The sequence below is a fragment of the Pinus tabuliformis genome, chromosome J (assembly GCF_031772625.1).
Source record: "Pinus tabuliformis cultivar Carrire ecotype Pingquan chromosome J, CPIR1, whole genome shotgun sequence".
Classification (NCBI taxonomy): Eukaryota; Viridiplantae; Streptophyta; class Pinopsida; order Pinales; family Pinaceae; genus Pinus; species Pinus tabuliformis.
In genome coordinates this window covers 1,429,407,728-1,429,479,816 of record NC_142295.1, presented here as the reverse complement: position 1 = coordinate 1,429,479,816, position 72,089 = coordinate 1,429,407,728, and positions in this window count along the sequence as shown.

The window sequence follows — 72,089 nt, the reverse complement described above, 5'->3', positions numbered from 1 at the left end:
TTATTGGCAGATAGGCTAACCAAAAAGAAATACATTGGTACCAGTCCTTATCAATTAGTTTATGGAATGGAGGTTGTTTTCCCATCTTCCTTGGGAACACCAAAAATGAAGCTGCCCCAAGAGTTGCAGGTTGAACCAAATGACATCCAAAGAAGAATCAAACAAACAATTCACCTATAGCAAACCAGGGAAGAAGTGTATATTAGATCTCAAGTTGTGCAGGAAAGGATCAAGAAGGCCTTTGATAAAAGGACTAAGGCAGAAGATTTTTACCTAGGGGACAAAGTTTTAAAATGGGATTCAAGGAGATAGGATAAAGGTAAACATGAGAAATTCGATTTCCTATGGAAAGGTCCATATATCATTTATGCTTTTAGGGGTAATAATGATTTTTACCTTAGAGAAATGAATGGAACAGAAGCAGGAGGAGGACCAGTTAATGATCGAATGCTTAAACACTACATTGAACCTAGTTACTGATTTCACTAATCATTTGTACATATTCTATTCTTCAAAAGTCTAAAGTTGATTGGATGGTAATTTTTGGAGATGAAGCCCAAAGAGAAGGCCCTAAGCTTCAAAAGTTTTATTGTCATAAATAGTAATAAGGAAAAAAAGTGAAAAGGGAAAAGTTGCAGAGTAACATCACAACAATTTAGAAGGCCATTGGTCTAAAAAGTTCTTGACATTTCACTAGGAAATGCCATCCCCAAGTGGAGCCACTGTTAGGTTCCTATACCAATAGGAGTCATAATTTTTGAATGTCTGAGATTAAACCTGTAATATGTACATACCATTTCTTTCTGCAAATGTTTTCCATATTTGAAAAATTAAAAAATGTAAAGAGGGTATGTCCTAAAAGAATAATCAAAGGACAAAAAGAATAAAAAGGTCAAAAAAGATGAAAAATATGAGCCCCAAGAAAAGAAAAAGACCATGAAAATGAGCAAGCCAAAATGCCACTACTATTTAGTTTTATGCATCATAAATGAATATGTGCAGTTTGTAACCTTTGCCACAATCCATGATAGTCAAAATGTTTAAACTTGTCTATTTCATGTTTCAATTTCATGTCTATAGATAGAGAATAAAATCTGACCAAACTGTTTAATCTTGGTAGATAACTAGATAGGTAGAGTAAATAAAAGGAGCTCAATTGTTTAAACTGAGTCCTTGGATGTAATAAGATTAGATTTAGTTAGTTTACTATTGTAAAGAAAAAGAAAAAATGTTGATAAGGGTTTTCTAGCTCAAATGCTCCCTAATAAAGAGAAGTAAAAATGGTAGGATGAGTAGGTGGGTAAGTAGAAGAAAGGTTGCAGAAGTGCGTTGATTGATTAGACAAAAGCATGTGGATCATCTTTTTCATCATAAAAGCTCCAAATGTGACAGGGAAATCAAGCATGTAGATGGATATCAAAGTCAATTGATTAACCTCCCTCATTCATTTCACCTTTTACTTAACTAATTTCCCAAAATAAAGATCAAAGTACTTAAAAACCCTAAGTCAAAGAGGCTCAGAGCATTTCTCTGACCTTTTTGGAGGGACCGAACCCTCGGCTCAATGACTTATAGGCAATAAGTATCGAATCCCCTCATAAACCTTCTTTCCACCCTTCAGTTCATTCATTTTCCCTAAATAATATTTCCTAAGGTTAAAGTACTTTTACCTAGGAAAAGGTGTTTCTTCCCCTACATAACTCATTTTCACATCCAAAACCCACAAAACACTATATCCTAAGTTTTTATGTGATTATCAGAAAGCATTACAACATGAGACATCATATATTTGGGATTTTGTGCCCCTTTTCCGCTTATTTGACTAAATTACTAATTTATTTATTAAATCCGTAATAAAAACCCATTTCCCGAATATATATTAACTCACGCAATATTAATTAATCCCACCCTAGTTTAATTATATAAACTAAGGTTTTCTACCCCGAACCCACTAACTAATCGATCCTCGATTAAGTTAGTTAAGAAGCCCAATTAAATCCCACCTGATACCTTAACCCCCACCTTAATCTCGCATTAAACCAAAACGACCAAGCTTGAACGCCCACCGCTCCCCCCCACCCCTACTATCCTCTGCACAACTCCACTACCTGATCGCTGCACGATCTCTCCCCTCCACATCTAATGGTCCTCAGCCATTTTGGAAGGGCTCGAAATCTGAATGTTACCTGCTCGAAAAGGGTTGTTTTCCACTAGGCCCCCAAGGCAACGTGGCACTTAATGAATGGAATCGGGCAGCCTCCCCCCAATACCGCCAAGTGCCCAAAAGCTGTGCAAAGAAAACCACTTACCACCAGCCTGCTACATGCCAAAACAACTACTGTTCACCCCGCTACGCGACAAATGACCACTATTCACCCGTACCCACCAAATTGAATTTCGCACATAAAGCCAAAAAAGCCCCAAATTATTGTTATATCTTTTTTCAACTGTAAACTTCCATGCACGCACCTGTGAATGTTGAATTTTTCAACCCATGTACAATTGCACCCTAAAGACAGCAAAAAGCTCCAAGATTTATTTCCAGCCCACTCGAAGCCATTTCAATCGTTCACAGTTGCTAGTCACTTGGTTCAGACCCAATTTTCTTGAAATTCCAGGTATTTAAACCATAATTCACTGAAAACCCTGTTAATTTCAAAGTCAATTACTGAGTGTTCTTAATTGAAATTAAAGAGAAACTCTGATACTTAAAACCCACCCGGAATTGAACTGCCATAACCCTAAAGATTGAAATTTTACCTCCCCCATTCTCAAATCTAGAAGAACTAAGAATGGCTGCCCCAATTGCCATGGATGTTAGACCAATTTCCACTCCTCACCTGGACTTGGACCACCTTCCCCTTGCTGATAAATATTTCCAAATCAAGGACACCTTTGTCCATGAATCCCCTCTCAAATTATACTGCCGATACAGAGACCAATACCTAAACCATGCTGATAAAATAGGTCTTTGGGAGTCTAATTTGCCCAAGTATCAATTCCCTGAGGTGCACATCTTTCTAGAAATTGTCCATTATTGCCATGCAAACTACATCCCCAATCAAAGAGCAGTGATGTCCCCTGACCAAACCATACTTTTCACCATCACTGCTGAATCAATCAATGAAATGTTGCAACTACAACCAGGGCAAAACCTAACCCCAATTTCTATTGGAGACCTATTGGACCGATTCCCCAAGCTAACCACTGCAAAGCTTGCTGAAATGTTCCAAACTTTTATTGTAGAAGTGAAACATATTCCAAAAGATCCTCCCCCATATGTATATACCATATTTTCCAAATTTGGCCAGGACATTGTAGCAATGATATCTAGTATCCTAGGCTATACCACCAATGAGTATATAGATGAAATCATCTTAGCCTTCATGTCCATTTTCACTCCAGGAAAACCTCCTACTATCATGTATGATTATGCCAAGTTCATAGTTGATAGGATGCATGACCAATTTCTTAGGATGAGTAATGAGAGAGTATTCAAGTATTCCTCAGTTTTGTACCACCTTTTTCTATATTACTCTCCAAAAGCTTGATACAAAAGGTCACCCTAGGTCAGTGATTTTTTGGACTCCTTTGATCCATAAGTATGACTCCCCATATCCATACACAGACTTCATAGATCTTTTTGTACATCCCATTGTAACAATGCTAATAGGCAGCCCTCCTCCAAGAATCAGTTCAGATATCAGGAGGATCCTGCAGCTTTCAAAACAACACAAAGTGGGAGATTGGTACTTGTACCAAAATCACACTGAAATTAGGATTTATGGCTGTGAGTTGGCCCCATATAAACTACCCAGATACCTCCCAATGAGGTTATTTTCTCTGGAGTACTATAGGCAGATAATCAATTCAGATGAGGTACATTTTTTCAAAGCCAAAAAGAAGGCCCAACTCAGAATCAAAGATCAACTAGGCCCCTTTGTGTGTAATAGCTAAGAAGCTAGAAAGGAAGCAGAGAAAATCCTTCAGAGACTAAATCTAAAACAGAGCTTCATATGGAGATATGATCCCTTGGACTTCATCTGCAACAGAAGACAGAAAAACAAGATGGCTCCTTATATTCATCACAGAATCCCTGAAATAGAAAAATATGCCAACCAATTGGAGTGGGTGGAAAACACTTTAGAGGACAGGGATAGTACTAAAGTTGTTGTGGAAAACACACTGATTGATCTAGAGAAACAGCTTGATGAAGGTTCTTTCCTGTAGGTACCAGGTGAATCATAGGCACAAGGAGAATCACAGGCACAAAGTGAATCACATGTAGAAGAAGAATCCCAAGTACAAGAAGAGTCAGAACAACCAGACCTATCAGAGGAGCTAACTCAAACAGGTATACTAGAGCCCATCATGAGTACTCCCCCAGTCTTGAAAACTCCTCTAAATGAGGAGAAAAACCTTAAAAGAAATAGGAAAGATGCCACTACTTCAAGCAAAGAAACATCACAAGCCTATGCAGAGACTAGCCTGGTTAAAAGACAAAGGATAAATCATGTCTCTAAATAGGAATTCACAGAAGAAAAAGTTGGGGCCACCAGCACAGAAAGAGAAGGAAGCAGGCATGCCACTCCCTCTGGAGGCACACTAGAACCTTCCACATCAAACACTCAGATGTTGGAAAGGTAGCAAAGTGTTGAAGTGTCCTCATTCGGGATGTCGACTGATCAAGACCAAGACATCAAAGAAAGATATAAGGACATAAAAGCCAGAAATGAGAGGCTAAAAGCCCAAAATTATGCACAGTACTTAAAGATGGCCCCTACTAATCAGACAAGGCTTATGTCAGCCTATGATGTAAAAGAGGGGAAGATGCAGATGACATTTATGAAGCCCACTACTCAACAACCGAGAACAACTGTAGACTTCAAAAAGATATACTTCGAAGTACTGGCAAAGGACATGCATCCTATTGACCAAATTGAGCTACATAAGCAAATAGGGGAGATGATTTACTCCACCTTGATAGGGAAATCCATCGCTACCCACCAATTGCAAAACTCCCTGAATAATATATTAGCACAGTTCCAGTTGGAAAAGGCCTCTTCACAGGCCAAAGATACTAGAATCAAGTCCTTAGAGGACTTAGTCATTGAGTTGGGACACGATCCCAAAGATGTAAAGGCCAAAGAAAAACTAATAAAGAAGAAGAATGATGATATAGCTGCTTTGAAGAAACAACTCAAGATCCCCCAGTTGCATCACCCACAAACAGCAGAAGTCCTGGAGGGACAAAAAGGACATGAAGAGCTCATGGATTTGGTCCTAAAGCTAAATGACCAATTAAAAGAGACACAGAAGGAGTTGGAAATTTTGATTCAGTCCAAACAAAGTGACATGGCAACAACTTCCACAACTACCATTCCTATAGTAACAACTACAGTTCCTTCTACATTGGAAGTATATTTGGCACCAACAGCTCCACCTGCCACAACACTGCCAATCACAATAGAGTCCATAGCAGCAAGCACATCAATAGAGAAAACAATAGAGCTAGTGAAAGCCATGGAGGAGATGTCAATCCAGGCAACAGAGCTCAAAAGGCTAAAAGCGAAAGTGGCAAGCTTAGAAACTAACTATAAGCTTGCCCAAATTCTACAGAGAGAAGAAACACAGAAAGCCCTAACGATGGGTGAGAAGATCAAAGTCCTAGAGAAAGATTTGACATTGCAGAAACCACTAGGACAGAAAAAAAATGCTTGGGACCAATATCATTGACTTTGTCAATGATATTTGGCCATCAATTCAAGTTATATTTGAGCAAACTGAATTGGTGAAGGTAGCCACTGAGGCTATCCAGAAAGTAAGGGAAGAGTTGGGCGAAATGCCTGAGGATGCAAATCGACTCATCCACTTCTTGAACAGTAAGAACATACATGAGCTTAATGAGCTTGGTATAGAGGATAGGACCAAATCCATCCTAGAGGTTAAAAAGGTTCTTTCCAAAAGAAACCTTATGCTCAATTTAGAAGAAAAGTGCCACAACATGCAGGTGGCCATTGACAGGTTTATGGCCAAATTTCAAATTTTGAGGGACAAAGGCCTTCCCAGTCCTATGGTCATCCATGATAAACTCATGACCCAATTGGACTACACTGACAGACTTAGAAAATTGGCTAAAAAACAAGTTAGTACTTCAGGTATAAAAGCCCTGCCAACAGGAAAGGTACTATATGGTACTTTGGAAAATCTATTTTGCCTAGAACATGAGGTGAAACATTTGTTTGTCACCAAGCCCAATTTTGCTAAGTACACAAAAGTATATGAATTTTACAAAAGATTGTTGAAAGTAAAATTACCTGAAGATGAATGGTGGGAAAAAATGACAGATTTACTATAAAAGTTTTACACCAGAAAATTACCACAATAAAACTAAAGGCTGCTAGATGAAATAGGTAAAGACAAATCAGTAGGGTCAGAGAGTAGTAGAGTCAAAGAGTATCAGTGAATGATCAAAATGAAGAAGATTCCAGTGTACAAAAATCAGCCAGCTTAAAGGGCGACAACTCAACTGCAAAATCTGGTACTACCACAATAAGAGGGACAACAAGATGCAGTTTTCCATTTGTCTCTATCTTCATGCTTGAAGATATTTTTATTTCCTAAATTAAATCTCAAACTGTTATGAGATATTTGTAATTATTTTTGTATAAATACTTCATATTTCGAAGTGTTTAGGGTGGATTCCAAGACATTTCCATAGATTTTCTCTCTCAATTCCAAGTTCTATTGTATCAATGACTGGATTGGCTTGCTGGATCAAGGAATAAAGCTTAGATATTTTACAGGATTCTTGTGTAAAGCGATATCCAAATAAGTATTCTCATTTTTTTACTATTATTTCTTTTATGTGTCTCCATAATCTTGTTTGTTTATCTAAAATCTAAATGTATAACATGGAATGATATTTTAGAAATTGCTTCAATGCACTCGGTCTTGATTGTTTGCATTTTAAATGTTTCCTACTAAACTATCTTAGTTGGAATTCTTAACTGCTCCCTAGATTCTGTAGTTTCTCTCCCTGGTCTATAGCAAAGGATTCTTCATTTCCCTTTGTTCATGATCAACCTCTTTTCTTCATTCTGATCCCAGTCCAAGGATTCTTAGCTTCCCTTTCACCCTGGTTAGAATCATTTCACCCTTTAGACCTAAAGACTTGCCTTTTGCTTTTCTAGCATGCCCTGTGAACAATCCCTTTAATGATCTGATCCAGTTATTCTATCCTTTTACTTGACTCCATAGCCCAATGGTTTGAAGACCTAGCTCTATCCATCTGCTCCTAGAATTCCACCACTCAATCCAAATTCAAAACCTCATGAACACTAAGAACTAGCCTAAAATCTAATGAAAGAAAGCTAAATCATAAAGAGAGGACCATCTCTGGACTTAGGTTGGCTAGAACTTGAGCCAAAAGGATTGGTTTATGTTTACCTTGGATTATTACTTCTTTTGATAACTTCTAGGGAAAACGTCTGAGTGATAATAGACCCCGCTACAAGAAAAAGGATAAATACATGAAAAAAGTGATTGCAATCATGGTTTTTCATGTATTTCTCATTTTTCGTCTAGAAGGGACCATCAAAAGTATGCAACATGGGTACTCCTTGGATGAGGAATTAAATTTTGCATGAAAAAAGTACTCCTGCTCGAAATTTGAGTAAAAACATAGGGAGATATGTTGAAAATAGAAGTTGAGAAAATAGTTTTATTATTTTATTGTTTTTTAATAGTTTTACTTTTCTACCCCAAAAATGGTGAATCATCCCTCATGGTTGACATCATCATCTTGAATCATATTGGTGCTTATAAAGTTTTTTTGTTGTACATTTTTCTTAGGAGGCCCATTTTATACCTCAAAAGTTCTCTAATGATGTTTCCCCACTATAGACCTATTGTGCCTGCTTATTGTTCAGGTTCAGATTAGGTTGAGAAGGAATTTAAGGTTTCTTAGGTGGAGTAGGATGAGTTAGTTGTGGTTGACATTGGGGTGGAGGCAGTAAAGTAGGAGGCTGATTTATTTGAGGCCTCCACCCTTGTGAGGGGTTTCCTCATTGGGAAGATTGGGTTGGATATGGCTGAAAAGGATGGTTTATAGGTTGAGGAGGGTAAGGAGGAGCATACAACTAGGGAGGAGGTGTGGACCATGATGGATGAGTGGAAAGGTACCAAGGCTAAAAAGGTGCATTCTGATTTGAATTGTGGTGAGGATAATGTGAACCTTTCATGCCTTGTTGATATGGTTGAGGTCCTTGTGGCTACCTTTGTTTAATGAAACATAGTTGTTCTGACCCACTCTCTATTCCTCCTTGGTATACAACTTTTAGGCTTGGCAGAGAGGGGCATTATCCATTGCATGATTCTCTTCACATACTAGGCAGACTTCTATAACATTTAATGGGCATTCATTCCTAGGATGTCTTTTAGTACATATTGGGAAAAAAGAGCTAGTGCCCTTTATGCTTCCTATTGTTTCATTTTGATTTGCATAGTATCCATTTGCAGGGAAAAGGTGTGCAACATTTCACTCTCGAAATCCTCCAACACATTCCCTATTTTATGATTGATGGATGTTGTGGACGGAGAGGAATTGACCAAGTTTTGGCTAGACCTACCTTTCTTCAGAACATACCTAGAATAATTCTTGGATATAGTTTCGATGTCATTAGAAGGCAATTGGTATATATCTCCTCTAGATACCATATTGAGGGTTAGCATTACATATTCCCTAGAGTGAATTAGCACCAAGGTTATAATTGGCCCTCCTATAATTAATTTAAAACATTTCCTCATAGTCTTCCAAAGATTCATCGGGTCCAAGGGTCATCCTAAAGATTTCCTCCTTTGTTTCTTTGGACCTACCGTAATCCCAATATTTATCATTGAAGTTTTGTTTCATTTTGGCTCAGGTGGTGTTCCTTCCTCCAGGTAGACTCATAAACCAATGCAAGGCTGCATCTTTGAGGGTAGAAGGAAACAACTTCAGTTTATTCTTATCAAAGGCATAGTCATAGGTCCTACAGATAGCAGTAAACTCAAACATGAAGGTGTCAGGATCTTCAAAGGTTAAACCATGGAAATTTGGAAGGGTAACAGGGCTTATATTTTTCATCCTAGCTTCTCAATTGGTTTCTATGATAGGTAAGAGCTCATTGTTCTAGTTTTCAACCATGGTTTGGGTAGGTGAGATGGGTTCTTCTTATTCTCCAATAGGTTCATCAAAACTTTCAAGTTTCTCACCTAGAGGGTCTTCTAACTCCCCTGTAGTCAGAAATCGAAGTTCACAGTCACCAAAGAAGAATGAAGATTGACTGATTGAGGATGTGGGGGTTTCTAGAAATAATTTTCCTTGATTATACCTACTCCTACGAGGCATGAAACACCAATTTTTTTAGATTTTTCACTTTTTTAAAGCAATAACACTGATGCAAAATAGAAAAACAATTCTTAAGCAGAAACAACATCTACTTAGACACTTCCCCAACAATGGCTCCAAAAAGTGGCAAACCTTGGTATTGCACCAAGAGTGTTACAACTCTCAGGGGCTCCTCAACTCAAATTATCAACCCAAGTTTTGTGCCGACTTAGAGGTAACCGTGCTATATGTTGAAGGAAATGTAAAGGTTCGGCCTTCATAAATTTACTTTTGATATTTGTACTTATTCAAGAAAAGAAATATTATTTTTACAATATATGTCAATGAGTTTCTTGTTCATTGAAGTAGGTATAGCACATGTCAAAGTTCTATAGGTGAGTCAAAGAGTCAAAAGGATTATTTTGAAGACCTTAAGGGCATGTTACATCATGTATAAACATATATTAAAGTTAAAGAGGAAAACCTCCAAGCAAAGTCAAGTCTACTACTATGCAAATGCACCATCAATAAGCTCCTTCAAGCATACTACACAACCATAAAAACTATCTGAAGTCTGCTCAACAAATCAGTCTCCAAACAACCCTCAAAGTCGGCCTAGAAACAAGGTGACAAGTCAACCTTCTAGTCATCCTAAATGAAGAGAAAAACCTCTATATATAGAGGTTGTCCACTCCTCTATAACGCATTCAAGAATATTTGAAATAAATGAAGACAAGGAGCCTAGATTAGAGTGAAACAAGCTAAAGATAAAGAACCCCTAGTACAACGAAGGAGGGAGAAGTGTAAACGAAGATTGAAGGATTGTTTCTAGGAAAAACATGTCACATGTGCAAGAAAAGGAGGGCTTTCTATGGACATATCAGAAGCAATATAACAATACCATATTTCTCATTATTTGGGCTTGGAACTTAATCCTATAAGGCCTCTCATTGAAGAGAAGAAGAGACTCTCACATATGAAGGAGAAAGGGATGAAATACACCATGAAACATCCCATACGTGTGAGAATTTAGGGATGCAGTGCTGCGACATCAAGTCTACAATATTACATGAAGAAGAAGATTGATAGGTGAAGAGAATTAAAACATTATCCTATGCGAGAAGGTGCACTTAGGATCAAGGAGGAACATCTCTTCTAGAGCTATTGTTGAACCTCAGAATTACCCTCTCCTTGACATTTTTTCTCACCTTTTTCTCTCACTTTCTCATAGGATTACAGACCCAATCAATGATAAATGTTAGTTTTTGTCTTAGGGAAAGCATTAAAATTATCACCATATTATATTTTCATGTTCTTGCTATTTGAATAGGTTTTAACAAATTAGCTATGGAACACAGCCTATTCTGCAGCTAGCTATGGATTCCGTAGCTACTCTCATGGTTTGGCAGCTTCCAGGTATCAACTGAAGAATTGGACCACATGGGCATTTCTAGAATTATCTCCACATGGATTCTATCCTATTCACTTGGTCCAAATCGACAGAAAAGCAAGCCTAAGGTCATGGTCAAATATGGAGTCAAAATACATTATCTAGAAGCAGTAGGACTCTTGATTTTCTCTTTTGTAGCTAATCAAGAGTCTAACAATTCTATTGAAAATTTAATTCGAATTAGCCACCTGTAGCTGATCAGAAGTTTAAACAGTCCTATTGTAATTTGAATTAGCCACCTGTAGCAAGTTTTTCTCATAAATAGTCATGTTAGATTTAATTCGAATTAGCCACCTGTAGCAAGTTTATCTCATAAATGTTATTTTCCTATAAATATCGGTTGCATGGAACCGAGAAGTAATTAGAAGTTAGAAGGAATTATGTCAATTTTAGGCTTTTTGATGATACTTTGTATTCATACTTCGTTTTGTTCATAATATAAACTTCGTGTTGTTAATGATCATTTAAAGTGCATCCTTAACTAGCTAGCATTCCAGCCACATCAGTTGCAGAGGGCCCCTGCACTGAAGGAGGTTTTTCATTTTTTGTTTTCAGTTTAATTTCTATTACTCTGTTTTCAGCAAATCTGTTTTCTAATTTAGAATGATATTTCATTTCAGTTTTTAACCAATAGTGTAAGGATAAAATCACAACTGTGCAACCTTGTTCTTCTAAGATATTTCATGGAGAAAAATGACTTTGTTTCCAAACTGAATTAAGATTGAAGTAATAAGAATACACAGTTGCTTAGTTTTCTTACTGTTTTGTCATTCATTCTCTTAGAATAGAATTGTCAATTAACTGTGTTAATGGATGTTTTCAAAAGCCATTTCAAGATGATGATGATCCTAAACTAAATGGTTAAATGTCTAATTCATACAGTGATTGAATTTACTCAGTACATTGTTAGTTTTACATGCTTTTACCTTTTTTCTTTCAGATCCTTACTTAGTTGCATCACTAATATTCCAAAAAATCATTTCAAGGAGATTGATTTAATCATATTCCAAAATTGAATGGTTGAATGTTTAATGAATGCAATTACTAAGTTACCTTCTGCATCAATTTCACTCTTGGTTTTAAGAATTAGATCCATGGATTAGGACTAATGATAAGATAAGATAGATGCTCTGTTTTCTTATTAGGTTCTAACTAGCCAACAATTCTTGGTCCATTTTTAGGAAATTAGATTAACTTAGCAACATTTCCTTTCCTTTAAAATTCATTAGATCCACTTAAATTTTCTCATAGTTTCAAGTTGTACATTCTTAAACATCAAAGAATAGAAACCCCAAAAAACAAACATAAAATACAAAACAACGAAGTAAGAGAAAGGTTAACTAAGCACATATAGTGCACCACACTTCATCAGTTTACAAACCTTGGTTGATAATTTATGCAAGCAATTTAGGACACTAAATTGACTAAACAACTATCATAATAGAGCCTATCACCAAGGAGTAGGAGAACGAAGTGTCGAAAGAAGTGTCATGTTATAAGGTGCAACAAGGAAGGAAGACTTGACTTGTTCTTAGAGGATCTTCTTGCCAAGGGTCCAGGGTTTGGCATTGGTCAATAGAATCTTCAATAATAGAAATTCACTAAAGGGTTTTCCTCTCAAGAGAAGAGAGGTTTTTGCCCTGACAGAAAGCCAATATCTTGTGTTCATGTTCTTATGTTTTGGTATAAGCTTGATGAAGTACACACACATGCATGAATAATAAGAATAATAATATTAAGCTAATAAGGAAAAATAAAAATACTCCTAAAATTGTTATCAAGTAACGAAGAACCACACTACACTACTATGCTCTAGATTCTTCAACATGGTATCAGAGCTAAGGTGACACATCAAGGAAATGAAGACTCAAGAATACTCATCAAGTAGAAGCATCTACAAAGTTGAAGCATCAAGCGTAGAAGTATCTCTCAATTCAAGGAAAAGAAGGGTCTACAATCCATCAATCATCAAGAAGGTCTAAAAATCTAGAAGAAGAGCCTTACATAAAGGCACCTACAAAGAAGAACAGATTGAAGCAGGACCTACATCAAGTTACAAGTCATTAAGAAAATCTTGTCATCAAGCAAGTCCACTTGAAGAAGAAAACTTGAAGAACATCAAGATCCTAGGAAGGCAAACCATTAAGTCTTCAAGGAGAAAGCAAATCCACTATATCTCAAAATCTATCAAGTAAGTACATGTCCCCTTATGAATATACATCAATGTATTTTTGCAAGGAAAGTAATAAATTGGTAGGAACCAATAACTTTCTTGCATGGAAGGAGAGGACTGGTCTACTTCTCAAGGAGAATGAACTCTTAGAAAATGTCAAAGGGAATATCATTGTCCCTGCTAAGGAACAAACTCAAGCCTTCACCAAGTACAATAAGGATGAGACAAGAGCTCAAAGGATTCTAATAGAATCAATCAAAGACTCTCTCATTCCCTATGTATCCAAATTTGAGACATCGAAAGAAATTTATGATAAGCTAGCAGAGTTATTCTCGGTATCCATAACCGGAGAAGTAATATCTCTAAGGAATTAATTGTACAAGATGAAGATAACAAAGGAAGTAATAGCTCCTTACTTCATGAAAATATTTGAAATGAGAGATCAACTTCAAGAGCTTGGGGAAGTCATGTCTGAAAAAGACATGAAAACTGTAGTACTCAATGTTCTACCTGAGGATTGGGGAAACTTCACATCAAGCATATATGCCAAGAAGGAAGCAAACACTCTCAGTGAAAAGTGGCCTTTTTGTAGGACAAAGGAAACTAGAATTAAAACAAACGAAGACATGGGATCAAAGGAGCAAGCATTTGCTACCATGGCCAAAATAAAGGGTAAATTTTCCAAATTTGGTCCATGAAGAACAAACAATAAATACATGTCCAAAATATAATGTTTTGGATGTCAAGGATATGAACATTACAATAGTAATTGTCCTAAGCTTAAGAAGGACAACAACAAAAGAAAGAGGGAAGAAGCTCACACGAATGAAGAGGTGAAAGAAGAAGAAAATAAGCAAAAAAGGAAGATCCTTCGGATCTCTACTATGACTAGGTCAAACTCTTTTATTATTTCAATATTTTGAGTAGGATAGAAGAATGTAGGAACATAATAAAACTAGATGGTTAGAAACATCTAGAAGCATGATGTACATAGAATTCTAGATACTCATGAAGATGTAGAATTTATGAGGAATAAAAATGCAGGGGTAGAAATATCTTCTAGAATATAGGAGAATTGCAGGTATAGCTCAAAATATTCATGTATAAGAAGCATACATAGTATAGGACCTCATCCATGATTAAAGAAAATTGATCATAAAAATGAATCTTAGAATACCTCCATCATCAAAAGAAAATAAAATTTGTAAGATAAGGGTCTTTAAGATTCTATGAGGGAATCTTCAAAATAAGGTTCATGAACCAAAGAAATATGTCTCATTGGGAATCCCATTCATGGGATTGAAGAAAAGGATGATATGCAGGCAAAATAAGACGAAGCAAGAAGGACCACACCCAGGACAACCAAATGAAGCTAAGATGATCAAAGGAGAATCAATATGAAGTATGTATGCATCAAAGTTTAGTCAGGATTATCATTTGTATATTATTGTGTGATGTGTATAGTTATATAGCATGATCAAGTATGAAAGAATCTGTTTCACCAAGAACATGCTCGAAGGCATGTACTACATTACAATAAAGGTCAACAAAAATAATATGCTCACATAAGGAGCATAAGGTTGCTGACTAAGAAGCAAGAAGAAATGCTGACATACCAGGAAGAAGCAATGAAGGAATGATCTCACAGGAATCATAAGATGGTTGACCTATCTATCTGAGAAGAAGCAAATGAAGAAAGAGATCAAGCATGTGAAGAACACCATGATCACCGAGAATCACTATCTGACAAAATACTTTGAAGATATCTCCCGAAAGAAGGAAGGACAACTCTGACAAAGAAAGAAAGGACCTTTGACATATATGGAGGCCTTGGAGATATGAAAGATGAATATAACTAATTCTACTCTACAAAGATCTCATGATGATGAATCCATCCAACAAAATAAAATAAAAAATGTTAAAACAATATCAGGATGAAGTCATGATGGGCTACTAGGTCAAATTATGTAAACAAGCAAGTACAACGAAGCATCCATGACAAGTGTATTCCAAAGCATGGACACAATTACAAAGGAGTAGCCAAGATGACAAAAAAAACTTTATGAATGACAAGAAAACCACTTTCCACAAAGGAAATAATGACATGACAAACTGGGAAGGAGATCAAGCAGCTCAAGGATCCACGAAGAAGAAGTTGTTGATGAAGGAAAGAGTCCCTGGTTAAGAGCGAGCTCTGACAGGTCCCTGATCAAGAGGGAGTTTTGGATCACCCGTGATTAAAAAGGAGTGACAATTGTGTTTTTCCATTTCATGGGTCATGCACTAGGCTAGGAATAACAACCGTAAGTCTATATGAAGGCCATGAATGGAAATGCAGACACAAGATAAACACAACATTCTTGTCTTCACTTGGGAAGAAAGAATGGGAGGAATGGGTAATCATCTGGCATCCGATACACTTTGACGATGTGTAGGGAATCCAAGTCAGGAGTAGGTAAGGGGACTGATATTCTTTAAGGGCCGAGAACCCAAGACAAGAATAGTCCTAGAATGTCATACTCAATGAACACCTAGGTGGGTATGTACCTTGAGAGACAATGATTAAGGTGTCTATAAAGCATTGGTCTCATCAACATTGTCTCATGATCTCATGAAGAGATGGAGTTGTTGGTCAAGGCCTTGCACTATGACAATGTTGATGGATATGATGCTATAACAGATGGATTGCTAGTTAGGTTTCTCTTATGTGAATTCTTCAAAGATTGATAATAGCCAAACACCTTGTAATGTTGTATGAATACCTCCCTAGTTAAGAGGGAGTGTTGAAAGAAATGTAACTAGGTTCAGTCTTCATAAATGTACTTTTGATATTTGTACTTATTCAAGAAAAGAAATATTATTTTTATAATATATTTCAATTAGTTTCTTGCTCATTGAAGTAGGTCTAACACATGTCAAAGTTCTATATGTGAGTCAAAGAGTCAAAAGAAATATTTTGAAGACCTTAAGGGCATGTTACATCATGTATAAATATATACTAAAGTCAAAGAGAAAAACCTCCAAGAAAAGACAAGTCTACTCCTATGCAAAGGCACCATCAAGAAGCTCCTTCAAGCATACTACACTACTATAGAAACTATCCAAAGTCTTCTCAAAAAATCGGCCTCCAGATAACCCTCAAAGTCAGCCTACAAACAAGGTGACAAGTCGGCCTTCTAGTCAACCTAAATGGAGGGATAGACCTCTATATATAGAGGTTGTCTACTCCTCTATAACGCATTCAAGGATCTCTAAAATAAGCGAAGACAAGGAGCCTATATTAGAGTGAAACAAGGCGAAGATAAAGATCCCCTAGTACAATGAAGGAGGGAGAAGTCTAAGAGAAGATTGAAGGACTGTTTCTAGGGAAAAACACAGTCACACACGCAAGAAGAGGAGGGATTTCTTTGGACATATCAACAACAATATAACAATACAATACTTCTCATTGTTTGGGCTTGGAACTTAGACCTATAAGGCCTCTCATTGAATCGATGAAGAGACTCTAACATATGAAGGATAAAGGGACCAAATACACCATGAAACCTCCCACATGTGTGAGAATTTAGGGATATAGTGCTACCACATCAAGTCTGCAAATACTACATGAAGGAGAATCTTCATTGGTGAAGAGAAAGAAAACATTATCCTATGAGAGAAGGTGCACTTAGGATCAAGGAGAAACATATCTTTTAGAGCTAGCATAAGAGAGCTTATCACCAAGGAGTAGGAGAATGAAGTGCCGAAAGAAGTGTTGGGGTATAAGGTGCAAAAAGGAGGGAAGACTTGACTTGTTCTTGGAGGATATTCTTGTCAAGGGTCTAGGGTTTAGCATTGGTCAATAGAAGCTTCAATAAGAGAAATTAACTAAATGGTTTTCTTCTCAAGAGAAGAGAGGTTTTGGCCCTAGTAGAGAGCTAATATCTTGTGTTTGTGTTCTTATGTTTTGTTAGTAGTTTGATGAAGTACACACATGCATTAATAAGAGTAATAATAAGATTAAGCTAATAAGGAAAAATAAAAATACTCCACAAATTGTTATCAAGTAACGAAGAATCACACTACACTACTATGCCCTAAATTCTTCAACACTATATGCACATTAGGTCAGACTCTACTCATACCACCCTTAGTCATGACATCAAATCAAGGTGTTTAGAGACTATTCCTCCAATTCAACTATAGTGAAATCACAATTGAAAAACAGATTCTTAACTATGAAAATGAAAATGTCATTTGTTCAACTTGTAGATGCTAACTAACATTACCTGAAAGAGAAAGGGATAATGTACCTGCAGAAGTAAATCCACTCTATCTTGCATGATTCATAAAATTAGTAACATATTTTCATGCACTATTGATCTACTTCACGTTTGCTTGAAAATCAGAATTCTAACTTGTATCATGCTTGTGAATGAAAAAAACACTAATTCTACCATGTTTTGCAATGAGAAAAAGAGGTGGTTGGAGTGGTCTAGGAGCATGTATTTATCACAAAATGACAAGTTTGGGTCATTATTCATCTTGAATGAGATAATATTGAATTGGGTAGCACAATAGGTGGAGGAAAGTGGTGCTACAGGCCAAATACAGGTGCTGCTACAGGAGGTCCTGTATTGCTATAGGAGGACCTATATTACTACAAGAGGGGTTATGAGAGCCTTTTTGGGGAGAATATGGTGTCATGAAGGTATGAAGAGGTGGATAAAGGTAGGAGGTAGTGAAAGAAGGTTGGGGAAGTATCCTACCCAAGCCTAGGACCTCTTAGAGGTCTGTATTGCAGCAGGATGAATTCCCAAAGTGTCCTTAATTGTCTAGACAGATTGACTATGGAAATAGAGTTTTGGGAGCAGAATTGAAGGGTGGAAGGAGAAGATGGAGAACTCTGAGTGGAGATGAAATAGATTCTCTACCCTGCATATAAACACAACCCTGCAACTAGCCACATGCATGCATCAATTTATCATTAACACAGTAACATAAAACATGACGGAAAATATGAGTTGAATTTGAATAACATATATTTGATACCACAACATTATTCTGATCATTGAACTAAATCTTAAGTTTCATAAGGTAAATATGAATAAGGACAACTAACATCTATTTGTTTCCAAGAAATCATAAACAATTTTTTTTGGTATTGAGATTGTAAATCCTTCCAACCATTCTCCCACAAGAGAGGTGATAGGGAAGCTTGCAATCACAGTTTTTTATAGCTTAAAATCTACTGCAATGAAGGAAAGACATGAAATTATTTAAACTAAGAATAAGACAGAAATATAAAAGAGGGACCAAAGCCTTTGGGTTGGGCCCAAACCCAATGGTTTCAGCCCTCTAACACTAGCTCAGATGCAACATAATAACCAACTTCTCATTATTAGAAAATAGTAGTTTCATACATCATATGAAAGTTAACAATGACAATGTTAAGCCCTGGGCTCAATAAATACTCCTAGCTTAATAAAAAACTCAAATCCTAATGAGTGTTTCAACTCATTTATTTATATAAAAGGGTAGTTGATAGCAACTCCCTTGAAAATAGGAGTGATTTCCTCCTTGATCTCGAAAATTGTGGATCTTGTCCTCCTTGAGCTTCTCATGCACTTGGAGTTACTCGGTTGTTAGTGAATTCGATCTTGTGAGTGAGGATTTGGTGATCTTAAGCCGAGTTAGAGAGTTAAGGAGGTGGACAAGCCTCCCTAGATTCCCTCTTGATTGTCTTCATCAAGCCCCTGCATAGTAAATGCCTCAAAAATGCTTCTTTTCCTGCAATTTAATCACATTAGGCCACATACTATGAAAAACACCTTTTACTCTTCTTACTAAGCATATTATAACAAAAAATGTGAATAAATGTGAGAAAATGATAGTTTTAAGGTTGGAGGATAGCATAATGAACTTCAAGATATACCTATTGATGGGACTCATTAGCTCACAGGGATGCACAATTCAATTCCAATTTTTGGTAGGCATTGTTTACAGGAATGTGAACACAAATGAACTTCAACACCACATATCACCCACAAACATATAGAAAAACCAAAAGGACCAATAAGATATTTTAAGAGATGCTACACATGTACGTAATGAATCAACCTACTAAATGGGGGGATTATTTGTATTTAATTGAGTTTTCCTATAACCATAGTTATCAAGCATAACTCAATATGAGCCCTTTCGAAGTTATGTATTGGTGAAAGTTCCATACTCCCTTGACTTGGAGTCAGCCTAAAGGTAGGCTTGTGTTAGGACTAGATCTTTTTCAAGCAATGGAACAAATGGTGAAGAAGATAAAGCATAACCTAAAGGTAGTGTAAGACAAATAGATGAGTTACAATTAGAGAAATTTTGAGGTCTAAAATGGGCCTCCTAACCACTTAACCTGCAAAATGATACCCAAATACAGAATATGCGAAGAAAAGATACCCAAAACACAGAATAGCAATGATTTTATTATTCAGAGAGTAATGTTCACTTGCCTCTTCGAGGGGGCAACCTCCAATAGAGCAGAGCTCGACTACAAAATAAGACACGATGCTCCTCACAGGGAGTCTCTATCCTTTATATATGACTCATACATGCAATACCACGGGCCAATACCGTGGGTTTTATTAATACCATCTATCTAATACTACGGCCCATTTGCAACTAACTGTGGTTCCATCATTAATTGCGGATTAACCACTTACAATTATTAATATGGGCTTTATTGACTCTTGACTATGACGTGATCCCATTACATAAATAAGGGGGTTAGGGTGGGACCCTAACATGCCCTCCCCCTTAAGACGACCCTTGTCCTCAAGGCTGAAGCTGTGAAAACTGTTGAAGAATAGTGGCTAGTTCCCAAGTTGCATCTTCCGGAGAGGTGTCTTTCCATTTGACAAGGACTTCCTTAATCATGCGGCCGTGTAGTTGCTTGTCTCATGTGTCTAGGACCTGTTCGGGTTGAAGCCAAATGGACCCTTCTTCGTCCAATTCAGGTAGACTGGTCTGAATTCTACAATTGTGTCCCAATCACTTTCTTGAGGCATGAGACATGGAAAACTGGATGGATTTTTGCAGTAGGTGGCAAGGCCAACTTGTAGGCCACTTCTCCAATGCGCTAAAGTACTTGATATGGTCTGTAGAATTTGGGAGAGAGTTTCTGACACCCCTTGTCCTTGAGTGATGTTTGCTTATATGGTTGCAGCCGTAAAAAGACCTGATCCCCTTCTTGAAATTGGCACTCTGAGCGATGCTGGTCTACCTGTTGCTTCATGCGGTTCTGAGCTTGATGAAGATTCGCTCGAAGATGGGCGAGCATGGTTGCGCGGTGTTGTAGGAGTTGATCCACTACTTGTACTTTTGAGCATCCCTTGAGATACGAAGTAGGTGAAGGCGGGAGTTGACCATATACTGCTTCATAGGGAGTCATTTTGGTGGTGGCATGATAGTTGGTGTTATACCACCATTCAGCCAGAGGTAACCACTGTACCCAAAGGTGTTGCTTTTCTGAAGTGAAACACCTAAGGTAGGTTTCTAGACATTTGTTGACGCCTTCGGTTTGACCATCTCTTTGCGGATGATAGGAAGTACTGAGTTTGAGTTGAGTGCCTTGTATTCTGAAGAGTTCCTGCCAAAAATTACTGGTGAAGATCGGGTCGCGGTCGGATGTAATAGAAGTGGGCATGCCATGCAATTTGAAGATCTGATCCATGAAAGATTGAGCAACCAAAGTTGGTGTAAACGGGTGCGGTAGGGCGCAGAAATGAGCATACTTCGACAGTCGGTCCACAACCACCATGATGACTGACTTGTTCCCTGACTTTGGAAGACCTGTAATGAAATCCATAGAAACCTCCGTCCAAATTGATGCCGGAATGGGAAATGGTTGTAATGTGCCTGGTGTGTTGATGGTTTCCCCTTTGTGGTGTTGATAGACATCACATTCTGCTACGAAAGTAAGGATGTCCTTTTTCATGCCTGTCCAAAAAAATGATCTTCTGGTGCGAGCATACGTCTTCTGAAAGCCCGAATGTCCTGCCATGGGAGATGAGTGCAATTCTGCCAAAATGCGACTTTTGAGGGTGGATGTTGGTGATATTACGACTCTGTCCTTGTAGCGTAGAATATCATCCTGCCACGAGTAGCCCTTGGTGGAATTTGGGTCTACCTGCAATTGAGAAATGAGTTGGGAGAGCCCGGGGTGTGAAAACCATTCCCTGCGAGCCTCTTCAATCCATTCTCGAATGGGGAGGGAAATTGCTAGCAGAGTACTTTCCTCCTCAAATTGGTGAGATAATGCATCTGCTACACTATTGTCTTTCCGTTTCTTGTAAATGATCTCATAATCATATCCCAGCATTTTGGCTAGCCTTTTATTTTGTTGTGGGGAGGATAGGCGTTGCTCCAAAAGATATTTAAGACTGTGATGATCTGTGCGGATTTGGAAACGTCGCCCCAATAAGTAAGGTCGCCAGGTCTCGACTGCATGTAAGATGGCCATCATTTCCTTCTCATAGGTAGATTGGCCCAAATTCCTCCCACTGAGTTGTTGGCTTGTGAAGGCCAACGGTTGCCCTTCCTGCATTAAGACCACCCCAATACCTGTACCCGAAGCATCACATTCAATGACAAAAGATTTGGTGAAGTCAAGTAGTGCTAAGACTGGAGTGGAACACATGGCATTTTTTAGAGCTGTAAAGGCCTGTTGTGCTTCCTCATTCTGGAAGAATGAATTTTTCTTTAGGAGTTGGGTGAGGGGCTTCGCTATGCGACCATCGTTGCGGACAAATTTACGATAATAGCCTGTGAGACCCAAAAATCCTCTCAAGCTCTTCAAGGTCTTAGGTTGAGGCCATTCCTGCATTGCCTGGATCTTTTTGGGGTCCACCTTGACACCGTCACGCCCCACAATGTGGCCCAAATACTCTACTTCTGCCATGCCAAATGAACACTTGGACATCTTGACAAATAATTTATGCTTGCGGGGCAGTTGCAAGAGTAGATCTACATGCTGAAGATGTGCGGCCCAAGTGCAACTATAGATGAGGATGTCATCGAAGAAAACAAGGACAAATTTCATGAGATATGGTTTGAGAATGTGGTTCATAAGGCTCTGAAAAGTAGAGGGGGCATTACAAAGACCAAATGGCATGACCAGGAATTCATAATGGCCTTCATGAGTTCTGAAAGCAGTCTTGGGTATGTCGACTTCCTTCATGCGAATTTGGTGGTAGCCTGAGCGAAGATCCAGCTTAGTGAAGAATTGAGCCCCATTGAGTTCATCCTGCAAATCATCAACCACCAGGATGGGAAATTTATCTTTGACTGTCAACTTATTGAGGGCCTTGAAGTCGGGACACATCCACCACTCCCCATCTTTCTTGAGCACCATGACCACTAGGGATGAATAAGGACTAATGCTGGGACGAATGACACCTGCTTCCAAAAGTTCCTTGATGATTTTTTCTATTTCATTCTTTTGGGTGAACGGATATCTGTATGGGCGCACATTTGGGGGTTGGGCCCTTGGAACCAAGGTGATGCTATGATCATGTTCCCCTCACGAGGGTGGAAGCTCATGAGGCTTGTCAAAGACTGGCAGATGGTTATTTAAAATCTGTTGCATCTCAGGATGAATTGGTAGAGGCTTTGTTTCGACTGTCTGGATGGCATTAAATTGAGCTACAACTCCATGATTGCCCTTTTTTAACAATTTTTCCATCCTATGCGAGCTGATGATAGAGGGGGCTCCCGCCTGGAGTCCACGGAGGGTATGTGTGTAGTTGTTCTGCTTAAAACTCATATATAACTCCTGGAAATCCATTGTGATTGCCCCAAGAGTGCGGAGCCATTCAGCGCCGAGGACAATGTCGCAACCCCCCATGTGTATGGCAAACATGTGGGTTTTCAATTGATAATCCCCCATTTGAAGTTTGAAATTTTCACAGCGGCCTTCACATTTCATTGTGCCTCCATCCGCAATTTGAACTTGGAAGTTAGAAACTGCTCGTACAAAACAATGCACTGCTTCTGCGAATTTTTTGATGGATGAAATTATGTGTACTTCCACTATCAATCAAGACTACTACTGGGCGATGTTTAATAAAACCTCTGATTTTGAGAGTTTGAGGGGAAGAATCCCTGCCAAAGCATGCAACGAAATAACTGGTTTGTCAGAGACATTGTCCTTTTGGTTGTCTTCTTCTAGCGGCTCCTGTTCCTCCAGTGGTGGATCTTCCTCTGTTGAGCTGTAGTCAGTGGCATCAATTTGAAAAAATTTGGGCTCCTTGCATTTATGACCTGGGGAGTATTTTTCATCACAGTAGTAACATAGGCCTTGCTTTCTTCTTTCGGCCATTTCCGTAGGTGACACCTTTTGGACCTTAAGTGTTTGAGTCGTGTTGTGAGCCTGTGGGGGGCAACCTTTAGGGGAGAAATTTGGGCGACTGTATTGGGTTGCTAATGCATGTTCCACATTACGAGCTACCTTGCAAGCCTCCGTCCATGTGGGAGGGTGGTGTAGTAGGACTTGGGCTTTGATAGCTTCTTTAAGACCGCTGATAAAACATTCTGTGTAGAACACATCTGAGAGACCCCAAGTGCGGAAGGCTAAGGCTTCAAAAGATGTAATATATTCATCCACTGTACCAGTCTGTCGGAGCTTAGTAAGACGACCCAAAAAAGATGATTCCTGGTCAAAGCAGTCTTGAAGAGCTTTGGTGAATTTGGTCCAAGTCCTAAAAGGTCCAGTGCAACGTTGATGCCATTCCCACCATTGCCACCTTTCATTGTCCAAGTACATGCTCCCCAACATAAGCTGAGTCGCATCATCGAAGATGTGATTCAGTTTGAAATACTGCTCCATTTGTGCTATCCATGCCGACGGGTGAGAACCATCAAATTTATGCATATCCAACTTGGGAGGTCGCTGACTAGGTGGTGGGTGGGTGTGCCAGACGTGAGGAGAGTGGCTAGACTCACCTTCATTGTGTTCAGTGCCATTATACTCCTCCTCGTGGGCTTGCGCCTTGCCCTTCGGGACTATTTTCTTGACCATGCTACATAGTCCGGTAAGCTGAAGGTGGAGGTTGTGCATTGATTCTTCAAGTTTGTCCATCCTTTCATTGGCCATCGCTTGAGCTCTAGTTTCTACCATACACCAACCGGATTTTTTGAAAATTGGGACCGCCTAAAAAATTTTCACTAAGAAGTGAATGGTACCACCGTGCTCAGCTCGTCGTCCTGATTCTGATTCATCCTGATTTATTTTTTTTTTCTTTTTTTTCTTTTTTTTCTTTTTTTTCTTTTTTTTCTTTTTTTCTGAAAACTCCGTCCGTTTTACTCCTTCCTTATCAATACTGCAGTGGCCAAATCCTCAAAATGTCAATGCGGCCAAAAGTCCTGCGAAAATTATACCCCGGTATAGGAACCCTTCACAACGACTCCGATCTGGTGGATCTGAGAGATCTGAATGGCGGATCTGATGGCGGAACAGACTGCTTCTGTGGATCTGATGGATCTAATAGATCGGAATGGCTGATCTGTGAACTCGAGACTGTGGGACTGATGTCTGCTGCTGCTGCACCCCTTTGCACAGGCGGATCTGGAAGAGATGCTGTGTGATCCCCTGATAGAAAAGGGAACTATGGTCTTGAGGAGTGTCAGGTGCTACAGATCGCAATATACATAAGGGTCTGGTAGTAGTACTCGGCCCAATGTTTTAGGGCTCTAACTAAGGAGGATCGACCGTACCCTTAGCTGTACAACCCGACTACCCTATCGTACGGGCGAGTAATCTCCCTAAGTGTTATTCTAGGTGTACTGTAGCCGCAAGACGGCCGACAGTTTATCTATGGCGAGGTTTCAAGGGAGCCTAGGGGGCTTCTGTTATACCTAGAGGGTACATGGAAGACAATCCATGCGCGGTTCTGTCTAATGTGCTACTACTCGAAGGGGTACCCACAGGGGTTACAAGGGAGTCCAACAGATGTGACCACCTCTTGTATTTCCTGCGTGCATGCCTCCCCAAATCTGCAGGTTTATGCGCTCAACGACAAATCCCGTGGTTTAACGACGCCGGAACACGTCTCTAGCCAAAAAAAAAATTGCTAAGAAATGGAGATCCCACCGGCCCTGGAAAGCGCTCTGATACCACTTGTTATGCTCTTAACCTACAAAATGATACCCAAATACAGAATATGCGAAGAAAACCCAGAACACAGAATAGCAATGATTTTATTATTCAGAGAGTAATGTTCACTTGCCTCTTCGAGGAGGCAACCTCCAATAGAGTAGAGCTCGACTACAAAATAAGACACGATGCTCCTCGCAGGGAGTCTCTATCCTTTATATATGACTCATACATGCATTACCACGGGCCAATACCGTGGGTTTTATTAATACCATCTATCTAATACTATGGCCCATTTGCAACTAACTGTGGTTCCGTCATTAATTGCGGATTAACCACTTACAATTATTAATATGGGCTTTATTGACTCTTGACTATGACGTGATCCCATTACATAAATAAGGGGGTTAGGGTGGGACCCTAACAGTTCCATACTCCCTTGAGTTGGAGTCAGCCTAAAGGTAGGCTTGTGTTAGGACTAGATCTTTTTCAAGCAATGGAACAAATGGTGAAGAAGATAAAGCATAACCTAAAGGTAGTGTAAGACAAATAGATGAGTTACAATTAGAGAAATTTTGAGGTCTAAAATGGGCCTCCTAAGGAATATTATAAAATAATAGTGGAAATAAAAAATTAATATTAGATTACATCATCAAATTTTAGAGGGAAAAATGAAAAAAACTACTTTTCTAACTCTTATTTTTAACTTATATCCCTACGGTTTTACTCACATTACAAGCGAAGACACTCATTGGATGCATAATTTAATTCCTAATCCATGGAGTACCCATGTTGCATACTTTCGATGGACTCTGCTACACAAAAAATGAGAAATACATGAAAAAAACGTCATGTATTTCTCATTTTTCGTGTAGCAGAGTCCATCGAAAGTTTGCAACATGGGTACTCCTTGGATGTGGAAATAAATCATGCATCAAATGAGTGCTCCCACTCAAAATTTGAGTAAAAACCTAGGGATATAAGTTGAAAATAATATGAGTTGAAAAAGTAGTTTTTTGTTTTTTTATTTTTTAAGTGGTGAATCATCCCCCATGGTTGATATCCTCTTCTTGAATCCTATTGGTTCTTATAAAGTTTATTTTTGTTGCACATTTTTTTTAAGGCCCATTTTAGACCTTGAAAATTCTCTAATGATAGATTTGAAGAGGAAACACAAAGAATTTCAAGTAGGGGAACATGTATATATTAAATTTCAAATGAAGAAAAGTACCCTAAAATCGGGGAGTTGTGCTAAATTTTTCCCTCAATTCTCTGGACCATTTGAAATACTATCTAGGGTAGGGCCAATGGCCTACTAGCTAGCATCGCAACCAACATTAAGGTTCATAATGTATTTCATGTGTCTCTTTTGAAAAAGTATATTCATGATCCTGCTCATGTTATCGATTGGAATGTTTTACAGGTTGAACCATAAGGCGAGTTCTAGGTCGAGCCTCTACAAATTTTGGATTGGAGGGAAACTATACACTAGAATCAAGCCATCACCCAGGTTAAACTGCAATGGAAGCACTTTGGGCCCGATGAAGCCAACTGGGAGATGGAGGAAGAGATGAAAAAGGATTTTCCCATGTTTTTTTAAAGGAAATGAATGTGTAACAGAACCAAGGGTGGTGTTCCATTTTAAGGGGAGGGGAAATGTAGTTCCCCTAGTGAAATTAGTTATACATACTACTTTTATGATTTTATAAGTTTGACACGTGGATGAAAAGCTAAAATATGAAAAGTAAAGATTATATGATACTGCAAATATTTATTTCTGTTAATAAAATATTCGTTTTTACTTATTCTTATTTTTGGAAATACAAGAGTATCTACCATGTGATTAGTTCGAATCATAACTACCAGGAAAGGGTTAGAATCAGTTATGGTCCAAGAAAGGACTAGAAACACAGAAAAGGGGAAAATCCTCCATTTTTTAAGGGAAAGACCCTTTTTGGTTGATCTGACCACTAGAGTTATCATGAATAGGCATATATGTAATGGGTGGAAGATGTTTTAAAAGAGGATTCTAAGAGAGAAATGAAATCATAATTAAAAAATAAAAATAATAACTAGTAGGATGTTGCTTGGGCTAGAGGAGGTGAAAATGATGGAAACTTAAATAAACTCGGGGGGGGGGGTGGTGAATAAGTCTAGTTCATTCATGGAAATTAAATTGTGATTATTTTTCAATGAGTAACTGGACTGTTAAATGAGCATCATACACCTTATGAACAGTAGGTTCAATATAACTAGCATTAACATGTAAATCACAAAATAAGAATCATCACATATGGAAACTAGATATAAGTGGAAACACATAAAGGGAGAAAACCATGAATTTTTTATTTTTGTGATGCAAAGGAAAGCTCCTACTCCCTTATTACATCTGATTTTATGTAGGCTCCAACCTACAGGAGGCTGTTACCTCAATTCTGTAAGCTTCAACTTGCAAGGAAGCTCCAACTCCCATCAATTTTCTGCAGGCTACAACCCACAAGAGGCTCCTACCTCAATGGGATCCAACTTGTTATTGATCAAGATGTAAATTTAAAGCAGACTACAATCCCCTAATACATAAAGAAAACATTTTTCTGGTTACCTGGTCTATAAGTCTACATACCTTCATCTCTATCTCTACTTCTTCTTCTCCTCAAATTTGCTTCACATCGGCTCTATATGTGCTAGGTAATAAACAACTCAAATTAGCTCTTACATTATAAAAATTCTAACCATATAGCCTTGTAACCCAACACATTTTAATAAACAAACTTTAATGGATGTTTTTGTTCCAAACATGATTATGAAGTGAAAATACTTGTCTCTTAGCATTCCACACATTTGTTTCACACCTTTTGATATTTTGAATATTAAAATAAATAAATGCTTCACCAAATATTAACTTGCAATGATTATACCAACATAACAACCATAACCTTTGAAACATACAATAGTAATATATCAACAAATATAACACATCACAACATTACAAGTATAACAAGATTCTTCATGCATTTTCCTTTGTCTTTACCTTATACCTTTGCCTTTTCCTTGCATCAAAAAATCTCAACTCAACCATCATATATATATATAAAAACATAACCAAACCAACATTTTTCACCATCTCATCAACATCTCCAAGCATCACAAGCATCACGAGCATTCCTCAAGATCACAAGCTCAACAATTTGATTAACATAGCCTGTGACATACCTTGCAACATACTTTGCCTTCAAGCATAACAATGATCGACAATATAGTAACATAACATCATAAGCATATGTAAGTAGTCCAATAACAAACCTTATCTTGAACCTCTTCAATTGATCTCTGTTACATAATAATATCTGCAACATTGTCTATTCTATCTTTCTGCTGACAAGCATCAAACATACCTTGTTTCTGCTCCTTTGCCTTACACCACAACAATGTCATTAACATTTCTCAACAAGCCTCAATACATTAAGCATGAATATCATAACATAATTTTATGCAAAACAAGTATTACATCACTTGTAACAACTCCCTTTTCACCATAACTATCAACACAAGCATCTCCATCCAACTAGGCCATACCTCACAGCTCCACCTTCTCACACACACTTCATTCAAGCAAGTATAAAAAAAGTATTACAATGATTATCTACCACTCCTTTGTTGGAATACATATCTTTCTTCTCACAAGCATACCTGGTAATCAATCAAACCAAGCATACCTTTCACTTTGTGGCCATAACAATATATCCAACATCTAGGACACATCTCTAGCATACCTATCTGCTCCTTTGCATAACTTGCTTCTCTTGTTCATTTGTGCATACATTAACTATGCAATTAAATTGACATGCCTTGCCATCAATATGGTAATGAAAAGTTCAATAACAACATAAGCTTACACCTTTCTACTCATAAGAATCACAACACCTCATCAAATGTGAATCCATCAATAACAACAAAAATCATACCCAAGCCATCAAACATAACAAGCCAATCATCATACATCAGTCAATCTCAAGCTCAACAACACCTAAAGTACACAATCAAACTTACAACACATTTACACATGATGTACAAATCAACATCACATATACATCATAATGTACACACAATGCCATATATTTGCTCTACTATTGTTGCTCCTTTGTTGTTCCTCTTCCATCAATGACAACAATGCCATCAATCTCCCCCTTTTGCATTGATGGCAACAATGTGATCCTTCCTGTGCACATCTAACCTCCTTTTTGTCATGAGATTTTTTTTTTCCTTCCACACCTCTACCTGCCCCCCCCCCCCCCCCCCCCCCCCCCCCCCCCCCCCCCTTTGACATCAATGGCAAGGGGTTTGGAGACTTAATAAAATTCCCTGATTGAGTAAATAAATTTTGTCTGTGTAAAAAAATCAAGGACGATGCTTTGAAGGAATTGAATCGAAATCTCATTTGAATTGCAGACACATTTACTGATGAAAAGGAATTTTGTCCATGATGCACAACCATTTAAGTATTTTCAAAAGGTGAACCAGAAATAATGTTAACAAACATAAGATTAGATAATATTGTTCCATTCTTTTTTATTCATTGTAGAATTGATATTTAACAAAGACAATGTCTTTGGAATAGATTCAGTAGCACTGTTGACAACAATTAATGTCATAGTTTTACAATCAAGCCATGAGAGTGCCTACAAACTTGAGGTAAGAATTCTACATTATAGAGTAACCCATATTTAGTGAAAACACATCAAAATCAATGATACCACATTCGTAGATATGGGCATCTACCCACCCATAAAACAACAACAAGGACTGCTCACTTCCCAGCTTTCCTCACTAGATGACTCTTCCATGCTTCATGCATAGCCATCAACATCGATAGGGTCGACTGACTTTGATCCTGTCTCACTAGTCTATTATTCCCAACAGCATCTGATGAACCACAATAAATCCATAAATTGTAATGGCCAATCAACCTTCACTCGCATCTGGATATAGCCTAGTTGTATATATAAAACTAGAATTTCTCGCTTGCTTTAGCAAAGAACATGGTCAAATGAGGCCAAAGGGACCATGCCCAACCATACTCCCAATGTGTTGGGGGTTTCTTCACTGGATTTTTCATCACCACCCATGCTTTCTCTTGTACATGAATATAGCATTCATGGTGAAACACTGGAGCTCTGTAATATATATCGATCCTTGAAATATCTTTATGCCTTGAAACTGTGAGTGATTGATCAATGAGATATCATAAGAACACCTTCAAGAGATATTATATTTAACATTTTTATCAATATTCTCATGAATACATAGACGATTAAACTTTGTAATGGTGAAATGAGAATTCTTCTTCAAATTCACCTCCTCGGTTTAACCTGTGCATTGATGATGGTAGTTGCATAATAATGTCCACTCTAAAAATTTTGTGTGATCGATGTTCTAACTTCCAAGTAATGTTTATAATTGGTGTAACATAAAAAAAAACCAATTGAACATGAAAAATCTTCACAATAGTAGCACCTGTTGAGATTTTCAGTTTTATTAAAATAGGCAAAAATCTCAGTAGGTGACAATAATCAGATTGTGTTGCTATATTAGCTCTATTTTGTTGGGAGAGAGTTAATGCATCCTATATTTGCTGTAAGAGGATTTATGAGGCAGTTAGATTCTCTTAGCTATAAAACAGGTGTCCATACGGATTGGGATGTGTGCGTGAGAGTTTGTGAGGAAATTGTTTATCTTGTAATCTCCTGTTTGATAATAAAGATTGCGGATGCCTATGTTTGGTGGACGTAGCACAGAATGGTTGGGTGAACCACGTTAAACTCCTGTGTCTTTTGTGATGTGTTTATTTGTTGTGTATGCTATTTATCTTGCTGCGCACTGATTGCTCTAACAAGTGGTATCAGAGCAAGGTGGAGGAGCGCGCAGCGCTACTGAGGTACTGTGGATTGAACGTCCTGCGTGCTGTTAGGTGGTGCCTTGGAACGGTGGTGAAGGCTGTTCGGAGGTGCCGTGCGATTCGTTCGCTGTCTCTCTGCGTTTGTGTGGCTGGCTGAACGGCGCTCCCAACCATAAACACATAATAAAACTGCGCTCCATTGCTGCATAATAAAGGAATTTGCGCAGGTGATTTGGAATTTGCGCAGGTGATTTGGAATTTGCACAGGTGATTTGGAATTTGCGCACGCATCAGTTCTCAAAGAGAACTGGAACACCGTTGAAATAACGCGTGAAACTCCACGTGACATCGTTTGCTGCGGTGGATTAAACTTTGCTGCGGTGGATTAAACATTGTTGCGGTGGATTAAACTTTGTTGCATTGATAATTGGTGTGTTGTGTTGATTGCTGGTGCATGTTGATTGCCAGAACACGCAGGAAAATTGATGAGCGGTGCGGACTATGGTACCACTAATGAGTGCATATTTTTTGGTCTATGTTTTTTGATTGGCACGGGTTATTCTAACACAGTAGCGCCAATAATCAGAAAGGCGCGGATAAGGCTGTAGTAAGAGCACCAGTGCGCCAATTTTCAGATCAGCACGGATCCGAAATAAGAAAGCGCACCATTTTTGTCACTCTACATGTTTTTGTTGCTGGCGCAGTCTTTCTGGAGTTATGAGAGCGCCAACGCGCCAAAATGGGTAAACATTGCGTTGGTAAAGAACTGCAATTGTTTTTTTTAGGTTTTTTACTGTAATTTGCACAAAAAAAAGTTTTTTTTTTAAAAGCAAAGGCAGTGTAATATAAGGCATAGGCGGTTTGTATATATTAACTTCTTTTATTGAAAAGTTTGAATTGGAGATTGTTTGTTTTTAAACGAGATGGCGAAAACTCAGAGTGCCCCGTTTGAAATCGAGAAATTTAACGGCAAAAACAATTTCGAGATCTGGAAGGTAAAGATGCATGATCTCCTGGTACAACAAGGCGTGGCAAAGGCACTGTCAGGAAGATCCAAATTTCCTTACCCCGTGATAAATGATGAATGGAATGAATTGGATGGAAGAGCCTTGAGCGGTATTCGACTGTGTTTGGCTGATGATGTTTTATTTAACATCGTGTCAGAGAAGACTGCTGCTGGTTTGTGGACGAAGTTGGAGAAGCTGTATATGACAAAATCCTTGACAAATCAGATTCTCCTGAAGCGGCAGCTATACAGTTTGCGAATGAAGGAAGGTACTTCCATTACTGATCATTTGAATGTTTTTAATACTCTAATGGTGCAATTAGAAAGCATAGAAGTAAAATTTGAATCCGAGGATAAAGCCATAACTTTATTGTGCTCGTTGCCCGAGTCGTGGGATCATTTTGTTACTTCTATAAGTCTTAGTTCATCCGAAACCATTGAATTTGATGATGTCGTCGGAGCTTTGTTGTCCGAGGAGACCAGGAAGCGGTCGAATGCTGACACCTCTACATCAGAGGCAATGATGGCTAGAGGTCGTTCTAGAGAAAGACGCTTTGGTAAGCACAACGATTTGCGTTCAAAGTCAAAAGGAAAGAAGAGTAAAGTAAAGTGTTGGTTCTGCAGCAAATCGGGGCATTTGAAGAAGGATTGTTGGAAGCAACAACAAACTTCTAAAGAAGCTTCATCGACAGAGAAGAAGGAAGCAAATACGACCGATACAGGTTCGGCATCTGGTTCAGGTATGAGCGACGAAGTCTTATCAGTTAATTTGTCAAATCATGATCAACATTGGTTGTTAGATTCCGGAGCATCAAACCACATGTGTATTCATAGAGAATGGTTTAAGATGTATAGATCAGTTAATGATGGAGTCGTGTACATGGGTAATGATGTCACATCTAATATTGTGGGAATAGGGAGTATACAACTGCAAATGCTTGATGGGACAACCAAAATGTTATCTGATGTGAGACATGTACCAGATTTAAGGAAAAATCTAATTTCATTGGGGGCACTTGACACAAATGGATATAAAACTGTAATTCAAGGTGGAGTAATGAAAATTTACAAAGGTATTCTAGTAGTAATGAAAGCTAAGAAAGTAGGAAATCTATTTCAGTTATAAGGAAGAATAGGGTCAGTTCATGTGTCTACGGTGTCTGAACATGACAGTAGTTCCATTCGCCTATGGCATCAAAGGTTGGGCCATATGAGCGAAAGAGGGTTAAAGATTTTGGCTGATTGCAAGTTACTTCCTAATCTAAGGTCTGGAGAGTTAGATTTCTGTAAACATTGTTTGTTTGGAAAACAAAGTAAACAAAATTTTAAAATAGGCAAACATACTAGTAAAGGAATACTTGATTATATCCATTCAGATGTTTGGGGTCCAACACCTACAACCTCGTATGGTGGCTCGTCATATTTTGTATCGTTTATTGATGACTTTTCTAGGAAAGTGTGGGTCTACATGTTGAAAAGGAAGTCTGATGTTTTTACAGTTTTCAAGCAGTTTAGAGCATTGGTAGAAAACATCACTGGTAGAACTATAAAATGTTTACGAACTAACAATGGTGGTGAGTTTACCTCCAAGGAGTTTGAAAACTATTGCAAGGATGCAGGGATCAAGAGACATAAGACTACTGTTTATACTGTTCAGCAAAATGGAGTTGCTGAACGCATGAACATGACTCTTTTGGAGAGAGAAAGGAGTATGCTGAGTAACGCTGGTTTGCAGAAGGAGTTGTGGACAGAAGCGGTGGCTACAGCTTGTTATGTGATAAATCGGTCGCCATCGACAGCGATAGGTTGCAAGATTCCTCAAGAGGTATGGAAAGGTCACCCTTGTGATTATTCTAAACTCAGAGTGTTTGGTTGTGATGCATATGCTCTAGTGCCTAAACATCAGCGAACTAAATTAGATCCAAAATCAAAAAGGTATATCTTTGTTGGGTATGGTGATGGAACAAAGGGATTTAGATTGTTGGATCATACTACCCGCAAAATCATCATCAACAGAGATGTAAAGTTTGATGAATCCTCTCTTGTACAGTTAGATGTAGATAATAAGTTGAAACAGGATGATGTATCTGATTTTCAGCACATTCAGTTTGACAACACTTCTAATGATAGTCATGATGACCATAGTTCAGATTCTAGTCATGAATAGGTTTAAGAATCAGATTATGAACAGGGTTCAGATGTAGGTCATGAACAGGTCTCAGATGGTGATCATGAAGAAGTTCCTACAGATGGTAGTCAGCCAATTGCGGAAGCACCAGAAACATCCTTAAGGAGGTCTACAAGAATCAAACACCCTCCTAGAAGGTATGATGATTATGTTACTTCAGTTGCTTTGACCACTAACGATGATGAACCTTTGTGTTATCAGGAAGCTATAGAAGGTTCAAAGAGTGACAAATGGAAAGCAGCCATGAAGGAAGAAATGATGGCCTTAGGTAAGAATGGCACATGGGATCTAGTTGAACTTCCCAAAGGCAGGAAAACTGTGGGATGTAAATGGGTTTTCAAGGTGAAACGGGGTGTGAATGATACAGAGGACAGATACAAAGCAAGGCTGGTTGCAAAAGGGTTTTCTCAGAAAGCAGGCATAGACTTTCATGAGATATTTTCACCAGTTGTTAAAATAGTTTCAATTAGAATTGTGTTAGCGTTAGTTGCTTTGCTTGATTTAGAATTACAGCAACTAGATGTTAAGACTGCATTTTTACATGGAGATTTAGATGAGGAAATTTATATGGAACAACCGAAAGGGTTTGTTCAACATCGCAATAAGAAATTTGTCTGCAGGCTCAAGAAGTCATTGTATGGTCTGAAGCAGTCGCCTCGACAATGGTACAAGAAATTTGATTCTTTCATGTTGAGTCAAAAATATATAAGAAGTGAATATGATCATTGTGTTTACTTTAAGCATTTAAGTAATGGCATGTTCATTATCTTAGTGTTGTATGTTGACGACATGCTTTTAGCAAGAAAAAGCATTGAAGAAATCAATAGGTTAAAGACTCAGATGGCAAGGACATTTGATACGAAAGATCTAGGAGCAGCAAGACAGATTTTGGGCATGGAGATTTTCAGAGACAGGAGCAATGGTAAGCTGTGGCTATCACAACAGAAGTATATTGAGAAAATACTTGTGAGGTTTGGTATGAACAATGTGAAGCCTGTGTCAGTCCCTTTAGCTTCCCATTTTAAGCTTTCTTCCAGTTTATGTCCTAATACAGATGAAGAAAAGGAATATATGTCTCGAATTCCATATGCCAATGTAGTAGGATGTTTGATGTATGCGATGGTTTGTACTCGACCAGATATTTCACATGCAGTTGGGGTTGTCAGTAGGTATATGGCAAATCTAGGTAAAGAACACTGGTCAGTAGTGAAATGGGTGCTTCGGTATTTGAGAGGCACAAGTAGTTATTGTATCACTTACAATAAGAATAGTGAATTTTTTTGCGGGTATGTTGATTCCGATTTTGCAGGTGATTTGGATAAGAGAAGGTAAACTTCAGGGTATGTCTTTACTCTTGCAGGTGGAGCTATTAGCTAGATGTCAAAGCTACAAAACATTGTTGCTTTATCCACTACTGAAGCAGAATACATTGCTGCTTTGCATTCTTGCAAAGAAGCGGTTTGGCTGAAAGGTTTGCTTGGTGAGTTTGGTAGGTTATAGGACAACATCAAGTTACTTTGTGATAGTCAAAGTGCAATACATTTGGCTAAGAATCCGGCCTATCACAGTAAATCAAAGCATATACCAATAAAGTACCATTTTGTAAGACATGTTATCACTGAAAGGGGAGTCTCTCTTGAAAAGGTGCATACAAAGGAAAACTGTGCAGACATGTTCACGAAACCAGTTTTGTTGGAGAAGCTGCGTTGGTGTTTGGCTTCTCTTGGCTTGCAGAAAAAATAAATAATAAAGAAACAGGGCATCAGGCTAATTGTTGTCAAGGTGGAGATTGTTGAGATTTTCGGTTTTATTAAAATAGGCAAAAATCTCAGTAAGTGACAACAATCAGATTGTGTTGCTATATTAGCTCTATTTTGTTGGGAGAGAGTTAATGCATCCTGTATTTGTTGTAAGAGGATTTATGAGGCAGTTAGATTTTCTTAGCTATAAAACAGGTGTCCATACGGATTGGGATGTGTGCGTGAGAGTTTGTGATGAAATTGTTTATCTTGTAATCTCCTATTTGATAATAAAGATTGCCAATGCCTATGTTTGGTGGACGTAGCCCAGAATGGTTGGGTGAACCACATTAAACTCCTGTGTCTTTTGTGATGTGTTTATTTGCTGTGTATGTTATTTATCTTGCTGCGCACTGATTGCTCTAACAACACCAATTCAATACCCAAATTTCAATTAATCGAGCATCTACATGTCTTTAACTTCATGCAATGGATCTCAATGGTCTAAAACTCACAGAAAATAAAATAAGAACACTAATAGTTGTTATAGATCCATTGGGAATGAAAACAACCCTAAAGAGGAACTCCAGATTTTTAGAGAAGTGTGATAATGAGTACAAATCGTCTTGCCTACCTATCGTGCGTAACTAAATCTCATATTATTTTCCAACGTATAATAATGCAGGCCGTGGACAGTCTTCAAAAACCACCAGTGTGTGTGGAAATTACACATACTAAGAAACTCACACCAGTGAGGATGTGATATAACTTGATTGAAGGAAGAAAATAATTTTTTATAGAGATGACTAAACAATGGGACAATATAAGTGTACATGCAAAATTCTTTCTAATAATCTCAAAGCACACTTTGGGTTCTCATGTCATCATGTTTCCCATGAAAATATTGAAATTCTAATACACCACCCATATATGGAGTAATTCTTGACTTTAATCACATATAAAAGACTAGAAAGTTCCATTAAAAAGTTCTAGAAGGTTCTCATTACATGCCCACAACCTCACTTGAAGTGCTAATTACAAAAGCAACTGTTATATGTGTATCAAATTGATCAAATATTTCTTTGGCATGATTATGATAATCATCTGATCCATTTTGTTTTTCCTCCATTATAACATTTAAAATGGCCTCCATATTTGCCTTTAAAATGGTTGTGAAAACAAAACATTGATAATTATCATTCCAGATACATAACATCTCACTCACACATCACACATACTTTTGCATCCTTTTGCTAACACAATATAGCAATAGGCAGATGATCCTACACGCTTCTCTCAACAATATACTACACCACTAATATATAATGATATATATCAATTATAATAATGTGTAATATTGCCGTTACTCTCCATATAATAATGTTATCGACATTTGTATACTATTTCTAATTTATCTCCAAATGTGCACCAAACAATTCATATATGTTTAAGCATTGGATTCACTTGATATGTGTAGCTAACCATAATTGCATTACACCCCTTCATTAACATATCCTTTGTCCTTTGTAACACTACTTAGATTTGTTCGCTAGATAACTATTTTGTCATTTCGAGAGGTTTGTAGAGCTGCATGTTGACATCCTTCAGGTTTGGTACATTAATTGTAATGTTCCCCTGGCAAGAATTATAAAGCTAAGTGAAAATTTCAAGTCTGTAGGCTCTAGCATATCTTTGGCACCACAACATTCTTTGTAACTATTCCATTTTGCATTCTCTGACTAGTTCACATAATACATATCTATGCACTAGATGTAATCATTCTCCAATGCATCCTTTATCCATCTACATCCCTGTCATCTGGCATTTATATCCATCTGGTATTTGTTGTGTTTCTGTCAACACTGGCATGCTTGTTGTTGCTATGGAAATTCAAATTCCAAGCCCCATTAGTGCAATTCTTGATGTCTGCCCTATTTTAACCCTTATGACATATGCGATGACCTCCTTTATTCTACATTTGTAATGAAACTAGACACCTAAAATTCAATCAAATGTTTGAGATGGTAGTTGTTACACCATATAAAAAATGTCAAATGTAGGTTTAAACTTTGTGTTTGTTGGTTTTGATATGATATGTGTTTTGGCCTCCCATTATAAATGATATGTTATTCGACCTCGCATTGCAAAAAAAAATCATTTAGTTTGCATTATCAACGAAACTTCACCCATTTTCAAAATGTTTCTTATTTGGATGACTCTACCAAAATTCTTGTGAGGTATACACTACGTTCAATGAAAGAAGTGGCTCTAGAAAAATTCAATTTGTTATCATTTAAGGTAAGTTGCAACATATTTACTTGTCATCTTCTTCTTTTTTCCTTTGTCTCTCATAAGGGACTTTAATTGGAAAAAATCTTCTTGTAGGCTTTCTAGATTCTCTGTACAACCATGATATCCTTAACTTTGTCACTTAAGTTGTGTTGAATAAATGAAATATTAGGCTTTAGTAAGTTCATTTCAATCCTAGCTATAGCAAGTCCTAGTCCTTTAAGGTGCAATAAATTTTGAGCATCACTAAAATCTGCATTCCTTTGTTTCAATTCCTTCTTCAGAGACATAACTTCTTCAATAAATTGGTATAAAGAGGATTTCTCTATATGTAACTCTTTCTATAGTTCATCCACAATACATATTTCATTATCCAGATGATGTTCCAGCTCCTTGTGATAAGTCTTTGCAGACATCAATTTTGATTCCTTGAGCTCCACAAATCCTTTCTTTCCTTCTCTACCTCACACTAGTCCAATGCTACAGCTCTCTCCACAACCTAAATCTCTTCTTCCTTTGCATTCTAAGCTTCCAATGGAGTCTGAAGATTTGATTTTGGGCATTGGCGATTAAGGTCATAATTAATACCATTTTCATTGTTGAAACCTATCACCATTTTCTCTTGAAGGCTCAATGTTTGTATAAAAAGTCTTTCTAAGGAAACTTTGGCAAGATCCTTGAATCCATTATTGTTTGAATTATTACTATTGGTATTTCCATTCACGTTGCCCCTCTTTATTCCTTTTTTTTTTCTTTAAGAAATGACTTGATCTCTAGAGAACATCCCCTTGTTGGTTTAAATTATTTGAGAGTAATTCCTTCCCTCCTTTGGTTAATGTCATTTTTCGGTACTTATGTGCATATTGATTCTTCAACAATAGATTCAATGTTAATGCCATTGTCTAGTCCTAAATTACCATGTATCATTTTCTTTTTCCACCTTATAATCCCTATTTGGATGTGAATCTATAGATATTGTGAATATAAATGTTGAGCACATTTGAATGAAGAAGATATTGTCACCTTAATTCTTCACAAATATTCTCAACTATTCAAATTTGTACTTATTATGTCACTTGGTTGAACTATGTAAGATGTTGTAATGTTGCAAATGAGATCAACTATTCAATTGTACTTATTATGTCACTTGGTTGAACTATGTAAGATGTTGTAATGTTGCAAATGAGATGCATTTTTCCAACCTTGGAACATATAATTTAACTTTCCTAATGAGTATATTTTGTAGGTAATGCTCACTTATATTTGGATCTAGATTTATTTAATCCACTCCTTCAAGACATTCTAGGAGTTTCTCTCCCAATGATATGTTGCATTTTTCATAATTGCTAGTCCTCTAACACTAACATTAACAATATTTTTTTTCTTTGCCTTCATGAGCAACTACCCCTGGCGCTAAGCTGACTTCAATTTGTCATAGGTTTCTCCTTTTTCTTCCTCTTCCAAATTTTAGTGGGATTCCTTATTTTGTCTACATTACATTTTATCTCATTGTTTGGTCTGCTTCTAGTGGTCTCCATCTTCTTTCTAGACTTATTTGGGGTACATGGAAGTTTGTAGTCTTTGGCTTTGTGTCCAAGATTGCTACATAAATAACACCTTATTTGACCAAGAAATATTGGAAATGGTTTATATCTTCTCGAGTCTTTTTTATTTTTCTTTGCATACATTTTGCATTCAATATATTTATGTCAAAACTCATTGCACAAGTAACAATAACCATAGAAATTATTTGTGTACCTAGTGGGTGGTTGTCTTCTCTTTTTGGTTGCTTGAGAGAACCTTCTTATTTGTTACGTCTTCTGCTAATTAGTTTTTATTTTCTTTTGCCTACATTCTGCTGCTACATGTCTAGGTTCACGACGAAAAAAAAAAATTGATATCTTTCACAGGAGAAAAAATCTCGTTTGGGATTTTCCAAATTTGTTCAAATCATCTTGATTCTACTGCTTGCCTTTGTTTTTAATCATGCTACTACTGGCTTCTTATGCATGTATTCTAGGAGTTTTTTTATCTTCTTGGATGGTTTCCTTTGAGATAATGTTCTTCTCTTTTGAGTTTTTCATGGACACAATCATCTCTTCTAGCCTTCTATACAGTCTGTTCTTTTTATCCAGCTCACTTCTAGCTGAGACAATCTAAACCTCTAATCTTTCACATTGTACATCTTTCTCCTTCAGATGATTGTTGATCACCTCTTCTATTCTCCTTGATTCTTTAATTTGTGCCTTTAGTTTCATAATTTCTTCCTTTTACTCATGTTCTCTTTCATCATAAATTTACAACAATTTCTTATTGTCTTTTCTTTCATTGGCAAGTCACGAGGGCTTCACTCAATGAACCTCTGACATGTCATGTGCATTTGTGGCATATTAAACAATACCCTTAATTTGACTACATATTGGAAAATACCTCTAAAAGCCACATTATTTGACCCCCTACCAATACGAACCCAATACATCTTCCCAATTTAAAAAACCCCTCCTTTCACTAGATATTATAGGTATCCATTTTTTCATTAACATTTTTTATATCCATTTATGTTTTTTCATTAACTTTGAGCTCCATTTTTTATACCTGCCAATATAGAAACCCTTTAGCCCCTATATATCCCCTAATATAGTATATCATTTTTTCCTCAATATATATCCCCTAATATGAACGCACATGGTATGGTATTTCTCCCCCAGTGAACCCCTTGTGTGGCAAGTTTGTCTATTTTGGCCAATGTTGAGTCAAGCCTAGATTGATGTTCATCTATCTTTTCTTCATGAGAGTCAAGTAAATTCACACATGTAGAGGTCTCATTTAAAATAATAATTTCCTTTTGAGAAGCCTTCTTCTTCTTCCTCTTTTTCTTCTCCTTTTCTGTACCGTTGCAACCAATATCTCCTTCATACATGAGCTGCAATCTATCCCATATTTATTTTGGAGATTTTAGATATATGATTGTTTCGAGATGATTATTATGAAAATTTTTATACACTATACATTTTTCCTAAGCATGCCATTGTTATTCTTGTGTAAAGGTGGAACCTTTATAGTATCCTTCACACACTAGCTTCCATATTCTATCGGTTCTCCCTTTATCTTATCTCCCCATTCATAAAATTTTGTTGTACTAAGCACATGTACACTTTGATAGTCCATGAATCAACCAAGTCTACCTTCCATCTGTTAAAACAACAAAGAAGGAACCAACTCTAATACTGATTGATGGAAACTTAACTAGACTGTGGGGTGAATCAATTTAGTTCATTCATGGACATTAAATTTTGATTATTTTTCAATGAGTATATGAACTATTAAATTAGAAGAATACACCTTATGAACAATATATTACATATAACCAACATTTAGTTCATTCATGGACATTAAATTTTGATTATTTTTCAATGAGTATATGAACTATTAAATTAGAAGAATACACCTTATGAACAATATATTACATATAACCAACATTTAACATGTAAATCACAACATAAAAATCAACACACAAAATCATCACATATGGACACTAGATATAAGTGGAAACCCACAACGAGAGAAAACCACGACTTTGTTATTGTTGTGAAGAAAAGGAAAGATCATACTCCCTTATTACATTTTATTTTCTAGAGGATCCAACCTACAGGAGGATTCTACCTCAATTCTTCAAGCTTCAACTTGCAAGGAATCTCCAACTCCCATCAATTTTATGTAGGCTACAACCCACAAGAGGCTCTTATCTCTACATGATCCAACAAGTTATTTATCAAGATGCTACTTGAAAGGAGACTACAAGCTCCTGATACATAAAGAAAAAAAATGTGCTTGTTACCTTGTTTATAAGTTTGCATACCTTCATCTCTGTCTTTTCTTATTCTTCTCCTCAATTTTTCTTAAGATCCGCTCTATATGTGACAGGTAATAAACAACTCAAATCAACTCTTACATTGTCAAAAACTCTAACCATATAGCCTTGAAACCCCACACATTTTTATAAATAAACTTTGATGGTTGTTGGTATTCCAAACATGAATATGAAGTGAAAAGACTTATCTCTTAGCATTCCACTCATTCGTTTCACACATTTTATGATTTTGAATATTAAAATAAATAAATGCTTCACCAAATACTATTTTCAGCCACTTGTAATGATTATACGAGCAAGCATAACAATCATATCCTTTGAAACATACATTAGTAATATATCAACAACTATAACATCACAACATTACAAGCATAACAACATTCTTCATTCATTTTCCTTTATCTTTTCCTTATACCTTTTCCTTTGACTTGCATCATGTCTTTTCCTTTTCTTTTCATCACAACATCTCAAATTAACCATCAGATGCATATAGAAACATAAGGAATCCAACATTTGTCACCATCTCATCAACATCTCCAAGCATCACAAGCATAAAAATCATCACGATCATACCTCAAGATCACAAGCTCAATAGTCTAATGAACATATCCTATGACATACCTTGCAACATACTTTGCCTTCAAGCATAACAATGACCAACAATATAGTAACATAACATCATAAGCATATGCAAGTAGTAGAATAACAAGACTTTCCTTGCATGTCTTCAACTGATCTCTGTTACATAATAATCTTTCCAACCTTTTATGTTCTACCTTGCTTCTCACAAGAATCAAACAAACATTGTTGTTGTTCCTTTGCCTTACACCACAACAAAATCTTGCAAGTATAATGCATTAACATTTATTAACAAGTACAATACATCAAGCATGAATATCATAAGACGTGATTATGCAACCAATAAGTATTACATCACTTATAACAACTCCCTTTGCACAATAAGTATGAACACAAGCATCTCCATCCAACTAGGCCATACTTCTCAACTACACCTTCTCGCACACACTTCTATCAAGCAAGTATAACAAGTATTACAATACCTATATGTTTCTCCTTTATTGGAAGACTTACCTAGTCATCAAGCATACCAAGCATACCTTGTTGCTTTGTAACCATAACAATATATGAAACATCTACCATACATATCTAGCATACCTATCTACTCCTTTGCATACTTTGTTGCCCTTGTTCATTTGTGCATACATTAACCATGCAATTAGATTGACATGCCTTGCCATCACTATAGTAATGAACAGTTTAATAATAACTTAAGCATATGCCTTACTTCTCACAGGCATCACAACTCCTCATCAAATGTGCATCCAACAATAACAACAACAAGCATACCCAAGCTATCAAACATTATAGGGAAATCATCATTTATCAATCAATCTCTAGCTCAAAAACACCTACAACACACAATCATCCTTACAACACAATTACACATAATGGAAAAATCAACATTACATATGCATAACAATGTACACATAATGCCATATCTATGTTTTGTTGTTGCTGCTCCTTTGTTGTTCCTCTTCCATCAATGAAAATAATGCCATCAGAAAAATCGCAGAAGATTGCTAATTGGTTTCATGGTAGGAAAGGAGCCTAGAGCTCGGGGGGAACTACTGAGATTATAGTTCAATGGTTGGGAGGAATGTGGAAGCTTCTATTGTATTTTTATAGATTTAGATAGGTACAGGTTATCTGTCACATTGTGTTGAGATTATGTCATCAATGATATTTATTTAGGTGATGTTAAACAAAATTTCATAAATAGCATGAAATATTCATAAGTGCAACACATATGAAGAAGAAACACATAAATAGATGAAAATCAGACAATGCACCAAAATTTGATAAGAGTTTACCCACAATGGTTACATATATGTTTGTTACATTATAAAAAACCATTCAAACCTTTAACCATCCACATTAACCAACCATGTGTGGGAGCTTATGCCATCCTTAGGGCCTTGTGGTCCCACATGGTTAAATTCGATTGGTCCACGTGGCATCCATTCATTAGTAAATGCCATGTCATCATGCCACTTCTATGCCACATCACTTGTACGCTTTTCAACTGTGTCAATGCCACATGTCGAGACCAGGTGTTCCACATCAACTACTAACTCAGCGCCTACCACGTCAACATAAGATTTCCATGTCAGTATCTATAGTGCCACACAAAACCTCTTGGTGGTGCCATGTGGCATTTTCTAATGGTCCCACTTGGCCTCTTCTAATGCCCCTTTTTCCTATTTCCAAAAATCTTCAGATGAGCATAAAATGATCATACAAAATTCATTTGAGGTGTCATTCAGATCGTTGGAATTATTTTGAAAAGATCTACAACTTGGTGCCATTTTTGTTTAGATTTGAGGACTTCAAATTTTGAGCCTTTTTGGATCCTCCTAGATCAATCCTCCCCACTGAGAAGCTTTTGGACCTTCTAAATCCTTATCAATTAATAGGTATGTGAGGGAATTTCTCCCTCACTTTCTCTTTTTCAATCCATCATGACTTGCTTGGATGCATTCCTTTGAATCCCACTCGAAGGTATTCCACATCTCCTCCCCATGATGTCCTGGTCCTCATCTCTAGGATGATGTCTTCAGGAAACTTGTCCAATTACTCTGGAGTAAAATCATCCACTGATGGAACTTTACCACTCTCCTCTAGATCCATGATCATGGGAGGTTCATAAAGTTTCAAGTTCTCTATATTGACTATGGAATACATTTGCATATAATCCAGTAGATCAAGGAAGAAAGCATTTGTCCCAATATTTTCTAAGATGGTGAATGGACCATATCTGATTGGTTTCAACTTTTTTCCTTCTCCCTTCATCATGTCCTTGTTTATGTGAAGCCATACTCAGTCTCCAACCTAGAACTGATGATCAACCTTGTGCTTGTCATGCCAGGCGTTATATGTTGGAAATAACACTAGGGGGGGGGCGTGAATCAGTATTTGTAGATCAATAACTTTTTCATTTCCATAATCAAATTTATATACGCTACTTTAGTGAAGGGAACTCATGTGTGCACACAACTGTTATTAAGACAACCAACGTATATCTAGTGAACTTATGATTCAGTTAATTCATCATATGTTGATCTTTAATCTGTGCATTAGCACTTTATTAAACATTAAATAGTAACCATGTGCAGTTAATAATAGAATGAACCATCACACATAAGCAACACACATGAACACCAAGATTTAAGGTGGAAACCCAATGTGGGTAAAAACCACCTGCTGCTATCGTCTCTGTCTTCTTTTAATAATAAGAAAATCTGTTTACAATCTTGTACTAGTGCAGACTCATACCAGTACGTAGGCTTCTACCTGCATAAGGTTTCAACCTTCTCTCATTCTCTATCTTCTACTGGAAGGGAGCTACGACCCCCTAGCTCCTGTACTAGCCAATATGTTTACTAGTACGTAGGCGCTGGCCTACAGAAGGCTATGGCCTTCTTTCCTCCTCCAGGGACCACATTTCATAAATTTTCAAACTGGATGCTCCTAGCACATAACAATACACATGACGGCCTCGTTTCATCCAATTTTCGTACTAGACCCATCAACAACATTGAAACTTAGAATTAATCACCATTGCAATACAACCATCAACTATATCTGCATCAACCAATCATTGAAATTCAATCATCACTCTCTGAATCAATCAAACTCAATCAATCACTGACAACCTCTGAACCTCTGACACAATTGAATCAACCATTCATTCATATTTAATCCAATTCCACAAATCAACTAGAATAGATAGATCACTGTAACCAGTACATAGATCTAAACCCAGAACACTGCATCATCATTCAAAACCAACTGTAACCTAAAAACCATGAATCAAAGTGTATACGCAACTTGGAAGAGCTGAACCGGTGTGTATACACAACTTCACCAAAGCGAACCAGCATATAGATCTACAAAGACTTACTTATAACTTCGTTGCACTTCCCGACTTCAGACATACCTAGATCATCACATATAAAGGATAAATCATGTGTTAGAAATCAGATCTAGCCCATCAGATCACATAATGATAAGTCATTATGATCCTGATCCATCATTAGATCTAATTGAAGCAAATATCAATTTGAACATTCAGAACAATGTCACCAGAATGCAGTCACCAGAACATAAAACAAAACCTAGAACTCTGCATCAACAACCAGAGCCAACTGTAACTTCAAACATCATAGTTCATAAGGTATACGCTACTTCAATGTGTCGAACCAGCATGTATACATGCTTTTACGAAAGCGAAACAACGTACATATATGCAAATACTAACTTAGACATTCCAGACTTCAGTCATACCCAGATCATATCATTTACAGAATAAATTATATGAGTCAGTATTTAGATCTAGACTGTCCATGTTCAAACCACATAATGATAATACATTTAAGGCTTTATTATCCGAATCCATCAACCATTATCGACCACATAGGTGCATCCTTAGATCAGATCAGGAAAAGCATCAGAAGCTCATAAGCTGTATATATGATCTAGCACTTCAGAAGATATTCAATACTTGCTCACTCTGGCCTAATGATCTTCTCCTCTTTATATGGTTTTGGGCCTTTCTCAATACCTTGGACCAAAATACCTTGGACTAAATACCTTGGACCAAAACCTTGGTTTTCCAACATGTACATGCCTTTCCTCCTGTGAAAGTGCGTGTATACGTATATGCTCCTTATATTCTGTTAATCCGCGTGTATACACTCTTTTTCTACAGTGAACCCATGTATCCAACTTAACATACCTGAAAATGTCCTTTTTATTCAATTTCTTGATTCTTATCTATATTCCTTTGTTCCTTCATCCTATTCTTTTGTATGATTACTTTGTTCCCTCTGAATAGACCTATTATAATGTGATTTTCCTTTTGAACTGATTCCTTTGAACTGCCCTGCATTTTGTCATATCTATAAAAACAACTATCATGCATTCTATCAAATATGATATCTCTCCTGTAGATTCATCTAGATACATAGATTCATCTAGTTACCATATACAAGTGAGTTTTTCTGCTATAAGTGGGTTTCCATCAAGTACAACACATGCATCATAATGCCAACAATCTCCCCCTTTGGACTTGATGGCAACCATGTTGGTGTTGATTATTGCAAGCTGTAGAAACTATTAGAGATAACAAGCAACACCAAAATACTCTCCCCTTTGACATCAAGGGCAAAAGGCGGACCAAGATATTCTCCCCCTTTGATATCAAGGTCAAAGGGTTGACCAAAATGAAGACTTTCATATTTGAATAGTTGAATATAAACATTGATCATGCTCCCCCTAGGCACATGCTGAATTCTCTAATTGAACTCACCCTTTGTTTATGCTAAGATGCACTATATCATCCATGCTGCCCCTGAGCACATGCAGAGTCTGCAAATATTTTCCAAAAGAGTAACATGACTCTATAACTCAACTACGTGAGTTTGGCCTTCCTATCACCAATGAATCATACATACATCAATCTCCCAACCAAGTGGGGATATACCAAATTTGACTCATCCTCCCAACCAAGTGGGGATATACCAATTTATACATGACTAAAATATAGCAATTATTACATCATCCTTCCCATGCATAGTGGGGGTACAAATTACATCATATGACCAAAAAGGACTCATCAAGAGACTATGACAGACAGAGACAAGTTATTACATAATGGGTATTTATATGACCTTTACATCGAATGATATACATGACATTTATAATAGGTACCAAATATCTAAACAAGACCATGATAGTCATCAGCAACTATCATACACCATGTATGATCTGCACCATAAGCATATGTCAACAACATCCAGACCAGCAACCTGTATATGTTCGTCATTAGTTCCCAAGATATGACATTGTAAATAACATCAACCTATGACAAATTATGTTGCATATAGATATCAACTCATCCTCTTGATCTCATCAAGATCAACTTGCTTCATTTCCCTAGTAAAAGGAGCCTTATCATAACCTTCCATGAATGAACTAAGCATATGTCATATCTCCAAGCAATAGCACAAAATAATTCACATCATATCATATGTATGTGAAAAAACCATAGTCATCATCTATGATCATAACATCATCATCAAGAACTGCATGATCTTTCCACAAGAACCTTCAATATATCAACCATTTATCATCACTAGGGAACATCCCACATTTGATAAGCATAAACCATGATAATCAACATATGTGAGTATCAACCTATCATCATAAGGTAAGAACTCATCATCATTATGTGACTAAGTAAGCCATGTCTTCAAATATCCATGTCTTCAAATAGCTATGTCTTCATGTGACCTACAATAACACCATTCTCTTGGCCAACCACAATATTTATCAATATGCAACTTAAATAATCATCCATGTATCCAACATAATGTGTATCCATCAATTATGTATCTAGAAAACCATGAGCGCATGGTCATTTGTCCAGATTTCTTGATACCATCAACATCAACAATCCTCAACGATGTGAGAGCCAAGAACTATAGGAATCCTGAATCATAACTACACCATATGCATCTTTGAAGGCATGATGACACCAGCATAAAAGAAATGAGTGGCTTATCATCAAATAATGAAGTTGTGTACTCAAGCTTTGTACTTCTCCTTGTCCTTATGAAGATCACCATGTAAGCAACATATATGTATTGTATACATCATCAAAAAGTCATCCACAATCATCCATAAATCTTATTTGAATAACAACTATGTAACCCCAAGCAATACAAGTATCATCTAAGATTTCATCATGGGCAACTCATAACCGTCACATAGCAAGATGTATCATTTAAACACTTTAGCCACATAAGTATCATCATCATTGATTAGGTACCAAAGACTTCTAAACATAATGCCAACAATGCTTTATTAGAAGCATAGCATGTTCTCCCCCTAAACCTGTTCCACCTATTCACTATCAGATCTAATCATTGCATATATCAGTAAGAAGTATCAAGGAATCATCATCAATCAGATATACATCAAGTTATCAACAGCTTGTGAGGATCAAAATCACTTCTAAATAACATCCACAGACTATAGTCATCTATCATCATGACAGAAAAGATAACTGATAATTGTCTGAATCATATCAAATCAGTTTTTTCTGAGTCTGTCCCATTGCATTTTTCCTCAAACCACATATACACGACTGTGCAGCTTCTAACTCACGTATATACACGACTGTGCAGCTTCTAACTCACGTATATACACGACTTGTCTTCACGAAACTTGCATATGTGATTTAGAACATTGAAGTTTCACACTTTCAGCTCCCCCTGAGTCTGTTATGTCTGTACACTGTGCCATGCCACATTTTTCTGACTGTACTTCCTTCTTGTTCCATATCTTCGAGTGTGATGATGTTTTCTCCTGCATTTGTTTGCTATATGTCCAAACTTGTAACATGCATAACATCTTACATGTTTCATATTCCTTCTATAGCAGTCAAAGGCTTTGTGACCAAACATATTGCAAGAAAAACAATATCCCTTAAAGTACCTGGAAGCTGATGATATTTCTGTGTGATGGTCTTGAACCATTCTACTTCTGCATCTTGCTACAACATGTCCAAAATTATGACATATAAAACATTCAACATTATTCATTTGAGGAAATAACCGATTATTACTTCCATAGTTAGGAGTAAAAGATTTTCTTTGAAGAATTTCTTTCCTTGGTTGTTGATGGGGTTGACCTCTCATCTCCTTGTTGAGAATTTTAGATTTTGCATTAGAGTTCCTTGCCTCACCTTGTGAGCTAGATTCACTTTCAACAGATTCATGAAAACCAAGACCAGTTTTGATGGCAGGAGACCTTTGACTACTAAGAATATCATCCAAAATCTTAGTACTATCTTGAAATCATAAAAGCTTATCCTTTTCTTCTAATTTACCTTTTAGGATATTTACCTCAACCTGATATTGCTCTTCCTTTTCAAGATATTGCTTCTTCATGATTTCTTCAGCTTTTCTTCCTTCTTCCACTTGTTGCCTTAATTCGAGAACTTCGTTTTCTTGTTCTTCAAGAGCTTGGAGTAGTTCTTCATTCTACTTATTTGATTTTTCAATATCTTCATTTAAGGAGAGGATCTTAGCTTCAAGACTTTCATAGTAACTAGATCTATCTTTGAATTTCTTGATTTTTGTGCTCCTTTTATTTACTTCATTTCTTAATGGTGTCAATTCATCCTATAGATTTTGACATTGATCTTCCTTTTCCTTGTGCTGCTTCCTTAATTTTTTTCCTTCCTCCAGTTGAGCTTTTAGTCTAGTAGCTTCTTCTTTGAAGGCACACTCCCTTTTGTCCAATAGATCTTGTTGATCTCTAATTTTGTCAAGTAGCGTGTATAATAGCATGTATACGCACTTTTACCAAAGCGAAACAGCATACATATCTGCAAATACTAACTTAGACATTCCAGACTTAAGTCATACCTATATCATATCATTTATAGAATAAAACATGCGTCTGTATTCAGAACTAGACTGTCCATGATCAAACCACATAATGATAATACATTTAAGGCTTTATTATCCCTATCCATCAACCATTATCAACCACATAGGTGCATCCTTAGATCAGATCAAGCAAATCATTAGAAGCTCATAACCTGTATATATGATCTAGCACTTCAGAAGATATTCAATACTTGCTCACTCTGGCCTAATGATCTTCTCCTCCTTATATAGTTTTAGGCCTTTCTCAATACCTTGGACCAAAACCACTTAGGACCAATACCTTGGACCAAATACCTAGGGTCAATACCTCAGACCAAATACCTTGGATCAATACCTTGGACCAAAATACCTTGGACTAAATACCTCAAACCAAAACCTTGGTTTTCCAACATGTACGTGCTTTTCCTCCTGTGAAAGTGCATGTATATGTATACACTCCTTTTGTTCTGTTAATCCACGTGTATACGCTGTTTTTCTACAGTGAACCCACGTATACAACTTAACATACCTAAAAATGTCCTTTTTATTCAACTTCTTGATTCTGATATGTAGTCCTTTATTCCTTCATCCTATTCTTTTGTATCATTACTTTTTTCCCTCTGCATAGACCTGTTATAATGTGATTTTCCTTCTGAATTGATTCCTTTGAACTGCCCTTCATGTTTTCATATTTTTAAACGCGACTATCATGCATTTTGTCACATATGATATCTCTCCTGTAGATTCATCTAGATACATAGATTCATCTAGTTACCATATACAAGTGAGTTTTTCTGCTATAAGTGGGTTGCCACCAAGTACAACACATGCATCATAATGCCAACATTATATTATCCTTGACTCTTCTCCAAATGTTCCTGCACTGCCTAATGTATCATCTAGATCCTCTGAATGAATTTGCAAGCTATGTCTTCATCATTACATTCTTTGGAATCTACATCTTTCCCAAATACAAAATCTAAGGGTGACTTTGATAGGAACCCAAAGCATGTCTCAAATGGTGAAATTTGGGTGGAAGAGTGCAAGGCTCGATTGTATGCATGTTCAACATAATGTGTCAGTTCATCCCAAAACTTAGGATGTTTGGTGTAGTACCCTTGAAGCAAATGAACTACTATTCAGTTGATGACCTATGTCTACCTGTTAGTTTGTGGATGGAAATCAATACTCCTCTTCAACTTGGTGTCCATCAATCTCCACAAGCTTGTCCAAAAATCTCCAAGGAATCAAGAATCTTGATCCAATATAATGGATGTCGAAAGTCCAAAATCTACCACTACTATAGAAAACTATTCATGACCCCTTTTTGACATAGGTAACCCCCCTAAAAAATCCATCGAGACACTCTCCCGAGGATGAGAAGGAATATAGAGTGGTGTGTAAAACCCCAATTTTCTAATAATGGGCTTACAAGTAGAGCACATCGCATACCCCTTTACATATTTGGTTACAATTTATTTCATCCGAGTCTTATAGAAAAACTTCTGCAAATGAGACATAGTTTTTCCTACATCAAAATGCCCAGACACAAGAGAAGTGTGAGATTCTCAAATTACATGGACTCAAATTAAAGTAACTTTCCCTGCAAATAATAGTTCTCCACCAAATATAATTGTTGAAGAAAATCCATCCATCTGGAATGATGAGATTAATATAGTTTGGTTTGTGACTGGAGGTATTGTAGGGGATGATGGTCTGGCAAAGCTAATATTGGGTTTGTGTTTATCTTCTCTTTAAAGGTGTTGAAAGTGTTCTACTTCCTTCCTACCCACTAAAACCCTTTACATGACCACATTTGGAAGGATCTCATGCTGAATTTACCTCTTGGGAGGCAATCCACTTGGTTCCTGAAAAATATATTCAAAGTTAGAAACAATATCAAACATTTCTTTCCTGCGAGAAGGACCACACTATTGTAAAGCATTAGATGCATCAACATATTTTTCTCTCAGAACCATGAGAATAATTATTCTTACTGGAGTTGATGAGTCTTTTCATCTATCCTTCACTATCAAGAGTTGAATGAGCTCTTAGAATATATTCCACCCCATCTTTGGTTTGATGGTACTTGTTCTCATGCCTGAAGAAGACTTCCTTTCTTCCATATAATTATGGGATTCCCAAGAATATGCCATAAATGTCAAGTGGTACGGTATCCAAATCAACCTCATCTATCAAATTTTAAGCAATAACAAATCTGACCCTACATTCCTTGGTGACATTGAGTTTTGCATTGTTGCACACCCAACCAAAAGGGTAAGATTTTGGATGAGGCCATTTTTTTCTAATATAAAATTATCTTGAGAACCGAGATAAAAAAGAGTATCTATTTTTGTGTTTTTAAATACAACTCTTATATGAAATAATTCACTTCTTCTTTCATCATCATGATTTTTTTTTTAGAACTAGAGCTAGCATGAAAGGAATGTTTACGTTGTACCCCAAAGGTCGTGTTCTGCATCTCATCACCTAAATAAAAACATAGATCTTGTTGTGTTTTAGCAACAATTTTCTTCTTCCCTTTTCGACTGTACTTCTTAGGCTTTAACTCATGATGTAGTTTCTAACAATGCTCATCATCATTCCCATGTTTCTTGCAATAAGTTTAATACGACTTTACTTCCTCTTTCTTTGTTGTCATTGCCTTCTTTTCCTTTCCTTTTCCTTTTCCTTTGAACTTATTGTTTTGGAACTTGGATGAATACTTATTTGTGTGATCTTATTGTCCATGCTTTCCCCTATTTTCAGGATGAATTTCATTCACACATGCTTCATCTATGTTAGTGGGATCAAACAATAACAATGAGTGACAAATATAACTATTTAAAGAACCAATATATTTCATCAAAGTTTCTAGTCAGTATAAAAGAACATTCAATGCCAATGTTGCATTACAGAAATTTTTAGGTATAAAATGGGCCTCCTAAAGAATATTATATCATAATAGTGGAAATAATAAAATAAGATTAGATTACATCATCAAATTTTAGAGGGAAAAGAGAAAAAACTACTTTTTCAACTCATATCTACAACTTATCTCCCTACGGTTTTACTCAAGTTTCGAGTGGGAGAACTCGATGGATGCATAATTTAATTCCTCATCCAAGGAATATCCATGTAGCATACTTTTGATGGACCCTGCTACATTAAAAATGAGAGATAAATGAGACAACATGATTGCAATCACACTTTTCATGTATTTCTCATTTTTCTTGTAGCAAGGTCCATCAAAAGTACGCAACATGGGTAGTCATTGGATGAGAAATTAATCCAACTAGTGCTCTCACTCAAAATTTGAGTAAAATTGTAGGGAGATAAGTTGAAAATACGAGTTGAAAAAATATTTTTTTTTTTACTTTTAAATTTTTTAATCTTTTTAATTTTTTACTCCAAAAATGGTGAACCATCCTCCATGGTTGACATCATCATATTGAATTTTTTTTGTTCTTATAAACTTGATTTTGGTCTTACATATTGTTTCGAGGCCCATTTTTTACCTCAAAATTCACTAATGTTCCTAAACTCTTCTATAAAACTTTGAACATTCTGACCTTTACCCTATCTCAAATGTTACCACTCAATCATGTTTTTTTTCCTATAACCCAATGGGTAAAATTTCTCTCTTAATGCAAATGTAAACTCAAACCATGATGAAAAGAGTTTACCATTATGCTCATTACCTTTCTAAATTTGTCTCTCCCACCATATAACGTTTGTGCTTCTGGACCAAAGAGAAGCCAACTATATCTTTGCTTCATCCTCTTCGATCTGTTGTACATGGAAGTAAAATTTGACATATCTAATCCAATTGTTTAACTTCTTTGCATTAGTGATCCTAGATTTGATCTTTTATTGAAATGTGATATATTAGGTTTTAAAAAGTGTTAATGCATGACTTTGAAAAACACCACTTTAAGCACATAAACATTTAAGCATGAAGAACTTATAAAAAATTTGAAGCAAATAATAACAACAAACTTGCAAATAATAGCAGCACAAGAGATTGTTAACGGAGTTAGGCTATCTTCAAACCTACATCTTCGTGCCCTGGGATTCAACGGGGAGGCCTTTATATTAAATATTCAAAGCCCTAAAAATACATAAAATTTACATCAAAAGGATCTTTGACTGGTCTAGCTGTGTTCTTCTCGGCCTCAAAATTCCAACGCAACTGACAGCTCAAAAAAAGACCTCCTACAAGTCCCTGAATAAGCCTGCAAAATTTCACCTTCATATCTTCAAAGCGGCTCCAAAACTCTTCTCTCACCTCTATATATTCCCCTCCTTGGCATTACATTACCATATATATAATGTTTAGGTTAAAACCCTAATGGAAAACATAGCAATGGATATAATTATATGATAACAATATAACATATATGGTATCGTTGTATTGGACCGATGATTTATATATCGTATGCAACATAATCCAAAGTTTTAAATATACCCTCGGTGCAATCGCATTTCGATACATGGAATATGGTTTTAGTACATAACAATTGTTATAACCATATAATATATATGGCGGCTGAGGATTGGATCGACAACATATGTTGTATTATAATGAGACCTGTGGCATTTTATGTAACGACTATATGTGATAGCCCTTGCGAATATCCACAATCGGCAGTCTAATTGTTGACATGCTCATGACATCATTTAAACATAGAAAAAGCTCCATTATATCATTTGAATGTGCCCTGCAATATATTTGGAGTGCCAATAAATTTCAAAATTGAGTTTGGCTGGGCTGGCGGATGTGTCGGGCTCTGCCAACCCTTACCCACAATTAACACATACCAAAACATAAATACATGTATTTGAAATTTATAAACAAAAAACATTGTAGGCCAATCGGTAAGGCATGGATTTTGTAGCCGAGAGGTAATGGGTTTGAATCTCGTCCAGTCCGTTGAAACCCTTAACAAAATTTTGACAAATCCCATGAGGCCACATGTTGTTTTCTGATAGGGCCACACGTTGCTTGTTGATAGGACCACGTGCCTAACCCAGTCACTACACAGTCAGTGACCACTTCACTACCACATCACTACACAGTCAGCAGTTCCATGTCAATATCTAGTCAGTTTCCATGTAAACGTTGACTTTGACTTTGACTGTTTGGACTTTTCCCTGAAAACTTCGACTTTGAATAACTTTCACATACGGACTTGAAAAAACTTCGACTTTGAATAACTTTCACATACGGACTTGGTTTTCACTCGTTCAAGTTGCATTGGAATTGGTTTTCCGAGCTCTACGCGATGACACTATTTTTGCTCAAATCCAATAATTTTGAATTTTTGGCCTTTTCTAAATCCTTGATCATCTATTGATCAATTTTGGATCATTTCCTCCCCATTCAGACCTTTTGGACCACCAAAAGTCTTAAATTCCATAAAACAAATATGGGTACTATTTTCCCACTTGGCAATTCTCTATCCAACCTGTTCTGAATCTGTACACTTTACTCATCCATACAACCATCAGTAAAACACACAAACTGCAAAGTATATCGAATCCCTTTTCACCCACATCTCATTCATATTTGTCGCTAATATCCAGGAACCACCGAACAATAATAAACCCATTAACAACATTGAAAGTATTGACATAGATTAAACCATACCCTGTTTTTTCTTCATAGCTAAAATAAAACTCAACTTATCATGCTACAACCCTTGTTGATGTACACTTTTGGATTCCTTAAGCATGTCTCTCTGTTTGTGATTAATTTTAATGATCTCATGCTTAGGTACTTTAGGTTGTACAACAACATTTTTACTCGCATAAGATGGTTGTTTTAATTGTTTCACTATGAAAATATATTTATCTACTTTTATGGGGTGAGAATGTACAATATATTCAATTCATTTTTTGAACAAGTGATATTGATTATGTTCCCTGAAAAATATCTCTTTCCGATCATATAAATATGGGCTACCCAAGACCATCCCACATGTATCTAGTTTTACCACATTACACATCACCTTATCCTTAAATTGAGAAGTTATTGCAAATGGTAACATACATTGCTTAGTCACTCGCAATTTTTGGTTTCTTCTCATCCAAATTAAAGTATAAGGTTTACGATGCTTTATGGTTTTCAATCCCAATTTCTTAACCAATTTTTCTGAAATTAGGTTAGCTTGAGATCCACTATCTAGTAATGTGTTGATATTTGTATGTTTCATAACAACCGTTATATGAAATAACTTGCGTCTGGAACTATTACAATCATTACCTTCATCATATTTACCAGTTATAACCAATGATGCGATCTGTGCATCGTCGCCTGAATTTGACCCTATGTCCATCAGTTTCACTATTACGAAACCTTTTTCTTCCCTTTTCTGGTCCACTTTGGTTTCATTTCAGGATGCAATTGCCAACAATGGTCTTTGTCACGACCCTCTTTCTTGTAATGTTTACAAGAGAGATTTTCAACCTCCATCTTAGTATAGTTTTCTTTACATAGTGCCTTGTCTACCTGTCAATTATGATGATACCCCAACTCCTAATTTACCTCCTTCAATGTAAGTTTCTTGTACTTCCACTTCATCCAGGTTAGTAGGACTGAACATAAATACAATATTGTGGATATACCTAGGTAATCCTCCTATGTATTTCATTATAGTTTCTTGAGTATACAAAGGAATATCTAGCATCAACGCCTTCTTACAAAACTCATATGTATATTCTTGCATTGAATAAACTTTCATAACTTTTAGTCCTTGCCATTCTATCAAAGATTTTTCGTTATATCCCAATCGATAGAATTTCCTTCTAAGTGCAGTAATAAAATCAGACCACGATGGAAAAATCTTACTGATAAGCTGGGTACCTTTCTGTAACTTATTATGCCACTAGATCAATGTTGTGCCTTCTAAACAACACGATACTAGCCAGATTTTGACTTCATCTTGAGTGATTCGTTGCACGCTACAATAAACCTCCATTTTCCTAACTCAATAGTCAAGCTTTGTGACATCAACTTCTCCAAATTACACGGGTAACTCGATCTTAACATTGAGCTTCAACAACAGTTTCAAAGTTTCAGATGGAGTCAAGAGAGAAATGATAGGGTATTTTTAATCACTTTCATGTACTTTTCTTTATTTTGATGGTTGTCCTTCTTCATCCTTAGGTTTTGCATCTTCACCTTTTGCTTTCTTAAACTCTCGATTCATTTCTCCAACCATGGCTAGAAAGGTCATGAAAGCATCCACAAATCCTACATCTGATCCAAAAGGATGATCACCGTTTCCTTCTTCATCCATCTCTTCTCCTCGAGTTGTCCTTCTTCTCGATCCAACTTTTGGATCTCCTTCAACAATTTCTCCTTCACCAAGCTTTGATTTGCTCCTAGTGGTCATGCACACTTACAAATCACAACTAACAATGAAGCTTTGATACCAAATGATCCCAGATCTGATCTTTTATTGAAATGTGATTTATTAGCTTTTAAAACGTGTTAATGCATGACTTTGGAAAACACCACTTTAAGCACATAAACATTTAATCATGAATAACTCATAAGAAATTTGCAATAGATAAGAACAACAAACTTGCAAATAATAGCGACACAAGATATTGTAAACAAAGTTCAGCTATCTTCAAGACAACATCTCCAGACCTTGGTCTTCAACAGGGAGGCCTTTATATTAAATCTTCAAAGCCATAAAAACACATCAAAGTTACATCAAAAGGATTTCTATCTAGTCTAGTTGTGTTCTTCTCAGCGTCAGAATTCCAACGCAAGTGACAGCTCTGAAAAAGACCTCCTACAACTCCCAGAATAAGCTTGCAACGTTTTGCCTTCAAATATTCAAAGCTGCTCCAAAACTCTTCTCTCACTAATATATATTCCCCTCCTTGGCATTACATTACCATATATATAATGTTTAGGTTAAAAACCTAATGGAAAACATAGCAATGGATTTAATTATATGATAACCATATAACATGTATGGTATCGTTGGATTGGACTGACAATTTATATATCGTATACAACATAATACAAAGTTTTAAATATACCCTTGGCGCAATCGCATTTCGATACATGGTGTATGGTTTTAATACACAATAATTTTTATAACCATATAATATATATGGTGGTTGAGGATCGGATCGGTGACATATGTTTTATTATAATGAGACCTGTGGCATTTTATGTAACGACTAAATGTGATAGCCCTTGCGAATATCCACCACTGGCGATCTAATTGTTGACATTCCCATGGCATTGTTTAAACTTAGCACAAACTCTGATATATCGTTTGACTGTGCGATGCAACATATTGGGAGTGCTGATAAATTTAAACATTGGGTTTGGCGGGGCTACCAAATGTGACGGGCTCTGCTAACCCTACCTCGCATTTAACACATATCAAAACATAAATACATGCATTTTGAATTTATAAAGAAGAAACATTGTAGGACAATCAGTAAGGCATGGAGTTTTCAACCGAGAGGTCACAGGTTCAAATCCCATCCGGTGCATCAGAACCCTTAACAAAATTTTGACGAATCACATGAGGCAACGTGTCGCCCTCTAATAGGGCCATGTGTTGCATGTTGATAGGACCACATGCCCAGCCCAGTCACTACATAGTTAGCTTCCACTTCACTGCCACATCACTGCACAATCAACAATTCATGTCAGCATCTAGTCAGCTGCCACGTCAATGTTGACTTTGAGTTTGACTTTTTGGACTTTGCCCTGAAAACTTCAAATTTGAATAACTTTCACATACAGAGTTGGTTTTCACCCGTTCAAGTTGCATTGGGATAATTTTTCCAATTACTACACGATGGTGTTGTTTTCACTTGAATCCAAAAAATTCAAAATTTTGGCCATTTCTGGATCCTTGATCATCCATTGATCAATTTCAGATCAATTAGATTCTCCATTAAACATAGGAAAATCAAATTTTACATTTAATTTTAGGAATGGATTTTAAGAGACATTTTTCTGATGACCATTGGAATTATGAGAATGATAGGAAGAGGAAGAAAAAGAACTTGAACTTGAAATTGAATATGGAGATGGAGGCTTAGGAGGGTCTCGTCCAATTCTATGGATCACTGAATCATTGTCCAAGTTTCTTTGGTTTTCTACTTTTCCTTGTTTTTCAATCTCTTGTCATAAACTGCAAACAATTTGTCTACCCTTTCTGAAATCTGGTAGAAAGGTTTGTGGATAGCTTTATCATTCTTTGTGCGAACTTCATCATTCTCCATTTTACTTCTTTGAGTTGTATGCCCTATCTTTGTGTTAAAATAATTAAGTATTCCTTCACCCTCTTTGAGCTTGGCCCTAGTAAGCATCCACACTCACAATTCACATCAGAGAAGACTGCTTTGATAACAACATGATCTAGGATCTTTACTTTGCTGATGTTAAACTGAATTGCATAAAGAGCATGAAATAACCATAAGTGCAAAACATACGAAGAAGAAACACATAAAGAGATGAAAACACGACAATACACCAATATTTGATAATGGAGTTCACCCACAATGTCTGAGCTACGTCTATGGGCTCGACTTCTAGTGGAGAGGCCTCATTATTATCTCAGTAAAATGATGGAAAAATACGTGACCATACCTCAAATATGGATATGACCAAAAATTCTACTACTCAGATCCCAATTCTGACTACATCGATGGATTCCTTGAAATTTTTTGAGAAAAATGAGTCTAAACTTCATAGGGTTATGGAGTTGTCACCTTTGGCTACTCTTGAGAATATCCACCTCGAATATTGTGCCATAATAGATCAGGATATTATAGGAATATTTTGATAGAATATGCTCCTAGAATCTATCTCAAAAATTATGCTTGGCTTGGGTACAGGTCCTTGTTGCCACCCGTCGGTCCTCCACTTGATGTCTTAGGCATTCTCCGTATGCAGACTCTCCCCATTCGGCGAATGAATGAACCTTGTCTTAAATAATTTGTGTGGGAGTAGGTTACAAGGTCAATTCATTGGTGACCTAGTTAGCAAAGGTCATATTAAGGTTGTGGTTGGGCGGAGGCTCCAGGGTTAAGTCCGCTAGCCTCACCCCCTTTGGCATATGTTTCAAAGAATATGATTTTAATTTAAAATTGTTTGTTCAATAACCATATGGTTATATGAATAAGCACACACATGGACACAAATATATATGGTTACATATATGTTTATTACATTATAACCAACCATTCAAACATTTGACCAACCACGTGCATGAGTTTGCGCTAGCGCTAAGGTCTTGTGGTGCCACATGGCATCATTCAATTGGCCCATGTGGAAACCATTCATTGGCCAATTCCATGTCATCATGCCACTATTGTGCCACATCACTTATACACTTTTCCAATGCGTTAGTTCTATGTGTCAAGGCCAGGTGTTCCACATAAGCTCCCAACTCATCCCCTACCGTGTCAACATATAGTTGCCACATCAACATCTATAGTGTCATGTGGAACCTCTTGGTGGTACCATGTGGATTCTTTTGGTGGTGCTACGTGGCAGTGTTAGTGCCCCTTTTTTTTATTTCCACAAAATTGCAGATGAGCATAACTTTGTCATACAAAGTGTTTTTTTTGTGTTGTTCACATCATTGGAATCATTTCGACGAGATCTACAACTTGGTGCCATTTTTGTTAAGGTTTGATGACTTCAAAATTTGAGCCTTTTTGGATCCTCCTAGATCATTATGTATGGCAAGGATTGCTTCTTTTGATTCTAAATAAGTGTAATTTTTGAATGTAAGTTTGTAGTGGTAATAGTAATTGATTAGTTCTATGATTATTTGTTCTGTAAGGGTTGATTTATACCTGGAAAGTGTGGAAAATCGAATGTTTGGTTTTAGTAATTATTCATGGAAAACAAAGTTGCCAATCAAATGGGAACTGTAACCTAAAAATAAGAACTCTAGCCAAAAAACCCCCAAAAAACATAAACAAAATAATCCAAAAATGAAAATTATTTATGTTGGAATGACATTTTTTTGAGTAAAATTTCAACATTTTTAAAAAATGATAGGAAAAACCAATTTTTCTTGTGCAAAAAACACCTTGAAATAAAAAGTCTTGATGCTGGCATTAATAAATTTGTTTTGGATAAAATTCCAACATTTTTTTAGCAATGACATTAAAAATAAAATACCATAACTCCAAAAAACATTAAAATTCCAATAATTTTCAACAATACGTTGAAGATAAAATATCACGACTCCAAAAACCCTAAAATTTCCAATAATTTTTAACCATGGTATTATGAATCTGAAAAACGTTATAATTTTGACATTTTTCAACCATGACATTAAAGATAAAATATCACAACTCCATAAAACCTTAAAATTTAAACATTTTTCAACCATGGAATCAAAAACAAATATCATTACTATAACAAACCTTAGATTTTCAACATGTTTTGAGATCAAATATCATGACTAAATTAAACCTTAAAAATAAATACCTAAATCAAAAATATTATACCAAATGCTAAAAATATAGTTCCTTTAAAATCTTATCATAAGACAACTTGGCACATTGTAATGAAAACTTAAAAACCAGCTGTCGAATTGACACATAATAAGGGCGTGCTTGACCCATTGCAATTGAATTGTGGAAAATTAAGTAATAAAAGGTAAGAAATAGCTCGTCCCATTAGGACGAGGTGGCTTATCAAGCCAAAGAATAAATTGGATCAACTATCCCCCTCAAATAAATAAGAGTGAGTGATGATATCTGAAGAATACTCCATAGACAAAGATCCCATCGATGCCAACCTTGTAGAGGAGCTTTGACATTTTTGGTTCAAGATCGACCGTCCTGTTCATGGAATTAGTGTTTCAGACTTCAAAGGCACCTAAATGGTTGGAGGCTACATGTTTGGTTTTGTTGAATCCAAAAAAGGCTTCTGAGATGGTGTGTTTCTTATAGCAGAACCCTCCACCGGTAGGTAAGACAGACCGGGGTGAGATCTGCAAGCAATGGGACATGAGCCACCTTGGTGTCCCATGCTATATAGGTGTTTCACAAATCTTTGACTATTCGGGGCAAGGTTGAAAGAGTCTTCTTGCTTCTTTGTCCATTCCCCTCTAAGGTGTGAAAGATCTTATACTAGTATTGTGATTTCTATAGAAGTATCCAACATAACTATGATAGATATCAGTAATCCCCTCCATATTTGATTACACATTATACGTGTAAATTCCAATTACAACACCAGGGTTACTTAAAAATCAACCATCAAATTAACACATAGTGGAGGTGAACTTGATTCATTGTAACACAAATTGAAAAATCAACTATCAAATTGACACATATTGGGGTCGGGTTGCTAGTCAAACATCGACACAACCCATACAACAATAAATAAATCAATAAAATTAAAAAACAAAACAAAACAAAAAATAAAAAAACAAAATTAAATCATAACCTAAAAAAAAAATTTAATTAAAAAATTAAGTTAAAACATTGAAAAAAGAAAACGAAAAAAAAAATAAAATAAAAAAATAAATATATATATATATAGTATAAAAACATAATTTTTTTTTAAATAATGAAAAATAACCATAAAGTGATGAATATTCAAACATAAAAGAATAAGAAATATATATATATATATATATATATTAAAAAATACCCAAAAAAAGTTTAAAATTTTAAAATGAAAATAAAATCCCCACCGAATGGCTAACAAGGTATAGGGCGGGGTGGTAGGACGAATCTCGGAATCACTAGAAATCGACATGCCAACCTTCCCATGGCCAAGGGACCATGGGCCAGGGTGTGCCTTGGCCCGCTCAGCAGGTGATGAGCCTTAGTATTGCATCAAGAATGCTGCAACTCCCAAGGCTATTGACTTTTAATTATCAACACGGGGTTTGTACAAACTTAAGAGATATCGGCACTATATGTGTAGCATACAATGTGTCCTTCCTTTGCTATCATGATGTAATGGAGTGCATGTACTGAAACCAAACCTTAAACTAATTGCAGAAAATGAACTAAAATGGAAATCCTAACCTATTGCAAGAAATAAAGTACAAGGAAAGAAACATATTCTAATTGCATAAAGATCATGAAATAAATGTAAAAGAAACCTAACTTAACCCTATTTATTGCATGTGATGATTTAAAATAACTAAGCATGGAATCTGATCTAGAGAGTGCTAACTACTATATGAATGAATAAATATAAAATAAATTTGTCCTTTTTATCTTTTTGCTTGAAAAATTTAAATGCTAATCTTGCTTGGTTCTTTGGCAGGGGAGACAGGTGTGGAGTAAAAGGAGTACAATGGTTCAATTGGCTTGGAGGCCAAGTAGGGGCCTAATCCTGGCTTCCAGTGATGATTTTTCTCTGTTTGGGCTCAAAACATGCCACTACGGGTTTTCCTACACGATGTCTACAAGAAGTACTAATTCCTACAGGATGTCTACAAGATCCCCTGTTTTATTACAAAAAGCAGGTTGAAAGCTTAGGAAGTGGTTTAGAAGGTGGAATGGAGTTTGGGAAATGTGGATAATGGAAGAATAAGGCATGGAGGTGGTGGACACTCCCCAGAACTCAAGCAAGGGCTTCAAGATGGGTAGATTTGCTCAATGGAAATGACAATTTTTGCTTTGGTGACATGGGTGGATGAGGCTTGGATGAGACAAACGAGATGATGTCTCCCTGCAATGTAGAAGCTCCTGCAACAACACACATTATTGTCTACATCTATCCACAAATTCATCAATACATGAGAAAGATTTATTAGATAACGAAAAATTACTCAGTCTAAAAATAAAAAAGTTGAGAACTAGTGAGCTAGAAAATCTATCAAATGTCTAACCTAATCAAGTGAAAATGAAATGGGGTAAATTTTGTTATTAAATAGAATGTTTTTTTTTATCTAATTGAAGTGGAACCAACTTGCTTGAAGCTCGTTATCATGATCTAAAAAATAGCAGAAATTTACTGTTCTTTGCTAAAAAGGAGTTCCAAAAATCTAGATTTGGGAATAAGAAGACTAATCCAAGTAGCTCAATGGTTACTATGACCTTCCAAAGCTTTTCCCATGATGAAATTATGCTTATAATCCTGCAAAATAAATCACATCAACCATTTAACCCAATCCTACAACAAGAAATCATTAATACTAAATGTAGAACTGGAAAGAACTGAGAACAAGAGATGCATGTGAATAAGAAGTGAAAAGAAGAAAAGAAAATGATACAAAAGGGCTCTGAGGCTCCTGGGATGGCCAAGCCCAAGGAAACTTAGAGACCTATGGAGGAGAACAAGATTTAGAAGCTGAACATGACACCAATCTTCATTATTTTCATCAATACAATTACATCCCTGCAAGAAAATACAATGGAGCTGCAGAAATATGAGTTCTCAGAAGACTAATAAAAATCTATCCCTAAAGGAAAATTCGACTTGATACTTATACAAAATGATTAGGGATCATTCCCCATGAAAGGAGGAAGCTTTCCCCACCAAAATACCTTGATTAGTGGATCTAGTTCCCAATACTAGGAATCTGCATTAAATGGCTGGGAACACATTCCTAGATTTTTTCAATCATTGGAGTTCCACAATATGTGCTATAATTCCATAATATCTTGTCGATTTATTATTTAATAGTGATCCTCCTATAGTAGGGAGCAAGTCCCTAAATTATCTCCCCCTCCAAATCTTCATAATCTGCCCAATATTATCATAATATTCCACAAAAATAAATAATATTAGGCACAAATATGCAATTGTTCATAAACCTTCCTAATGAATATATTAAAGTTAAGAATACAATATCTAATGCAAAAAGATAGGTTTAATGTGTTGAAGGATAGTCAGATGGGCCTTAATTTATGTTTAATTCAAAGGCATGGGCCTTAATTTATGTCTAATTTAGAGGCCCATCAACATAGTGGTAGACCAATTTTGGGAATCGACTTGCCACCGCTACCTAGCGGTCAAGGGGTCATGGGAAAGGGCGAGCACCTTGGCTTGCAGCCGATTCCAGGAATCGACCTACCAACCCTACCCGACCACCAAGGGGTTGTGGGGTGGTTGTGAAAGAACGATTTTATTTATTATTTTTTAATGTGTTATATATATATATGTGTGTGTGTGTGTGTGTGTGTGTGTGTGTGTGTGTTTTTTTTTCTTCTTTTTTCTTTAATAATTTTTTTTGCTTTTAGTTTTTTTGGTCTTTTTTAATAGTTTTTTTTTAAATGTTTGAATTTTAATCATTTTATGGGTTATTTTTGGTTTTTTGTTTTTACATTTTTTTATGTTTTTTCTTTGGTTTTTTATACCATTTTTTATATTTTATTTTATTCTTTTAAATTTAAATGGTTAAATAACAAATATTTTCAAAAAAAGTGCATACTTAAGACATCAAAAAATTTGAAGTGTAAAAAAAAGCCCGCAAAAAAGGGGGGTTGATGTTGCATCAACACTTTTCAAAATGGGCATGAAAGTCACTAACATTTAAAAAAAATGTGCAATGAAAATTTAATGTATCAAAAATATGCTCCTAGACGGACCCTTGTCCATATCAAGGGAGAGTCCAGGGGTTTAATGGTTTAGAACTCAGTGGGACCCAGGAAATGGTCATGGGGATGACTAGGAAGGCTTATGGGAGTCTTGTAATAGGTATAGAAGGTCTATTTTGTAGGTTTCCATTGATTCCACTTCCTTAACTGACACATAGGGAGTCAAATCATATCATAGTAACTTCTTGTCACATGTTTACCCTGATTGGATGATTACCTGGGTAGATGAGGGAGGAGGGTGTTACAAAGTGGTATCATAGCATGGTTCATGCCAAAGTGGTATTCATATCGGTTTCATATGTGTTTCTTGTGTTGTAAGACCATGGGCTTGTTGTATTTGTATGGTATGGGTTATGGTTGTAGTGAGGTCACCATGGGAAGTTGATGGTGTTGTTTTGGAGTGTGTCATCATTAGTGTATGGTTGATTATGCACATTAGTATTCACATGTGGTCGTGTACAGTGATGTGGTGGTTGTTTTCATGCATGAGGTCATGGTATGTGTAGTTGATATGGTCATGCATTGATGGCTAGACTCTAGCTAGAATGATGGTTATATGCTTATATTTTTATGTGTTATATTTATATATGCTGTCATGATTATGTTATACATGTATTAGGCTGATTTGTTGATCTTGCAGACAAGGTATCCTCCCCAAATTATGCTATGGTACATTGGTTCATTGTGATTTGGTTTAACTCACATGATATACCTTGTAGGAAGAATATCAAAGATGACTAGCAAGATGGTAGAATACATTTCCTAATACTCTCCCTATGGATCAGATGAGAAACGTGGTGTTGGTCACTCTTCTGATTTGGAAGAAACATTAAGAAGCTTGAAGGCAGAAATAAGGAGTTGTAAGGTAGACAATGACAGAATCATACAGGCACAGGAGAAATAAGCAGAGGTAAATGAAATGATACTTCATAGTTTGTCAGAATTGCAGTGAAAGTGACCACTTTAGATCATCCATGAATAGGTGGACAGAACTAATGGGGCATATGGAAATAGGTCTCTTTATGGGTACAGGTCAGATAGAGAAGACACAACCAGAGATGGCAGGTTCTTGGACACTTGAGATAGGAGGGGTGATAGACATAGGCATTATGATCATCATTGTTATCATCCTTAAGGAGGAGTGAGAAGGGATATTTTATGGATGATTTTAAGAAATAAAATCCACCTACATTCGATGGAGAGATGAAGAAGTCAGAAGATGTTGAGGCATGGTTTCTTGGGCTGAAGAAATTCTTCCAATTTTATAGCTATACAAAGAACATGAAAGCAAATATAGCCACTTTCATACTTTACAAGGAAGCATATACATCTAGTGGCAAGATGTGAAGAATGTTAAAGATATTTGAGAGGATGACTTGAATTGGAATGAGTTTGAGAGGCTCTTTAAGAAGAATTATTTGTCGAAAATGTACTATGAAGACATAGTTAAGGATTTTTATGAGTTTTAGATGGGTTCCATCACAGATGATAACTTTACTAGCTTGTTTTTGTAGATATTGAGATATGTGTCTTACCTCAAGGAGGAGAAGGCCAAGGTTCAAAGATTCATCAGTGGACTACCAATAGCATACAGAGACTAGATTGAGTTTGATGAGCCTAGATCATTGTAGGAGGCCATCTGAAAGTTGAAACAATTTTATGAGTAGTAAAAGCGCAAAGTTAATCCTAAGCGTGACTTGAAAGGAAATGAGAAAGTTAAAGGAAAATGGCTACCAAACAAGGGAAGACATCAAGATGCATGTGAGAAAGAAAATTTGGTCCCTTACAAGAAGTTCAATCAAGTTGAGAAGGGACATGGAGAGCAACATACTAGAGGCAATGGTAGAGCACCGTTGCAGTGTTGGATATGTGGCAAGGATCATCGTAAGATGGATTTTCCACAATATCAAGGTGGTAGATCCTAGATCTATAGTGCTTAGGAGGTTCATACAGTTGGGGATGTTGGTCAAAGAATTCCTTGGATTTATGCAGCTGTGTACAACAGGCAGGCGGATCATCGGGCATCTATCATTGAGATGGACGGTGAGCTTTGTGATTAACTTGTTTCCATTTTGATTGATCCTAGATCTAATTATAGTTATATTAATCCTGACCGGGTGGATAACTATGGTTTGAGAAAAGAAGTGCATGCAAAATCTTGGTTGGTATAGTTGGCTATAGGTACAAAGAAGAGAGTTCACCATTAGGTAAGAGATTGTGCATTTGAGTTAAATGGTATGCCTATAATAACACATTTTAATTTACTACCATCGGGGTTGTATAGCATGATTTTGGGTCTAGATTGGTTGTACCTTCACAGGACCGAAGTGGATTTCTTTGACAAGATCGATACCGGATGTTGATATGCTTGGACTGATCATGAAAAAATGGATTCTATTGATACAACTCTGATTATCACAGTAAATCATTATAGGATCCATTTTCTGACCAAATAACCCAACAAGGATCTTTCTCATCTAGATACCCTCACAAGGTGCTTGACTAGCGGCCATGTACTATGCTTCTGTCGAACTGAGTGCAACTGATCTTTGCTTCCTATTGTACCAAGAAAATGTTGTTGACCCAATAATGAATTCCCCCCTGATGTGCTCTTCATGTCAGATGGACTCCCTGCCCAATATGCATCTGTGAAGCCTTGTAGCTTCACTCCCTTTATCCATATGTACCAAAGACCAAATTGAGTAGTGCCTGTCAGGTATCTCAACACATGTTTAGTTGCCTTCTAATAGGGTTTGGTTGGATTAACCATTGCTTGAATAATTTGGTTAACTACAAAACATATGTCCCATCGTGTGTTCAACAAATACGTAAGTGAACCCAAAATATTCCTGTAAATAATAACCTCCACTACTTCACCTGAAGTAGCATCTTCCTTCCTCTAATTTCTCGCTAGAGGAGTCTCCATGGGTTTGATGCTCTCCATGTGGAACTTCTCCAGTATCTCGTTGGCACACTTGCCCTGAGAGACAAACAATTGCTCATCTCCTTACCATACTTCCATACCAAGAAAATAATGCATGAGCCCCAGGTCCTTCATCTCGAATTCTCTTTCAAGATCCTCTTTGCAATATTTGAGCAGCTTCTCATCACCTGTTAGAATTAAATCATCGACATATAATATTATAATCAATAATTTACCTTCCACCACAATATGGTAAAGGTTTGCATCTGCTTCACTTTTGGTGAAGCCCAACTTGGTGAAATAGTTGTCAATCCTGGTGTACCAAGCACAAGTTGCATGTTTCAATCCAAACAGAGCTCGCTTGAGTCTGCGCACATGCGTCTTTCTATTGAGGGTCTCAAATCCTTCCTACTACTCAATGTGTACCTCTTACTAAATCACTTTGATGATGAGTTTTGTCTTCACATCCATCTGATGTATCTTCCATCCCATCTGCGCTGAAAGTGCTAGAATAGATCTAATTGAAGAGTACCTTGCTACTAGAGCAAAGGTTTCCTTGTAATTAATTCCCTCCACCCGAGAGAACCCTCTAGCCATAAATTTGGCCTTGTGTTTCTCCACACTCTTATCTATTGCTTTCTTTACCTTGTAAAGCCATTTGGAACTCACCACTAACTTGTCTGTGTAACAGCCCTGGTGAAAATTCCATGTAAAAATATATAAATAACACAGATGATGGGACACGTATTCTAAGTTGAATGGTGGGCAGGACATCCTAGGGGGTGTTCATTTGGTTGTTTATGGCTAAGGCAATTGGCAAAGGAAATGGCTAAGGAATTAAGAGGAAAAAAGGTATTTTGGCACATTTATATATGAAAATAATGGAAATTAGGAGAAAAGGAAGGTGAAAGGTCATAGGTTTCATGTGAGGAGGAAATTGAAGGAAATAATGGAAAATGAAAGAAAATGGAGGCCTCATTAATAAAAAGGTTTAAGAGGATTAGTGGGCAAGACTTGGTCAATTTAGCTTTGGAGCTCTCTCATTACTCTCTCTCTCTCATACTCTTGGAGACTTAGAGTTTTCTTGGAACACTGTTGGAGGGTGTGGCATACTTGGATTCTTGGAGCAAGAAAGCAAATGAAGAGTAGGAAAGCGCATGAAGGCATCAGCTTCAGCAACTACATCAGATTTTCTTGCAGGTAATGAGTTGCATGTATGCATTCTTCACTAGTTTTGGCATGCATGGCACATGCATGTGGTTTCTTGGTTATGATCTTTCATTGGCATGGAGGATGGCTGATATTGGCAGTGGATTGCCTAGCCTTGCCATTTTCTGGATAGCCATGGTGATTGTGGGTTTACTTTCATTGCTTTGTTTTGGTTGGTTCTCATTTTTCCATAGATTGGGTTGAATTACTAGTCCTCGAAGCCCTAGTTGAAAAAACACTCTGGAAGCCCTGTAACAGCTTGGGTTGAGTTACTAGTCCTGGAAGCCCTGGTTGGACAAACGCTCTGGAAACCCTTGGCGGGTTGAGTTACTAGTCCTGGAAGCCTTGGTTGGACAAACGCTCCGGAAGACCTGTATAAGCTGTGGGTTGAGTTACTAGTTTTGGAAGCCTTGGTTGGACAAACGCTTTGGAATCCCTGGAAGGATTGGATGGAGACCAATCTGATGATGGTTTTTGGTGATGTCCAACCATGAGGTGGAATCGCTGTTTGATGGGTTAAGGTGGGTGGCCTATGGAAGCCCTGGATGAGTTTTTATTGATGTGTTCTATGAGATCCCACATTCATGCTTGGAATATGGCACGGGGGTGATTGGCTGAAGAGATACTTGGCTCAGCCAATCTATGGTCGGGTGGAACGTGGTAGTCCCATCTCCGGTTGGTTCATTGCATTTATTAATGAAAAAATTCATTCCCTTGATTTTCATGTGCAAATGTACTGATGTATATATGGATTTTGATGGTTGATATGTTTATTGTATTTATGTTCCTTTTTTTTTATATGCACATTTACCACGGAGGTTGTTACAGAGTGGTATCAGAGCATGGTTCAAACACTTGGATTGGATGGGCTCTATCATAGGTAAAATGAAGAACAAAGGTTAATTTTTAGACCTTTATGTCATATCTGTTATAAATTTTCTTCTGTGGCATATTAGAAGTTGAAATTTGTCCATATTTAAGGTAAATTCCACTGATAATGTGGTTAAAATTTCAAATATTGGTTCATAATGCTTTGGGAATTATGATTTAAGGAAGATGACCTTCCTGAATGCACCTTTAAGTAGGTCACGTTGGCATTTCTGCAATAACTTTTCTTCAGTAGGCTTTTAGAAGTTGAAAAATCGTCCACATTGAGGGGAAATACCAATGATTATGTGGTAGAAATTTCAGATATTGGGTCTAAATATTTTAGGATATATGAGCATAGGGAGTCGAGCCTTCTGAATGCTCCTAAAATCAGGCCTCAAACAGGTCACGTTGACATTTTTGTTATAACTTTTCTTCTGGACACTCTTAGGAGCTGAAATTTTTTCCACGGTGAGGGGAAATCCCATTGATATTTTGATAAAAAATTCAGACATTTGTTCGCTATATTTTACGAGATATGACTAGTGTAAGTCAAGATTTCTGGATACTCCTAGAATTCTGCACCAAATAGGATTGTGTTGGTATTTTGTTATAACTTTTCATCTATGAAATCTCAAAAGTTGAAACTTGAACCATAGTGAGGGAAAATACCACTGATCATATGGTTAAGTTTCAATAACTTTTACTACTACATTTTAGGATATATGTATTGAATCATTCACTATTTAGTTTGCATGCAAAGTGTCTGATGAAATTCTTAAATGGTTCAATGATTAATTGCATACAAACTGTTTGATAAAATGCCCCAATGAGTATGTTGTTTGTGGCTGGGGATAGTATTGATGTGTAATAGTATTTTTGTAATTGATATATGCTTACTTGT